Source organism: Diceros bicornis, chromosome 20 (genome assembly GCF_020826845.1).
Source record: "Diceros bicornis minor isolate mBicDic1 chromosome 20, mDicBic1.mat.cur, whole genome shotgun sequence".
Classification (NCBI taxonomy): Eukaryota; Metazoa; Chordata; class Mammalia; order Perissodactyla; family Rhinocerotidae; genus Diceros; species Diceros bicornis.
The window spans coordinates 27,236,826-27,308,914 of record NC_080759.1 but is presented as its reverse complement, the minus strand read 5'-3'; positions in this window follow the sequence as shown (position 1 = coordinate 27,308,914).

Genomic DNA, 72,089 nt, shown 5'->3' with positions numbered 1-72,089 from the left:
ATCATCAAGAAGACAAGACCTATCAAGTGCTAGTGAGGATGTGGAAGAAAGGGAACCCTTATATACTGTTGGTGGGAATGTAAATTGGTTCAACTATTATGGAACGTAATTTTAACTTTCCTCAAAAGATTAAAAATAGTTTTACCATATGATCCAGTAATTCCACTGCTGGGTATATACCCAAAGGAAATGAAAATGGGATATCAAAGAGATGATATGCACTCTTGTGTTGATTGCAGCATTATTCACAATAGCCAAGATATGGAAACAACCTAAGTGCCCATCAATGGATGAATGGATAAAGAAAATGTAATATACATATATGAGAATTTATATATACATATGAATATATATGTGAATATTATTCGGCCATGAGAAAGGAGGACATGCTGCCATTTACAACAACATGTACAGACCTTGAACACATTATGCTAAGTGAGATAAGTCAGAGAAAGGCAAATATTGTGTGATATCACTTATATGTGGAATCTAAAAAAGTCAAACTTGTAAAACCAGAAAGTAAAATGGTTACCAGGGAATGGGAGGTGGGTGGATAGGACAGATGTAGTTTAAGGGTTTGAACTTAAAATAAATAGTAAATAAGCCCTAGAGATCTAATGCATAGTAAAGTGAATATAGGCAACAATATTATATTACCAAACTTACTAAGAGACTAGAAATTAATTATTCCAACCACTAAAAGTAATGGATAATTATATAACATGATAGAAGTGCCAATTATTGCTACAATGGCAATCATATTACTATATATAAATGGATCAAGTTAACACGTTGTACACCTTAAAATTTACACCATGTTGTATGTCAAATACATTTCAATAAAGAATTAAGTAAATAATAAAATAAAATACTCTTCACAAACAAACAAAAAACACAGTAGAAGTCCTAGCCAGAGCAATTAGGCAAGAAAATAAATAAAGGGCATCCAAATCAGAAAGGAAGTAAAACTGTCACTATTTGCAGATGACATGATATTATATATAGAAAATCCTAAAGACCCCACCAAAAAATGTTAGGGCTAATAAATTCAGTGAAGGTGCAGAATACAAAATCAATATACAAAAATCTGTTGCATTTCTATACACTAATAACAAACTATCAGAGAGAGAAATTAAGAAAACAATTCCCATTTACAATAGCATTAAAAAAACCTATGGGGCCGGCCCGGTGGCACAAGCGGTTAAGTGCTTCTGCTGCGGCGGCCCAGGGTTTGCTGGTTTGGATCCCGGGCGCACATCGACGCACCACTTGTCAAGCCATGCTGTGGCGGCATCCCATATAAAGTGGAGGAAGATGGGCATGGATGTTAGCCCAGGGCCAGTCTTCCTCAGCAAAGAGAGAAGGATTGGCAGATGTTAGCTCAGGGCTGACCTTCCTCAAAAACAAAAAAAAACCTAGGAATAAATTTAACTAAGGAGGTGAAAGACCTGTATACTGAAAACTACAAACATTGATGAAAGAAATCAAAGAAGACACAAATAAATGGAAAGATATTCTGTGCTCGTGGATTGGAAGAATTATTACTGTTAAAATGTCCACACTACCCAAAGCAATCTATTGATTCAATGCAATCCCTATCAAAATTCCAATGGCATTTTTCACAGAAATAGAACAATCAAAAAATTTGCATGGAACCATAAAAGACCCTAATAGCCAAAGCAATCTTGAGAAGGAAGAACAAAGGTGGAGGCATTATGTGTCCTGATTTCAAACTATATTACAAAACTATAGTAATAAAAACAATATGGTATTGACATAAAAACAAGACACCCAGATCAGTGGAAGAGAATAGAAAGCCCAGAAATAAACCCACCAAATATGGTCAATTAATTTATGACAAAGGAGCCAAGAATACACAATGGGGAAAGGACGGTCTCCTCCATAAATGGGGTTGGGAAAACAGGACAGCTCATGCTAAAGAAGGAAACTGGACCACTATCCTACAACATACACAAAAATAAATGCAAAACAAATTAAAGACTTGAACATAAGTCCTGAAACCATAAAACTCTTTGAAGAAAACATAGGCAGTTAGCTCCTTGATATCGGTCTTGACAATTTCTTTTATTTGATACCAAAATTAATGACAACAAAAGCAAAAATAAACAAGTGGGAATTCATCAAACTAAAAAGCTTCTACACAGCAAAGGAAACCATCAACAAAATGAAACGGCAACATTCAGAATGGGAGAAAATACTTGCAAATTGTATGTCTGATAGGGAGTTAATATCCAAAATACATAAGGAACTCATAAAACTGAATATCAAAAAAAAATAACTCAATCTGATTTAAAAAATGGGCAAACACCCATTTTTCATGCACCAACAGGTACATGAAAAGCTGCTGAACATCATGAATCATCAGGGAAATGCAAATCAAAACTACAATGAGATATTACCTCACACCTGTTAGAATGGCTGTTGTCAAAAATACAAGAAATAACAAGTGGTGGCAAGGATGTGGAGAAAAGAGAACCCTGTGTACTGTTGGTGGAAATGTAAATTGGTGCAGCCAATATCGAAATCAGTATGAAGCCTCCTCAAAAAATTAAAAATAGAACTAGCATATGATCCAGCAATTCCACTTTTGGGCAATACCCAAAGGAAATGAAAACATTAGCTGAAAAAGATATATGAACCCCCATATTCATTACAGCATTATTTACAATAGCCAAGACATGGCAGCAACCTAAATGTCCATTGATAAATGAATGGATAAAGAAAATGTGATGTGTGTATATATATATATATATGTATATATACACACACACACACACACACACACATATACACACAATGGAATATTATTCAGCCATAAAAAAGAAGGAAATCCTGCCATTTGTGACAACATGGATGGACCCTGAGGGCATTATGATAAATGAAAGAAGCCAGACAGAGAAAGACAAATATTTTATCTCACTTATATGTGGAATCTAAAACAAATCAAAACAAAACAAAAAACTCAAACTCATAGATACAGAGAACAGCTTGGTGGTTGCCAGAGGTAGGGGGTGGGGAGTGAGCAAAATGAGTGAAGGTAGTGGAAAGGTACAAAGTTTGAGTTATAAAATAAATAAGTCATGGGGATGTAATGTACAGCATAGTGACTATAGTGAATAATACTGTATTGTATATTTGAAAGTTGCTAAGAGAACCTTAAATCTTAAAAGTTCTCACCAGAAGAAAAAAATTTGTAACTATGTATGGTGATGGAGATTAACTAGCCTTTTTGTGATGATCATTTCCCAATGTATACAAATATCAGATCATTATGTTTTCCATCTGACTCTAATGTAATGTTACATGTCAATTATATCTCAACAAAATTAAATAAATAAAAAGAAAAGTTTATTTATAAACTTTTATCTTACATCTATTTAATTTACTTTTTCTTAACAATTATGTTTAGTTTACTCATGAAGATTTCTTGAGATTGTAAATAGCTAACGATCATCTTAAGTTAGCTTTCTTACTTACAAACTCTGTAACAGAGGTAACATTAGCTTATTTGATTAATTTTTAATTAATCCAACAAACACAGAACATTATCTTGCACTACCACATGAACTTGAAAAACTTTTGGGTTATATGTAATTGATCAGGAAATCTGGTTATTTCAAAGACATACACCATTTTAAGATAATAACTGAAATTATGACTAATAACATTATACCAGGACATATCAGATTTCTAGGAATTTCATACAATATCTAGAACACATTAATAACATGTATCCATAGAGAGATAACCTAAGAAGGTTAATCATCACTTATTTGACAATGATTCTTATGTAATTTAACATACCAAATAAACCTAATTAGTTTAACATCTCTCTTTACAAGGTGAGAGACAAGTCCTTTGAGATTTTCCAGGGGCCCTCTGAGAAATATCAGAGTGACTTTGTGGTCATAAGGACTCCATTTAGAATTTGATTTGGGGAGTTGTCAAAACATCAAAAGATTTGAATATTTGATTAACTAGGATCACAGATCATTATGAAATGATACTTAATTATCTATTTAACCGAAGTTGAGAGTAGGGTATTAAAGTCCCCAACTATTATTGTGTTGCTGTTTATTTGTCCTTTTGGATCTGTTAATTTTTGCTTTGATACTAGGTACATAAATATTTTCAATTGTTATAGCTTCTTGATGTATCGACTCCTTTATCATTACATAATGACCTTCTTTGTCTCTTTTTACCATTTTTAGTTTAGTCTATTTTGTCTGATATAAGTATAGCTACCTCTGTTTTTTGTTGTTGTTGCTGTTACCATTTACTTGAAATATCTTTTTTTATTCCTTCACTCAGTCTGTGTGCATCTTTAAAGCTGAAGTGAGTCTCCTGTAGGCAGAATATTCTTGGATTTTGTTATTTTTATCTATTCAGCCATTCTACATCTTTTATTTGGAGATTAATCCACTTACATTTAAAGTAATTATTGATAGGTACGGACCTACTATTGCCATTTTGTTAATTGTTTTCTTACTGTTTTGCTTCTTATTCTGTTGTCTTTTGAGGGGATTTGATGTCTTTGGTATCAGTATGCTTTGACATCTTTATCATGTTCTTATGTTTATTTACCACAGATTTTTCCCTTGAGGTTTACATAAAATATCCTAAACCTATTTTAAACTGGTAATATATTATTTTAAACTGATAACAACTTAACTTTGATAGCATTCTGAAACTTTACACTTTTACTTATCCTCCCCCTCACATTTTAGGTTATTGATATTACAGTTTGCATCTTTTATATTGTGTGTCCAAAATAGATTATTGTAGTTGTTTATTTTAATACATTTGTTTTTTAACTTTTAAACTAGAGTTGTAAGTGAATTATGAACCACCATTAACACATTACAGAATCTAACCTTGACTATATAGTCACCATTTTAGTGAGTTTTATGCTACCTTCTTATGTTTTTATGATGTTAATTAGCATCATTTTACTTCTACTCAAAGAAATCCCTATAGCATTTCTTGTATGGCAGATCTAGTGGTGATGAACTACCTCAGCTTTTGTCTGTTCAAGTAAGTCTTTATCTCTTCTTTATTTGTGAATGACAGCTTTGCCATGTATAGAATTCTTGGTTGAATTCAGTTTTTTTTCTTTCAATATTTTGAATATAGCATCTCATTCCTCCTGGCCTGAAAATTTCTGTTAAGAAATATGGCAATACTCTTAGTTCCCTTCTATGTAACTTGTCTCTCTCTTTTTTAATTGAGATAAAATTTACATATAACATTAGTATCAGGAGTACAACATAATGATTCAATATTTGTATATATTGAGAAATTATATATATATATCACATCTTCTTTATTCTTTCATCAGTTAATGGGCAGTCAGGTTGTTTCCATATCTTGGCTATTATAAATAGTGCTACAATAAACATGGGAGTCTATATATCTCTTTGTTATCCCATTTTCACTTCCTTTGAGTATATATACAGAAGTGGAATTGCTGCACCATATGGTAGATCTATTTTTAATTTTTTGAGGAAACTTCATGTTATTTTCCATAGTGGCTGGACCAATTTACATTCCCACCAACAGTGTACAAGTGTTCCCTTCCCTTGACATCCTCACCAGCACTTGTTAGCTTTTCTCTTCTTGGTGATGGCCATTCTTAAAGGTGTAAGGTGATAGCTCATTTTGGTTTTGATTTGCATTTTACCTGAGGAATAGTAATGTACAGCATTCTTTTCCTGTACCTGTTTGCCATTTGGATGTCTTCTTTGGAAAAATGTCTATTTAGTTCCTTAGCCCAATTTTAATTGGATTTTTTAAATTATGGAAATGTATGAGTTCTTTATATATTTGGATATTAACCCCTTATCTGATATATGGCTCACAAAAGTTGTCTCTCATTCTGTAGCTTGCCTTTTCATTTTATTAATTGTTTCTTTTGCTGTGCAGCAGCTTTTAAGTTTCATGTAGTCCCACTTTTTGATATTTGCTGTTGTTGTTTGTGCCTTTGGTGTCATATCCAAAAAAATCATTGCCAAGACCAATATCAAGGAACTCTTCCCTACATTTTCTTCTAGGAGTTTTAAAGTATCAGAACTTATGTTTAAGCCTTTGGTAGATTTTGAGTTAAGTTTTGTGAGTAGTGTAAGATAGGGGCTCAGTTGCATTGTTCTGCATGTGTTTATCCAGTTTTCCCAACACAATTTATTAAAGAGACTGTCCTTTCCCAATTGGGAAAGTACAATGCTTTTAATACTATAACTTTGTGGTACAGTTTAGAATCAGGAAGTGTGATGTCTCTGGCTTTGTCCTTTTTTTTCATGATAGCTTTGGCTACTCGGTGTCTTTTGTGGTTCCATACAAATTTTAGGATTCTTTTTTCTATTTCTGTGTAAAATACCATTGGTAGTTTTATGGGGATTGTTTTTAATCTATGGATGGTTTGGGGTAGTATGGATGTTTTAACAACATTGATTCTTCTGATCCATGAACACGTCTTTCCATTTGTTTGTGTCTCCTTTATTTTAGCACTCTTCTGTAGTTTTTGTTGTACAGATCTTTCACTTTCTTTGTTAAATTTGTTCCTGGTATTTTATTGTTTTTGATGCTATCGTGAATGGGATAGTTTTCTTTCTTTTTCAGATGTTTCAATATTAGGGTATTTCCACTACTATGTTGAACAAAAGTGGCAAGAGTGTACATCTTTGTCTTGTTTCTGACCTTGGAGGAAAATCTTTCAGCCCTTCACCATTGAGTATAATGTTAGCTATGGGCTTGTCATACATGGCCTTTATTACATTGAGATACATTCTCTCCATACCCCCTTCATTGAGAGTTTTTATAAGTGGGTGTTGAATTTTGTCAAATAGTTTTCAGCATCTATTGAGGTGATCATCTGATTTTTATCCTTCATTTTGTTAATGTGCCATTATCACATTGATTGATTTGCAGATGTTGAACCATCCTTGCATCCCTGAGATAAATCCCACCTGATCATGGTGTATGATCCTTTTAATGTATTGTTGAATTTGGTTTGCTAATATTTTGTTGAGGATTTTTGCATCTATGCTCATCAGGGATATGGGTGTGTAATTTTCTTTCCTTGTGGTGTCCTTGTTTGGTTTTGGTATCAAGGTAATGCTGGCCTTGTAAAATGAGTTTAGAAGCATTTCCTCCTCTTCTACTTTTTTGGAAAACTTTGAAAAGGATTGACATTAATTCTTTTAAATGTTTGGTGGAACACACCAGTGAAGCTATCTGATCCTGGACTTTTGTTTGTTTGGAGGTTTTTGATTACTGAATTAATCTCCTTACTAGTAATCAGTCTGTTCAGATTTTCTATTTCTTCATGATTCAGTCTTGGTAGGTTGTATGTTTATAAAAATCTATCCATTTCTTCTAGGTTGTCCAATTTGTTGATGTATAGTTGTTCATAGTAGCCTCTTATGATCCTTTGTATTTCTGTGGTATCAGTTGTAACATCTCTCTTTCATTTCTGTTTGTATTTATGAGACCTCTCTCTCTCTCTATCTTGGTGAGTCCAGCTAAAGGCTTGTCAGTTTTGTTTTTCTCTTCAAAAAACCAGCCTGTCAGTTTCATTGATCTTTTCAGTTTCTATTTCATTTATTTCTCTCTGATCTTTGTTATATTCTTCCTTCCACTAACATTGGGCATCCTAATTTCCTCTTTTTCTGGTTCTGTGAGGTGTAATTTTAGGTCGTTTATTTTAGATCATTCTTGTTTCTTGATGTAGGCATTTATAGCTATGAATTTCCCTCTTAGAACTGCTTTTGATGCATCCCATAAATTATGATATGTTGTTTTCCATTTTCATTAGTCTCAAGATATTTTCATTTCCCTTCTGATTTCTTCGTTGACCCATTGGTTTTTTAGTAGCCTATTGTTAAATCTCCACATATTTGTGAATTGTCCAGTTTTCTTCTAGTAATAGATTTTTGGTTTCATACCATTGTGGTCAGAAAAGATGCTTGATAAGATTTCAGTCTTCCTAAGTTTATTAAGACTTGTTTAGTGGCCCAACAAATAACCTATCCTGGAGAATGTTCCAGGTGCACTGGAGAAGAATGTGTATTCTGTTGCTTTTGGGAAGGAAAGTTCTGTACATGTCTGTTAAGTCCATCTGGTCTAATGTGTCATTTAAGGTCAATGGTTCCTTATTGATTTTTGTCTGGCTCATCTATCCGTTGATGAAAGTGTGAATTAAAGTCCCCTACTATTATTGCATTGCTATTTCTTCTTTTGGGTCTGTTAATATTTGCTTTACATATATACATGCTCCTATGTTGGCTGCATAAATATTTACAAATGTTGTATCCTGTGGTAGGATTGTTCCCCTTATCATTATGCAATGACCTTTTTTATCTCTTATTATAGTTTTTGTATTCACAAGTCTATTTTGTCTGATTATAACTATAGCTGCCCCATCTTTCTTTTGGTTTCCATTTGCATGGAATATCTTTTTCCATCCCTTCACTTTCAGGCTGTGTGTGTCCTTACATCTGAAGTGAGTCTCTTCTAGGCAGCCTGTAGATAGGTCTTGTGTTTTTTCTATCCATTCAGACAACCTATGTCTTTTGACTGGAGAATTTAGTCCATTTATCTTTAAAGTAATTATTGATAGGTATGTACTTATTGCCTTTTTGTTAACTGTTTTCTGGCTGTTTTGTAATTCCTCTGTTCCTTTCTTCTCTTGCTCTCTTCCTTTGTGACTTGATGATTTTCTGTAGTGGTATGCTTAGATTCCTGTCTCTTTATCTTTTGTATCTACCATGAGGCTTACATACAACAACGTATATTTAAAACAGTCTATTTTAAGTTGATAACAACTTAAGTTTGACTGCATTCTAAAACTACAATTTTACTCTTCCTCAACATTTTATGTTTTTAATGTCACATTTTACATCTTTTTTTATTATGTATCTCTTAACAAATTATTGTAGTTATTGTTATTTTTACTGTTCCTGTCTTTTAGCCTTCATACTAGCCTTATAAGTAATTAACTGACCACCTTTACATCATTAGATTATTCTGAGTTTTACTACATATTTAACTTTATTAGTGAGATTTATACTTTCATGTTTTCCTGTTACTAATTAGTGCTCTTTTGTTTGAGGTTAAAGAAGTCCCTTTAACATTTCTTGTAAGGCAAGTAGTGGTGATGAATTCCTTTAGAGTTTGCTTGTCTAGGAAACTCTTTATCTCACCTTCACTTCTGAATGACAACTTCTCTGGGTAGAGTATTCTTGGTTGGCAGTTTTTCTCCATCAGCACTTTGAATATATTTTGCCACCTCCTTCTGGCCTCCAAAGTTTCTGCTGAAAAATCTGCTTATAGTCTTATGGGGATTACCATATACGTAATGTTGCTTTTCTTTTGGTGCTTATAAGATTCTCTCTTTGTCTTTAACTTTTGACACTTTAATGATAATGTGTCTTGTTGTGGGCCTCTTTGGGTTCGTCTTATTTGGAACTGTCTGGGTTTCCCAGATCTGGATGTCTGCTTCCTTTTCCAGGTTAGGGAAATTTCCAGTCATTATTTCTTCAAATAAGTGTCTCCTCCTTTTTCTCTCTCTCCTCTTTCTGAGACCCCTGTATAATACGAATGTTACACACTTGATGTGCCCCCTAATTCCTTTAAGCTATCTTCACTCTTTTGTTCTTTTTTCTGTTTTTGCTCTTATTGGGTGAGTTTCACTGCCCTGTCTTCATGCTCACTGATCCTTTCTTCTGCTTCTTGTCATCTCCTGTTGAACCCCTCTAGTGTATTTTTTCAGTTCCATTATTTTATTCTTCAGTTCTGTGACATCTGTTTGGTACTTTCTTTTATATTTTCTCTCTCTTTGTTGAAATTGTCACTTTGTTCATTAACTCTTGAGCTCAGTGAGCATTGTTATGACTGTTATTTTCAATTTTTATCAGGTAAATCACTTATCTCCATTTCATTAAGGTCTTTTCTGAGGTTTTATCATGTTGTTTTTCTTGGAAATTATTCCTCTGTTTCTTCATTTTCCTTGGCTCTCTGTGTTGGTTTCTATGCATTAGATAAAACAGCTACTTCTCCTAGTCTGAAGGAGTACCTTTGTGTAGGAAATGACCCTTAATGTTCAATTCTGCCCTAGATCTTGTTTATCTCTCAATCCTTTGTGATTGTCTAAGCAGCCTACTTTATTTTTAGTGGCTCCCAGTATTTGAGGGTGTGCCAAGACCTCTTTTGATGTCAATGTCCCAAATGGGAGGACCTCAGTCAGCACCTAGAGTTAGGAGGACTGGATGCCAGACCCTTAGATAGCTATGAAAGTATGCCAATATAGCTTTTCAGAGGAATACTGGGAGATGAACATTTTGGTCTCCTCCTTCTATGCTGAGCCCTAGAGCAATAGCTCATTAATAACTGTTTATTTATTTGCTACTGCCCCATTGAAGTAATGAACATAAGTCCCACTGGTTCCCAAAGCCAGGCAATCAAGTATCATCCTCTGAGCAGCAGCCAGAAAAACCAGGTCACCAGAAAAGCTTCCCTCTGGGAGATACTGGTGTTCTGGTGCATGGCAGAGGGAGAGTGCAAATAGTGCCTACCTTCTAAGGTGTCTGGAAAGATTATAATTGGACCTTAAATGTGTGTTTAATTAGAAACCTGCCCCTCAGGCCACTCTCTGAAGATAATCTAACAGGCCTCTTTCACAGAAAGACTGGGTGCCTCCATTTCTTGCTTCTCTGTTGTGCCCTGGGGGTGGTAGTCAGTTAAGAACTCTTTCTCTGTTTTGTGAGACCCATGATCATATTCCTCTTTGGCCACCAGAGCCAGGTGATCTGCAGGTGTTCCCTAGGTGGCAGCCACAAAAATTGGGGTTCCAGTTCAGGGTACAAGCTTCTTTCCAGGACATACCAGCAAACTGGAGCAAGGCAGAAGGAGATCACAAGGATGGCACCTGCTTGCCTCTGTCTTTAGAGAGTATTTCAGTAGGCCCCTAGATGTGTGTTAGATTAGATGCTTGCCGCTAAGGCTGTTGCTTTAAAGTAAGCAATTAAGCCTCTTTCACTGAAAGTCTGGGTGCTTCTGTTGACTGCTTCTGCACTGGACTCTGGGGTGGGTGAGTCCACATACTGGACCCCTTTAAGAACTGCTTCTCAATTCACTATAGCCTTGTGCATCTGTGGATGCAAGCCCCATTTCCTTTCAAAGCTAGCGATTTTGGTGGCTTGTCACTCAGGTGCAGGTCTTTAACATTGGGCCGCCAGATGTAGAGTTCAAACCCTTTAGTCTTCAGAGGGTAGCTTGGGTTTGTGTGTTCCCTCTCCATTATAGGTCACTACACCAGGGGTGGGGTTTATGGTGAGACTGTGTCTCACCCTCTCCTACCCCTTCAATATGAGTTTCTTCTCATTCACCTGATGTGTAAGAGTTGCTCAGCTATTTTCTGGGTTTTTTTCAGACGAAATTGTTCCATATGTAGCTGTGTATTCAGTGTGTCCATGACAAGAGGTGAGTTCAGGATCTTCCTACGTTGCCATCTTGAACTGGAACTCCCTGAATTTTGTGTCTTTTCTCTTGCTTCTTTCAATTTTTTCCTTTGTTTTTAACTTTTGACAATTTACCTATAATGTGTCTTGGTATAGCCCTATTCAGGTTCAACCTATTTGGGATCCTTTGGGCTTTATGGATCTGGATGTTCATTTCTCTCCCTAGGTTTGGAGAGTTTTCCACAATTATTGCTTTATATATACTCTCTGTCTTTCTCTTTCTCTTCTCCTTGTGGGATTCCCATAATGTGTATATTCTGTATTTTTATTGTGTCCCATAAGTCCCATATGCTTTCTTCACTCTTTGTCATTTTTTCCCTTGATGCTCCTTACTGAATAATTTCAAATGCCCTGTCTTCTAGATAATTTATTCTTTCTTCTGCATGGTCAATTCTGTTGTTGAAGCTCTCTATTGAATTCTTCATTTCAGTCGTATTCTTCTGCTCTAGGATTTCTGTTTGTTTTTTTGATGATTTCTATTTCTTTGTTGAACTTCTCATTTTGCTCATACATTTTTTTCCTAATTTCATTTAGTTGTCGGTCTATGTGTTCTTATAGTTCATTAAACTTCTTTAAGAGGATTATTCTGAATTCTTTGTACGAAAGTTCATAGAAATCCATTTCTTTAGGGTCACTTATTGGAACTTTATTAGTATCCTTTTGTGGTGTCATGTTTACCTGATTTTTTGTGATCCTTGTTAGGACATTGGTATCTGTGCCTTTGAGTAAGCAGTCACTTTTTCCAGAGTTTACAGGTTCACCTTGGCAGAGACAGTTCTTCACCAGTCTGCTCAGTTTGAGGCTCTTACATTTCACCTGTTAATATCCTTGGGTATGGAGGGCTTTCTTTCAGGGTCTATTTTTGGGTGAGAACACTGCACGAGCTCTGAGGTTAGGGGTGGGGTGCTGCTGGCTGAGAAGAGTTGGATGGGACTCCTGGCTTGGCTCCCTGCCCAAGCAAGGCTGTAAGATGGGCTCAACGGTTGTGTCAGTTCTCTGGTCAGCCTTCTTAGATGGTTGGGACTGAGTACTATACTCAACAGTAGGCAGGGCTCTGAATTAGCATCCCTGAAGGCCTGCACAATTCATTGTTTGAGGACTTGATTCAGACAAGACTGCACTGAATTCCCTGGCCATATTGGGACAAATAGTTTGCTCTGCAGATGGGGAAAGCCACAGACTGTGCTCTCTGTTCAAGTGCCACTGTAATCAGGACTGTAGGAGAGGTTACACATCTTCCCATCTGCTCTGGTTTGGTTCCCCGATTGGGTGGGCTGAAGGGTATATTCAGCAGTGGGCAGGGCTGTGAGTTAGCCCCTTGCCCAGATGGACCCTCATAAAGGCGCCAAGACTGGTGAGGCACTTGTTTGGCTATCAAATTAGGCAGAATTATGCACCAAGTTCCCCAGCCTGATGGGCCACTGTCCTAGCTCTGCAGATGGGTAAGGCCACCAGTGAGGTTGTCTGTTCAAGTGCCACTGTAATCATAGTAGCAGGATGGGCTACATAGATCTTGGGAGCTCTGGTTAGGTTTCATGGTTGGGTTGACCTGGAAGCTGTATTCAGCTTTGGCTGGGGCTATAAATTATTTTCCCTGCCCAATTGGGGCTGCAGAACAGGCTCTAGGGCCAGCAAGGCTCTTTGTTTGGGAATCAGATCAGACAGACCTGTGCCCTAAGCTTCCTGGACATACAGGGCCTCTGTTTTGGCTCTGTAGACACAGAGCTGCTGGCCAGTTTCCCTGATCAAGTGCTGTTGTAATTGGGGCTACAGGGTGGCTACTGAGACACCCGGTACCACTGGTTAGGTTTCTTGGTTAGCATGATTGGAAGCTGTAATCAGTAGTGGACAGGACCATGGATTAGCTTCCTTGCTGAGGTGTCAGTGGCGGGGGGTGGGGGAGGTGCCTGCAGAGCATGCCCTAAGGCAGACATGTCTCTTGTTTGGGGAGCTAGTCAGGCAGACATGTGCAGCAACTCTCCAGCCAGACAAGGTCACTAGCTTGGCCCTACAGATAGGCAGAACCACTGTCTAGACTCTCTGTTCAAGTGCTCCCAGACCAGGCAGTTTCTCAGGTGCTCAGGCAAGGCTTCCTGGTCAGGCAGGGCTGGGTGCTACAGTCAGCAGTGAGTGGGGCTATGAATTAGCTCCCCTGCCTGGGCAGGGTGGCAGAACTGGCTCTAAGGCCAACAAGGTTCTTTATTTGGGATCTTGACTCAAACAGAACCATGTCCTACATTTCCTGGACAAATGGGGCCATCTGCTTTGCTCTGTTAATGGGCAGTGCTGCCAGCCGGGTTCTCCACTTGTGTGTTGCTGGGCTAAGCAGCTTCCCAGGTGTTCTGGGAAGTCTTTCTTGTCACGCCAGGCTAGGATCTATGCTCAACAATGATCAGGGCCATGAGTTAGCTCCCCTGCTCAAGCAGTGCAAGAGAACCGGCTCCAAGACTGACAAGGCTCTTTGTTTGTGGTCTTGACTGAAGCCAACCCATGTCTCAAGCTCCCTGGCCAAACAGGACCACTGGCTTTGCTCTGCAGATGTTCAGCTTTGCCTGCCAGGCTCTCCAGTCAAGTGTTGCTGGGCTGAGCAACTTCCCCAATTGTTCCGGCCAGGTTTTCTGGTTAGGTGGGACTGAGATCTACATTTGGCAGTCGTGGATGGGGTTATTAGTTAGTTCCCCTGCCTGGGCAGATGGGCAGCCCAGGCTCCAGGGCTGACAAGGTTCTATGTTTGAGGTCCCAAATAAGGCAGATGTGCACCCCTCTGAGTTCCTTGGTCATACTATGCCACCATCTTGGCTCTACAGATGAAAAAGGCTGCTGGTTGGGACTATTACTTGGCAGTGCAAATATGAACTCAGTCTGCCAAGATCCAAATGCTGGTTGCTGCAAGCCCCTCCGCCCTCCTCTGTCACAATCTGACTCCCAGTGGTCAAGCTCTGCAGATTGCCCCTTGATTCCCATGAGGCAAGACTGGAGTGGGACTCCCAGTAAGCCACCCACAATGTGGGTTGGAGAGCTGGGGGAGCTGGATGTCCACCCTGGTCTCCCTTTCCCACTGGAGGAACCAGAGACTCAGGGGAGCCCTCTTGGTCAGTGCTGCGCTGGCCTGGGGGAGAGGCAATGCAGTCAGCACGTAGCTGCTCCTCTTACCCTTCTAATGTAGTCCATCTCCATCTCTGTGGTGCAGGGTAGTGCTTCAGCCTCACCCCTGTGTTCCAGGATTTTCACAGTGGTGTTTTGCCTATGAGTGTTGTTACTTGTTCTTTTTTTGAGTTGAGTGAAGTCAGGAGAGACTTCTATCATCATCTTGGTGAGCTCCGTAAAACTTTTGATATTTTTGGCAAACTTCAAAAAATCAAATTCTAAACAAAGTCCTTTTGACCTTGAACTAACTTTGAGATTTTCCAGAGGGCCTCTGAAAGATCTCAAAAGATTTGTTCTTTTTCCTTGTAAAAAAAAGAAATGTTAAATTAATTAGGCTTGTTTAATATGTTAAGTTGCATAGGAAACATTATCAAAAAGTGATGTTCAACCTTCTTAGGTTATATTTGTATGAGTTATGTAATGTGTTATTAATATAAGTGTTCTATAAATTATAAAAAAATGTCTAAAAATGTATCAATGTCCTTATAGTCAGCCCATATAATCAGTCATACATAATCAGTGATATGTCCATATAATCAGTCATAATTCTAGTTATTATTTTTAAGTGTTATATGTCACTTAAGTACCAAAATAACCAAATTTATTTGTCACTTAAATACCAGAAATAACCAAATTTATTTGTCAATTGCATTATAGTGAACTCTCACCAGATCTTTAACCATGGCCATTTTAAGTCTTCAGTCATTTATAGACAGTCATTGTTTTACTTTGATGCTTTCCTGAAAGCAGCTGCGATACAAAATTGCAAGAGATTAATGAAAAAGACCCTGACAAGTACTCTAGAAAACAGGTTTCTGATAACTTTAAGATCATAATACTGAACTGGGTAAGAATTTCTAGAACTCTATTGGAGAGACTGATTGTTTCATAAAACTGCTAACTCAAGATCAAGCAAAGCAAAACTTAATTATATGGGACTGAATGAACTGGTGAAGGTGATTATAATTTTTATGACTTTGAAACATTGCTGATTCTTTAATGTTTTGTTTTCCAGATTTAAAGAACCCTCTTTGTCTCCCTCTCTCTCTCCCTCTCTCTCCCTCTCTCTCCCTCTCTCTCCCTCTCTCTCCCTCTCTCTCCCTCTCTCTCCCTCTCTCTCCCTCCCTCCTTTGGTTATCTATAACTTGCAGCCACTTGGTAAAATATACCTCTATAAACAAAGGTTAAAATATTTATCTTTTTCTCTCTACTTGATCTTTCCAGAATTCAAAAACACTTATTAAATATTTGTATTTTTCATGATAATACAGGTGTTTGCATAAGTTGAAAAATAATCTGTTCTTGTAACAGAACACAATTAGGCAAGTCCTTAGCTTGGCTTCTTAGCCTAAAGAGACTTTTAAAGATCTAATCTAAGATTCTTTATTACCAGATGTTTTTAAAGAACAAAAGTTGACTTTATGGAGCCAATAAAGCCCCTTGGAGATTCCAAAGCTTTGACTGGAATATCATATTTGAGAATATGCATAAAAGACTATTCTTACTACATTTATGTAAATAATCAGGCCAAGTTTATTGAGTCTAGACTGATTTTACAAACAAATTAGTCTTACTGTGATTATGTTTGGTAAAAATGGATGACATTAGAAAAAAATTTGTTTCAGTAGAAAACTATAATGTACCCATGATCAGATTCTAGTCCCGTTCATTGTCTGAGTTTTTGTTACCTACTTATAAACTGTACTGGATCCTGAATTATTCTAGTTTCCTTTAATATTTGGCTGAAATTCTTCAAACTAACATTTCCAATTTTCTCTTACCCTTCTGACTTGGAATCACTAAAAACCAAAACGACCCTTTTCCCGAAGTCCTAAAACTGAAGCTAGATAACTTACTATAAACTTTAGAGAAATCACCACAACACATCGTGGATGGTAACTCTTCATGCCTGTTGCTGTGTGGGCCACTCAGAGAGTTCACCAGAACACCCATTAACATCATCAAGGACAGTCAAACTGCAAACCAGGAGAATCCATCAGATTGAAACTGCCATCTTCATTCCACCATCTAAAGATGCCTCGAAATTAAGTCTAGAAATTTTCTCAACTGGCTGCTTTCTGAACTCAAAAACTAAGTTTATAATTTGCTGCAACTATTAACCTTTGTTTTTCTCTTGTTTCCATAGATTGCTCTTATTAAATACCAGATTGCTCACACCCTTTAAAGGCCTAACTCAGATGGAAGCTTACCTGCAATACTGCCTCCTGAGATGACATCCTCATGTTTATCCTGTCCTAAGTAATCATGAGTATATGTTATTGCTAATACATCACATTGTGCCTATGTAAGTAACAAAAAAAAATGAAACTCAGTTACACATTATCAAAAAAAAATGCAGGTTGGCTTAGAAAGGTAAAATTTGAATCTGATTATAACTTTTTGATTTTTTTAGTTGGTAAAATCTTGGCTTCTGGGAATCTCTGGTCTGGGGAGCTTTTAATCCTTGGCTATTATTCTCCTTACAGTGATCATATTAACCTCCCCAGCGCGTTGTATCCTCTTAAGGGTTTTAAATGCCTTTTGGCAGCCACTCTCACATAAAATGGTGCACATTGGGATTAGACAACTCGAAGAACTCAGTGATGGTTATACAATTGTGGGTTATAGTCCTATATGACCATCCCTCCCAATGACTCAATTGTTGGTAGCAGCGACTATGAGACTCTCCTATCCAATGACTACATCAATAGTGGTACCCGAGAGTGACAGTATACTAGTTGGTCACACTCTCAGCTGCTGAGAGAATGACCAAGGTGTAGGGGGGGATTGTTAAAAAAAAAACGGAGACCAGGCTTGAAAATCCCCAAGCAAACAAAACCATTTAAGCCACGTAAGCAAACCTCAGTGTAGCCTATTTCATGAACATAAGCGAGACTTAACTTAGGTTATTTCTTTAAATGCCTCTGATAATCATTTTGCCTCTGATAATCTGAAGAAATTTATCATCTTCCCCAAATAATATAAGATAATCACTTGTACCCAATCCCCTACTGTCTGAAAACCCCCATTGTAATCCGCAATCATTGTAAAGGTTAAACAACTTTCTCATTTTCACTTTATAAGCCATCCTGCAATGCCACTGAACTTCAGATCACTTTCAGGTCTATGATCTCCAAAGTTCTAAGGGAATATATCAGGTTATCCCAGGATCTCTACTAGGATGCCTCACTCTAGTGGCCATTCTGAGGTAAGTCTACCCATTTCTGCTGAACAGGCAGCATTTTTGTGGTTAAGGTAATGTTCATGTTTTTGTCTGTGTTCAGATATGATTGCAGAGTAGACTTGTTTTTGTCTTGATCCATCAATGGCAATGAGTGACCTTGTCTGATATTGCTGTTCTATGAAATTCTTTATATTAAACAGGAGAACACCAACACCCACCTGTGAGTCCCAGACCAGCTCCTGGCAACACTAAGGCATAGTAGATAGTAAGTACCACCCAGCTCTTTGATTTCGGGGCTGCTTTTCCCTTTCTCAGGTAGTAAGCCATCTGTTTCATAAGATAAGCCTAAATACAAATGTGAGGAAGAATTCCTTTTGGTCTAAAGTAGCAAAAACAACATCCTGTGGTCAGACTGTGGGATAAAGTAATGCCTTTTCAATCTACCTTGGACAGGTGATGGCTTTAACACTGAAGAAAGGGCTACAGCATAATGGGTGTGGGTTAGTGTAGAAATCTTAGAAACTAGACAGTGATGTAAAGAAGGGGTAAGAAGAATGTCAAAAGGGAAACAGTTCAAAACTTCAGGTGCCTCAGAGCCAAAGTGCATTAAAAATTTTGTTCCAGAGGAATCACTGAAAAAGAACAAATAGCAAGCAATTGTAATTAATACGTATTGAATATTTACATTGTGTTCTAAGAGTGTTTTAAAGTGTTTTGATAGTATAACTCGGGGAAAAAAATGGATACCCATGGGTAGAATCATTTTTACTGTCCAATTTACTGATAAGGACAATGGCATTAGACTTAAATTTACTTCTGTGTTACACTATAAGAGAGCGATGGAGCTAGGTTTTGAGCCAAAGCATGAATATGCCAGTTTCTTAGGTCCTGACCACCATACTATACATGCCTAGTCCCCCGACGTTACAATCTTCAGGCAACCATTGCCTGCCTAACCTGCTCTAGCCACCTTCCAGCAAGTCCACTTGGTTCTGCCAACCCAGCTATCAGCATGGGTATATCTAGACATGGGACCAAGGCACCTTTACTCAGGCACTTGTCATAACTCCAGCAGGAAGCTGGAAAGATAGCCGCTTTGGTCAAAACAGCCCAACCACGTGTAAGCTTGGATCAAAGCATCAAGAAATGTGGGTGGATACATCAGAGCAAAATTAAGTGGCCAGGTGTGCTTCTGAGATATGCGATAGCTCAGGAGGGAAGATTATCCAAGAATTTCAAGTGGTCAAGATCTGTTTACAGGTCAAGATCTCTCCACCACTTGCATACTGCTCAATCTGCTCAGATGTTAAGGCTGACTTTTTTTGAGGCCTAAAGAGGGGCAGCAACTTTCCTTAGTGGCCATGCTCATCCCCCAACCAGCCCCTCCTTAGGGAACCTTCAGTCGCCATGCTTCTAAACCCCGTAAAACACTTCTCAAAGCCTTGGGAAGAGTCAGTCTAGGTCCTCAGCTGCTAAGGGTTCCTTGCTTCCGCCCTACACTTTCCACACTGCCACCCACAGCTGCCATGGTGGTGCTCACAACTAAAGCAAAAAAAAAAGAACAAAAATACCCCCTAGGACTTGGATGTTTCTCTGTAATTTGGGAAAGACGATATTTTGAAGAGAGATATGAAGGCAAAACTTTTTTTCTTTTTTAGGAAATGGGTAGACGTTATTGTAAATGATAATCTTTTCGAGGAGGAAGATCCAGTAGAAGCTGTGAGCAGAAATCTCAAGGCTCCTAGACCTCTAAATCCCCGGACACTGCTGCCCGGTGAGGGAAGAACAAGCAGCGTTCGTCTCTGGGTGAGAAGAGAAAGCCGGCTGCAGCGTCTTGGGACTGCGAAGGGCGTGGCTGCCGAAGGTCCCACCCACCAGGGTCTCGCTGGATACAGGTCTGGGGTTTTTGCACGGCGGCCGGGCCAAGGGAGGCACCCTGGGTGGGCATATATCCTGCAACTCCGCGACCCACGAACAGTCGCGACGGCGCCAGAAGCGGTGCTGGGACCCAGAAAGCTCTGGCTACACTCTGCTAGGACAGTGCTAAGGAGAGGCTGACTCGACCTCCCAGAGGTGATGCCAGTGAGATCCACTGGGCTTGGAGGAATGAATGGTGCTGCTCCAGAGAAAAGGCCAACTTGGTGCGAATAGACGCTGTGACAGAAAAACGGCGGTCCCGCGCTACTAGCCAAAGTGCTCACGGAACGCCGTCTGGGTGCAAATGACGGTGCTACATCCGTCAAACGGCCAGACGCAGAAACAAGCTAAGACCGAGAAAGCGACCGCACAAGGAGCACCTACCGTCCTGCGAAAGAAAACGTTCTGCTCCTCTCCAGGGGCGCTGCTGCAGAGGAGGTACCACCTGCTCGGCGCTGCTGGCGAAAGTGCTGATGAGAAACTGCCCGCTCGGCGCTGCTGGCGAAAGTGCTGACGAGAAACCGCAGGCTGGGCGTAGGGAGCCTTGCCGCCCGGCGGAAACCGCGGATCGCGTTGCCAGCGCCACCGAGGCGGAGCTGAGCTCCTCCGCTAGTGAGCGAAGAGGCAGGTCAGAGAGTAAGCAGCTGAGACGAGACACACACTCACGGTAATCAAAAGATGAAATAAGAAAAGTTAAAATAATAAATAAAAGAAACAAGTATTCATCGCTTTCCCAGTATACAACGACTTCTGCCGGGTTGGCAAACATAAACGTAAGTCGTGATTTCTCAGAACTTGTTGGGAGGAAGAAATCGTTTCAACGTTATACAACGACTTGCACTGGGTTGGCAAACACAAAGTTAAGTCGTGATTTTTCAGAACTGGCTAAGAGGAAGAAATGTTTTCCCTAGTATATACCGCCTTCCAGGAAGTGAAGAAACACCAAAAAAAAAAACTAAGTCGTAATTTTACAGACATTGCTAGGAGGAAGAAATCGTTTCAGCATTATACAACGACTTCTCTGGGGTTAGCAAACACAAACAGATCTAAGTCGTGATTTCCTAGAACTTGCTAGGAGGAAGAAATGTTTTCTCCAGTACGCACCGACTTCTAGGAAGTGAAGAAACACCAACAAAGCTAAGTCGTAATTTCTAGACATCGTTAAGCGGGCGATATCGTTTTCGCCAGTATGCAACGACTTCCCTGGGGTTAGCGAATACAAACTTAAGTCGTATCTTTCGAGAATTTGCTAGAAGGAAAAAATCATTTTTTGCGAGTTCCATGGGGATCACAAACACAATTAGTCGTGATTTCCCAGAACTTGCTAGGAGAAAGAAATCTTTTCCCCCATTATGCACCGACTTCTAGGAAGTGAAGAAACACACACACACAAAGCTAAGTCGTAATTTTCTGGACATTGCTAGGAGGAAAATATCGTTTTCATCAATATACGACTTCCCTGGGGTTGGCAAACACAAACAAACCTAAGTCGTGATTTCCCAGAACTTGCTAGGAGGAAGTCATTTCATTATTGTAAACGACTTCCACTGGGTTAACAAAAACAAAGTTAAGTCGCGATTTCTCGGAACTTGCTAGGAGGAAGAAGTCATTTCCCCCAGTCTATGCCGCCTTCTAGAAAGTGAAGAAACACAAACAAATCTAAGTCGTACCTTCTCAGAACTTATTAGAAGGAAGATACTTTCACCAGTATACAACGAAATTACAGGCCAACCGAAACCGGTACATGGTTTTGAATAAATGGAGTCATACCGTGACTACGAAATCTCGTTAACTTAGATGTCACAGGCATGGGTTTACCCGGGCTTGTTACGACCGGAAATCTCATGCAGGACTAAATGCCATCTTGTTACAGTAAGAAATCGCTAAACCGGGATTTGGTCAGACTAAGAAGTCTGGAAGGCAGGATTAAATACCGATTTGCTACCACTCAACATTGACTTCCTTTTAAGAAGTCGCAGGCTGGGCTAAACCGTTCATCCGCCTAAAACGGGACTTGCTACCGCTGAGAAATCTCATTCACCACTGTTCCTCGACTTGTACAAGGTGTAGAAATCGCAGGGATGACTAAACTGGACTTGCTACAACAAAGAAATCGCACGCACCGCTAAAGCGAAATTTGCTAAGAGGAAGGAATCAATGACACGGCGAAATCGAGTGGTCCCGCAACAGAGACACGACTGGCACAAACAACTATGGTTCTAATCTCAGAAAAAGAGGCATTCCGACATCCCTGTCCTTGCCGGGAAAGAGAAAGCGCCGGCACAACTCACTAGCAAAGGAGCTAAAGAGAAGCAGCCGTCTGGATTCTAGCCGCCTTGCCGCCACCAAGAAACACGCTCGACAAAACTAGGGAACCTGCAACGTTTAAACCGTCAGATCGGTGTAATGAGGGGTGCTGTTAAAGAGAAATGACCGAGTGGACGAAACTAGCGGTGTTGCCCACGACAAACATCTGTATTGGCGAAATCAGTGGTGCTGTCACTGAGAAATGGGCGGTGCTGCGAAAGAGAGACTCGGTACAAATACGTGCTGTGACAGAAAAACCTCCCCTCAGAGCCACTGGCCAAAGTGCTAACTAGAATGCAGGGAACTGCGACCAGGAACAGGCCGGCACTAGCGGTCCTAGGACAGAGAAAGCGACGGCGCTGAGCGACCCTGCAACTTTGCGCTGGACGCAGTTACTGGCACTGCAACCTGAAAACTATCTGGTGGACGCTGCTAGTGAAAGTGGTGATGAGAAGCCTGCGTCTGGGTGCAAGGAGCGGCGCTGCCACCGAGGAACACCTGTGGCCCGAGTAGAGGAGCTGCAGCCAGACCCGCGGTTTTGTCGAATCCAGTGGGCTTGGAACGGAACCTCCCGCTGAGAGAAAAGAAGGGCGCTGCCAGCAAAAGACACCCTGCTCTGCGCAACAGTGCTGCCTCACGGAGAGAGGGCCAGCGCGGCTCTACCAGAAACCGAGACCGAACTACATCGATCGGTGCACCTAGTGGAGCCGAGGCTGACAAACGCCGATACGGAGCACCTAACGGTGCTAGGACCAGCAAGGGCCAGCACAGAGCGAGCGGTGCAGGGTCCGGGAAACAACCTTCTCTGCGAAGGGAGCGGTGCTGCCCCCAGTCCACCATCTGGGGCTCGCTGTTGCCAGCGAAAGTGCTAACGAGAAACCGCCGCCTTGGTTCACCTATCGGAGCTGCCCGCGAGATCTGCAGCTTGGAGGAAGGAGTGGTGCTAGGGCGCGGCGAGTGGGGTCGCGCAGCAAGTGGCTGTGCTGGAGTCAGAAACCAACATCCGTTTCCGTTTGATCGGAAGCTGTGCTACTAGCGAGTAACCACCAGCTCTGACAACGAGCGACAGTCAGTGCCAGTGGAAAACCGTCGGTGCCCGGTAAACAAGCGGTGCTGCCACCAATAAACTGGCAACTTGGTGCTACTCGTGAAGGTGTCGCAGGCACCACTGCGCCTACTCTCCATCCCCGAATCAATCCATCGGGCATAAGAAAACCTTTATTTAGTTTCTCATAAGCGAAGTCCCAGGGCCTCCCTCCAACAAATTTCCCTCAAGCTTCCCCACTCCCTCCCCAACCTACCCCACCATCTAATTTTGCCCACTTATGTATTACTTTGGCTCCGAGAGACCCAAAGTTTAGCTAAAGCTGTTAATGTGCATATAAGATGAAGTTTTTTGTTTTGCCCTGTTCGGTGTCTTGAGTACTTGGCTTTGTGACCTCTCTGGTCTCCACCATCCAGAGGATGCGCTTACCAGCCTGTGTCTTGTTGGCCGGTGGAATAGACTGGGGTTCCAAGTCCCACTCTGTTTGGCTATATCAACTCTCAAGGGAGTTTGTCATAAGAAGTCCCAGTCCATAACAGGCCTTTGTCAGCTCAACCTTCCTTTCTTATTAGTGCTGGAAAAATCCCATTCCAGTAGCGCCTGTGCAGTGTCACAGATTAGCGGGTTTGTGATTGCAGGTGTCCCACATTCCTGTGGGAGACTGGTGTGGGGGATCAGAATTGACCACCCCAAAATGTGTCTCTTTGGCATGAGTATTATTTTGGGCTGGTTACTTTTAAGAAACTGCAGATGCGGGGGCGGGGGGTGGGGAGGTGGACTGACAGACTTCTGAAAAGCAGAAGTTACCTTTTGTAAGAGACATTTGCATTTGTAAGGGAAGTCTCCACTTGTAAAGGTATCTCCCTCTCTGTATCAGGAATAAGGGGGGATGACCTTATCTCTAGGAACTCTTATCAATGCAGAAGGTGAGGACTTAAATCTCATAATAACCTTACTCTCATTTACTGTCCTTTTCTGATAATCTCCCATAATTGACCTCCCCACCCCCAACATCCTCCTTTGTCTTTAGCTGAAGATAGTATTTAAGGCAATAGCCTCTGCCATTTTGGTGAGTTGCTCAGTTTTTGTGAGTCTCTCCCATGTTATAAAGTTTTGTTTGATTTTCTCCTGTTATTCTGTCTCATGTCAATTTAATTCGTAGCCAAGCCAGAAGGACCTAGAAAGGGTAAAGAAAGTGTCTTCCTTCCTACAGTGGAGACATCGTTCTCGCTACACCACCCTTACCACCCGTGCAACAAAGGCCTTTGCTTTCTTAGACTTTTTTTTTTTTTTGGTGAGGAAGATCAGCCGTGAGCTAACATCTGATGCCAATCCTCCTCTTTTTTTTTTTTTTTTTGCTGAGGAAGATTGGCCCCGGGCTAACATCCGTGCCCATCTTCCTCTACTTTATATGGGACGCCGCCACAGCATGGCTTGACAAGCGGTGCGTCGGTGCATGCCTGGGCTCGGAACCTGCGAACCCCAGGCTGCTGCAGCGGAGCACGCGCTCTTAACCGTGGCACCACCAGGCCAGCCCCATTTCTTAGACTATTTTTGGGAATGAACTTTCTGGATCTTGTGAGGGCCGCTTCTTTTGCACTCTATTTTGGGAATGCCTCTTGCGTCCATGGTTAAGCCATAAAAGTCTTATTGTTTTGAATTGCTGTTAAGATTCTACTTGTCAATGGCCCTTAAATTAGAAAAACTTCTAAATTGGAAGAATTTTTAGAGCCCTCTTGTCATAAACAGCTGTTTTATTGGTACCTGTGGAAAGACCAAATTAAAAAGAAATACAAAGAAATAAGGACTAGCCTCAGTAACTTAATTGAATTTGGGGTCTCAGCTTCCTCTGATGGTCTTACAGATGCTAATGAGAGAATTAAGTTAATTAACAACAGAATGGAAAGAAGTCGAAGGGAGGGTCAAGGGACTCTTCTCAACGAGGTGGAAATTTTTAAAAGGGTTTTTAGGAAATAAGGTAAATAAAACAAATATTGAAAGGGGGGAAACAAAGAGAAATCAGAAAGAGAAGAGTCCTGAGACTAACCCCAGCAGGATAGGAATCTTTAGATGGTTATTTTAAAAAATGGGATAAATAAAATGGACATTAATGGGGTTAAAACAAAGGTTTTACTGCAGCACTACTTGAGATTGGGTGGGCCAAAATGACCCTCTGCTGTCTCCCTGCACTATTAAACTGCCCCAAACAAGCCTGCTCTATTTACTTCAGTTTGGACAAATTTAAAACCTGGAAGGCAGAAATCACAATGAGAAACCTGATCAACAATCGCTTGGGGCAACTTTTAGGACAGTTAATCAAGTTAAAAACTGGCAAAAGGACCCGGATCCCTTGGCTCAACCTCTTGCTGGAGACTCAAAGCCTTTTGCACAGGAATGGGTAAAATGACAGGATGATGGAGAGGAAAAATTTCAGGGACTCCTTGATGCAGGAACCCCACAAACTGTGGTACCAAAACCCATTGGTGGGACTCTGACTCAGGCTACAATTAGATTGAGAAAGTGTTAAGTGTAAAGGTTTATAGGATTATAAAGTTTGGAATTTTGAGCTAGTATTGTATGAAAAGGCTATGTCAACTTTGCCTGAGTGTTGTTTGGAAATAAATGTTATGTCTGGCTGGGAACACTTCCCCTACCCAATATTATAAGAGCAAGGCTTATTGAAGTCCCAATGGAAGCTATGATTAGAGATATAAGAGTTGATGGAATTAAGATAAAATTCTGTAGAAGAATTGGTGCTACCACACAAATTTGGGGTTCTCTGCCCAATGCGCATAAACAAGCCAATTAATTATGCTCTCAGCCTTTGGGGGAGAAATCAGCTTTTATTCTGTGAGATTGATCTGCAGGGAGACAGGGCATGTGCCCTCAGATCTATCTCTCCCATTCAGGGTTTGGGGTGAAATTGAAGAGGTTAGGGAGAACAGGCTGCCAAGCAGAAACACTGGTGGGACAGGTTTTGATTGGTGGGCTTTAAGCATTTATGGTAAAGTTTTAAGCATCTATGACTGGTTGGGGAAGGAATTTTAACACTGGATCTTCCTGAATGAGGGACCCCCCTCAATTGTGATAAGAGTCTGATTTTCAAGTTCCAGTCATGTCCTGGTCCTTGGATTCCATGAGGAGGAGGATCTTTAGTTCCAAGGTCATTTTAGGTCACAATTTCTTCTTTTGTGCATGCCCTGGCTACATGACTGCCAATTTTCTGAAAGGCAATTCTTAATCCCTCTGTTGATAAGAGATGGGGTCAGTTGAACTGGTCCTGGAGTGCCTGAGGTTACATTGGCATATTTAAACAGGCTTTGTGTGAAATGATTGCATCTCTTTTGCCTGATTGTATTGTGGGCATGGATGTTGTGTCTCACTGGGTAACATTTTCCCAGCCTGATATGGTAAAATAGGGGGAATATAAATCTGCCCTTCAGGCAATGTTAATTGAACTTGTTAAAGGAACACAATAGAGTTCCCTGAGCCCATACAACCTGATATGGAAACTAAAGGCTGATATTGGGGGCTAATAGAAAAGATAATGGAACCCCTCCCCCACCAGGGTGAATTGGTTTAGGGTTGAATCGTGCAGTCAGAAAGAGGACCTTTGTTAAACGCTTTGTGCAGACTTTTGAAAGGTGTGGTACATTGTCCTGAAGTTTTAGAACATAAAAATCTTTTGATTTACCTCAGTTAAAAATCTCCCTGATATAAAGAAGCAAATTAAAGAAAATGTAATTAGATGAATGGATCAGCCTTTTGATATCAATCAGGCTACAACCCAAGTATTTGAGAAATTTAAAGCAACTATCTTTGTCTTACAAAAAGGGAGATGAAATATTTGGAAATTTTACCAAAAAAAAAAAAAAAGATCTTAAATGTCTTCTTCACAAATATTAGTAGAAAGATTTAGCAGGTGAACTTAACTCTTTCCAGTTGCTAAAACAAAATTTAGATCCAGCCATTCTTTTGTAAACTAGTGAGTTTTCTCTTGTACCTGATTGATACCAAAAATTTAATGGAAGCTATAAGGTCTCTGTGTCTGCCAGTGTGTTCATGTATGTCTATATGTATATGTTGTAAATGTGAGACAGTTTTCTACCTCTGGATGGTAGGGCCAAAATTAAGAGTGCTGTTTAATTGGCTTAAAGTAAGCACTTATATAAATTATTTATAAATGTAATAGAAACTAACCCAAATGTTTTTCAAGTTAATGTGATATAGAATAATCTTTGGTAAATAAAAGCTTGTTTCAATTTGTTGGTTTGGTTGAAATAGGCATGTCCTCTGAGTTACCAGCATTGGATATGATGTGGACATGCAGCCTTTATTATACCTGGGTTTATTAGTCAAATAAGTTCATGTTATCTCTGTTACAAAATTTGTCAGCAAAAATAATAACTTAGAATGATATCAAAAATCTCTTTGGTAACTTGAAACTTTGAAGTTTTGTTGGGTTAAATGAAATGATGGAAAATTCGTTGAGTATCTAGATCATTTCCGAAAAATATAAAATATTAGACATTAATTACTAAATATAGGTTTATCTCCTTGGGCTTCTTATTACAGAGAAACTAAAAGATGTTTGAGTCTATTAGTAAATATATGTTGTACTTTATTAAAATACTGTACTGTGAAGTAACATATGTTTCTAGAAATTATGAGAAGTATTTACAAATATGCCAAGCCACAGAATGCCAATGTAAAAGACAGTTCTTAATCACTTGCTTCTTAGTTTTCACTAAAAATCAAGGATTCTAAGGGTTAAGAATTCTAATTAATATATGTGATTAAAGCTACTAAAAATTAATAAGGGAAACATCTCTCTATACAAGGAAACTAAGATGTATGTTTTCAGTAAAGAAGGTATAAGGAATGGAGATATTTTTGTTTGCTTGTTTTGTTAAGAACATAAATTTGTCCTAAAGTAAAACTGGTTGTGGGAAAGAAGAAAGGACAAATTCTGAATGTAAAAAACAAAGTTATAGGTTTGTCAAAGAGGAACCCTGAGAAAAGATTTTGTGCATAGTCAAGTTGGCTAAGATTGAAATGATTTTAATTAAGTAAATAAGTTTTAATGTCAAAAGTGAGCTAGTGCAAAATTAGAATTTGGTTTTCTCTCTCTTAAAAGGATAATTTTCTTGAACTTTTAGTCTGCTCTTGGTAAAGAGATTATAAAAGGTTTTTCTCTACTTTTGAGTCAGTCTACCTAAAAGGTGGAAATTCTGTGTTTTGTTGAAGTAATTTCTTATGTTAAAAAAGCTGAGATCTCTCTATTTAAGAGAACTAAGTTTTTTTTAACTGTTTAACTCTGTTTGCCTTTAACATCTTCTGTTGTCACTTGGTTAAATGGATAACTAAGCATTATTTCACAGTGACCTATGATCCTATTTGACCAAGTGTTTTATAATCTTTTGATATTTTTGACAAACTTCTCCAAAATTCAAATCCTAAATTAAGTCTTTCTTTTGACTTCTAATTATCTTTGAGAATTTCCAGTGGACCCCTGGGACTACTCAAAGAATTTGTACTCTCTTCCTATAAAGAGGGAGATGTTAAACTAATTAGGCTTATTTGATATGTTAAATTGCATGGGAAGCATCGTCAAATAAATGATGATAAACCTTCATAGGTTATATTGCATGAATGAGTGTTATTAATATAAGTATTCCAAAAATTATGTAAAATTACTAAAAATCTGATATGTCCTGGTATAATTCTAGTTGTTACCTTATAATGTGTTTACAAAAATAACCAAATTTCTTGTCAATTGCATTGTAATCAAATGTTTAACTATGCCATTTTAAGTCTTTTGTCATTTACAGTTATTGTTCCTTCTGATACTTTTGCAAATGTTTCATCTTCAGAGAGATTCAAGGAAGGGACTCTTATATTTACTCTAGAAAACAGGTTTCTGATAAACTTTTAGATCATAAAACTGAACTGGGTAAGAAATTACAGAACTCTAACAGTGAAACTGATGGCTTCATAAAACTGCTAACAGAAGATCAAGATCAAGAATTGATTACATGGGACTGAATGAACTGATGAGGATGATCATAATTTTTATGACTTTTTGTTTAAAATATTGCTCATTCTTTTAACGTTTTATTTTTCCAGATTTAAAGAAACCCTTTTCTCTTTTCTTTTAAGCTAACTATGACTTAAAGCAATTTGGTAAATTATACTTTTGTAAGCAGAATTGAAACATTTACCATTTTCTCCCTATCTGATCCCTCCAGAATTTGGAAACTCTTAGTAAGTGAGTATTCTTATTTTCATGGCAATATGGTTGTTTGCATAAGTTCAATAAGAATCTGTTCTCCTTATAACAGGACACAATTGGAAACATTAGTTATATTACCAAGGCTTTGACTGGAAGGTCATATTTGAGAGAGACATGCATAGACTTGGATATGACCAGACAGCTTTAAGGAACAAAGGTTGACTTTATGGAACAAATAAAGCCACTTGGAAATATCAGCCTGGTACCTTGCTTACAGGGTTCCCAGCAACCTTGTCAGGTGAGTAAAGAAGGTCACTTCCTGGCAGGTGCAAGAGCCTCAGGATATTTTGGGACCTCGAAAAGAGAGGAATTCACCCAAAATCTATAGGTATTGCAGGCGGAGTCTGATGACAAGTCCTTGGTTTGGCTTTCCTGGCCATGAGAGGCCTTTAAAGTTCAATCTGAAACTCCTTATGAAAAGTTCCAGCAAAGCAGATTTAAATGAACCTATATGACCAAATGGTATTCTTGCTGTACTTATGTAAATAATCGGGCCAAGTTTATTGGAAATAGACTTATTTTTCAAACCAATTAGTCTTAATTTGGCTATCTTTAGTAAAAATGAGGGTGACTTTAGAGAGAAAAATTACGTTTCACTAGAAACTATGATACACATTTGTGGATATTAGATTCTAGTTCTGTTAATTGTCTTTGAGGTTTTTATTCTACCTGTAAACTGGACTGGATCTTGAATTCTTCTAGTTTCCTCAAATATCTGGCTACAAATCTCCAAAATAATGTTTTCAATTTTTTTCCATCCTTTTCATTTGGAATCATTGAGAAGTGAAACCATTCTTTTTCCTGAAGCCCTGCAAATTGAAGCTTAACAACTTGATATAAACTTAAGAGAGATTACCACAATAGCCCATGTTCAGACAATCTTCTTGCCTGTTGCTGTGTAAGCCACTCAAAAAAAGTTTACCTGAACAGTTGATGGCATCATCAGAGACATTTCAAACTGCAAAAGATGCTTCAACCCTGACATTTAGAAATCTTCTTGATTGACTGTCCCCTGGGCTCAGAAACTGGTTTATAATTTGCCCTGACCATTAACCTTGTTTTCCTTTTGGTTTCCATGGAAATGCTTCTTATTAAACGCCTCATTTCTTGTTGTTCTCTCTCATGTGAATTTAATTTTTAGACCAGCCAGAAGAACCTAGTGGGTAGAGGAATTTGAGTTCCTCCCCTACAGTGTCTTCTCCACAAATATTAGTAGAAAAAAGCTTTAGCCATCTAAACAGGCGATCTTAATGTATTCCACCTGCCAGAAACAAAATTTGTATCAAACTATTCTTTCAGAACTAGTGAGCTTTGCATTTCTGTACCTGATTCATGGCAGTAATTTTAAAACAATAGCTATGAGGTCTCTATGTATGTGTGTCTATATATATGTATGCTGTATATGTGTGATATTTTTCTACCTCTGGATGGTATAATTTCTAAAAGAGCTCTATTTAATTGGCTTAAAGAAAGTGCTTATATAAATTATTTCTAACTATAATAGACACTAACCCAAATAAATTTCAGGATCATGTGATCTAGGAAAATATTCAGTACTAAAGCTAATTTGAGTTTGTTATCTTTGTAGTTACAAGCATTACATATAAGACTTTGGTTCTACCTAGGTTTACCAAAAGCCAAACAAATTCATGTTATCTCTGTTACAAAATTTGGCAGCAAAAAATTAATGACTGACTTTGTCTAATGTCTCATGAAGTTTTTGTAGGTAATCTAAATATATTTATTGAGAATAAGTAAACTAAACAGATGTAAGATTAAAAGGTTTTTAAGTGAACTTTTTAACAATAATTATGTGTTATGGTATATGTACTTAAAAAAAAATCTTCCAAAATCTTTTTGATAACTTGAAACCTTAGAGTTTTGCTAAGTTAAGTTAAATGAGAGAAATTTATTGAGTATCTAGATCTTTTCCAAATAAGAAAATATTAGACATTAATTACTAAACATAGGTTTATCTACTTTTGGCTTATTATTACAGAAAAAGTTTAAAAATATTTGGGTTTATTAATAAACAAGCTTTGTGCATTGCTGAGAAGTTTTATATGAGAAGTCCCGTGTTTCTAGAAAGTATTTTATAACTCTGACAATCCAAAGAATGCTAATGTAAAAGACAGTTCATAATTGCTTACTTCTTAGTTATCACTAAAAATTAAGACTTCTAAGGGTTAAGAATTCTAATTAATATATGTGATTAAAGCTACTAAAAATTAATAAGGAAAACATCTCTGTATACACGGAAAGTAAGATGTATGTTCTCAGTAAAGGAATGTGTGATGAATGGAGATACATTCTTTGTGAAGGAAAAGGAAAGTAATTTTTGTCTTAAAGAGAAGCTAGGAAGGATGGAAGGCATGAGACAAATTCTGAATATAAAAAAAGTAAGTTATAGAAGGTTTGTGGAATAAGAACCCTGAGAAACGAGTTTTGTGCATGGTCAAGTTGGCTAAGATTGAAATGAATTTAAGTAAGTAAATGAGTTTTAATATCAAAAGTAAGCTGGTACAAAATTAGAATTTGGTTTTCTCTCTCTCTTAAAAGGACAGTTTTCTTGGATTTTTAGTCTGCTCTTGATAAAGAGATTATGAAATATTTTTCTTTATCTTTGAGTAAGTCTACCTAAAAAGCAAAAATTCTATGTTTTGTCAAAATAATTTCCTATGTTCAAAAAACTGAGGCCTCTCTATTAAGAGAGAGAAGATTTTTTTTTAACTGTTTAACTCTGTGTTTGCCTTTAATATCGTCTGTTGTCACTTCGATTAATGGATAACTAAGCATTATTTCACAGTGACCTATGATCCTATTTGACCAAGTGTTTTAAAATCTTTTGATATTTTTGATAAACTTCTCAAAATTCAAATTCAAAATAAAGTGTTTTTTCATCTGAGAGTAACTGAAAATTTCTAGTGGCCCTTGGGACTTCTCAAAGAATTTGTTGTCTCTTCTTATGAAAAGAGAAATATTAAACAAATTAGGTTTCTTTGGTATGTTAAACTGTAAGGGGAGCATTGTCAAATAAGTGATGCTAAGTCTTCTTTATGTATATCTTCATATGTATATATGTTATTAATATAAATGATCTAAAAATTATACAATATTCCTAAAAATCTGATATGTCCTGGTATAATGTTATAATTCTAGCCATTATCTTAAAATATTATATGTCACATAAATAACCAAATTTCCTTGTCAAATGCATTGTAATCAGATTTTCAACCATGTCACTTTGTCTATTGATGTTTACATGCAGTTATTGTTTTACTCTGATGCTTTTGCAAATATGTTTCCTCTTCAGAAAGATTCATGGAAAGGACTCTGACACTCACTCCAGAACCAGATTCCTTTGCAGTCCAAAAATGGCAAGATATAGGGTAGAGTTGGGGCAGGCTGGCAGTGTCAGGTATATGCAAGTGCCAGGTCCTAGGGCTCGATCTAGGACAAATTACAAGGCACAAAGGACAAGTCATCTGGAACCTTTTTATTTTCCTTCCTGTTTTGTCATCTGAAAGAAGAAACAATAGACAGTAAAGACAAGACATATTTTTGTAAAATTAAATTGTGAAAAATCTCACCAAAGATAAGCCTAATAACAAATCTTGTTAAAATATTATTGACCAAATTAATGTGATACAAAACATTAAATGTTCAAACATTTGGACCATGGAAAGAAAAGTCTCTGACACTCGAGTGTCACAGGTGAATTTTCTCTCCATTCTGTACATCTCACAGAGGCTGTACAACTAATGAATGAAAAAGACAGGAATCTACATCCTTACTTTCCAGATCCATGGAAACTCCCAGTTTTAATAATCTTCTGCTCCTTTGGCAGATACTGACATTTGATTTCAGGCTGGTAAAAGATGGTAACAGTTAACAGCCACTGGAACCAGTAGAATAGTGAAACAAAGATCATGGAAAAGGATAGGCAGAGAGTCAAAGAGAAACTGCCCCAGGGTAGCTAACCTGGAGCTAAAAACTGAAGAATGCTGACTGTTGCCTTTTGTAGGAACACAGGACTCCAGCCATGTCATCAGATTGATTCTCCAAAAATGAACTTTTGCCACTGGTCTTCTGGTTTGAAGATTCACTCTACCCCCTTCCCATCAAGTCTTAGTTTTTCATCCTCTCTTTAGCTCATAGGGGTTTCCTTTCAGACACTCTCTAAAAAGGCTGATAGGTTACAAACCCCAGGATCTGCTAGTCCTGCAGGGTGCAGATGGGCTCTGTGCTAACATTCCCAATGCACCTCTGGACACTTTCTTCTTCTTGGTTCTCTTATTTCTGGTACAGTTGCTTCTAGTAATGTAGGACTGTATTCAGTGACTGGTTCTAAGAGTCCATCCAATTTTGGCTCCTGGTAAACTCTTAGCTAAAACCATGCATGAGTCTCTCTTTTTTTTTTTTCTTGTATTTTATTGTAATTCTTTAATTACAATTATGGTTATATTCTTTTTTTTTTATTGATATTTTAATGGTTTCTAACATTGTGAAATTTTGGGTTGTACATTTTTGTTTGTCCATCACCCCATATATGATTCCCTTCACCCCTTGTGCCCACCCCCCACCCCCACTTCCCGGGTAACCACAGTCCAGTTTTCTCTGTCCATGTGTTGGTTTATATTCCACATATGAGTGAGATCATACAGTGTTTGTCTTTCTCTTTCTGGCTTATTTCACTTAACATAATACGCTCCAGGCCCATCCATGTTGTTGCAAATGGGACGATTTTGTCTTTTTTTATGGCTGAGTAGTATTCCATTGTATATATATATACCACATTTTCTTAATCCAATCGTCAGTCGAGGGACACTTAGGTTGCTTCCACTTCTTGGCTATGGTGAATAATGCTGCAATGAACATAGGGGTGCATAAGCCTCTTTGGATTGTTGATTTCAGGTGCGTTGGATAGATTCCCAGTAGTGGGATGGCTGGATCATAGGGCATCTCTATTTTTAATTCTTTGAGGAATCTCCATACCGTTTTCCATAGAGGCTGCACCAATTTGCATTCCCACCAGCTGTGTATGAGGGTTCCTGTTTCTCCACATCCTCTCCAACATTTGTTGTTTTTTGTCTTGGTGATTATAGCCATTCTAATGGGCGTGAGGTGGTATCTTAGTGTTGTTTTGATTTGCATTTCCCTGATGATTAGTGATGTTGAGCATCTTTTCATGTGCCTATTGGCCATCTGTATATCTTCCTTGGAGAAGTGTCTGTTCATTTCCTCTGCCCATTTTTTGATTGGGTTGTTTGTTTTTTTGTTGTTCAATTGTGTGAGTTCTTTATATATTATGGAGATCAACCCCTTGTCAGATGTATGTTTTGCAAATATTCTCTCCCAGCTGGTTGGTTGTTTGTTCATCTTGATTCTGGTTTCATTTGTCTTATAAAAGCTCTTTAGTCTGATAAAGTCCCACTTGTTTATTTTTTCTTTAGTTTCCCTAGTCTGGGTAGGCATGTCATCCGAAAAGATTCCTTTAAACCCAATGTCAAATAGTGTGTTGCCTATATTTTCTTCTATGAGTTTTATAGTTTCAGGTCTCACCTTCAGGTCTTTGATCCATTTTGAGTTAATTTTTGTGAATGGCGATAGCACATGGTCCACTTTCATTCTTTTGCATGTGGCTGTCCAGTTTTCCCAACACCATTTATTGAAGAGACTTTCCTTTCTCCATTGCATGTCCTTAGCACCTTTGTCGAAAATTAGCTGTCCGTATATGTGTGGTTTTATTTCTGGGCTTTCAATTCTGTTCCATTGATCTGTGTGTCTGTTTTTGTACCAGTACCATGCTGTTTTGATTACTATTGCTTTGTAGTATGTTTTGAAGTCAGGAATTGTGATGCCTCCTGCTTTGTTCTTTTTCTTTAGGATTTCTTTAGCTATTCGGGGTCTTTTGTTGCCCCATATAAATTTTAGTATTCTTTTTTCTATTTCTGTGAAGAATGTCATTGGGATTCTGATTGGGATTGCATTGAATCTGTAGATTGCTTTAGGTAATACAGACATTTTAACTATGTTTATTCTTCCAATCCACGTGCATGGGATATCTTTCCATTTCTTTATGTCATCGTAGATTTCCCTCAATAATGTCTTGTAGTTCTCATTGTATAGGTCCTTCACCTCCTTGGTAAGATTTATTCCTAGGTATTTTATTCTTTTTGATGCAATTGTAAATGGTATTATCTTTTTGAGCTCTCTTTCTGTTAGTTCATTATTAGCATATGGAAATGCAACTGATTTTTGTAGATTGATTTTGTACCCTGCAACTTTGCTGTAGTTGTTGATTGTTTCTAACAGTTTTCCAACAGATTCTTTAGGGTTTTCTATATATACAATCATGTCATCTGCAAATAGTGAGAGTTTCACTTCTTCGTTACCTATTTGGATTCCTTTTATTCCTTTTTCTTGCCTAATTGCTCTGGCCAAAACCTCCAGTACTATGTTGAACAGGAGTGGTGAGAGTGGGCAGCCCTGCCTCGTTCCTGTTCTCAGAGGAATGGCTTTCAGTCTTTCCCCGTTGAGTATGATGTTAGCTGTGGGTTTGTCATATATGGCCTTTATTATGTTGAGGTACTTTCCTTCTATTCCCATTTTATTGAGAGTTTTTATCATAAATAGATGTTGTATCTTGTCAAATGCCTTCTCTGCGTCTATTGAGACGATCATGTGGTTTTTATTCTTTGTTTTGTTGATGTGATGTATCACGTTGATTGATTTGCGGATGTTGAACCATCCCTGCATCTCTGGTATAAATCCCACTTGATCATGGTGTATGATCTTTTTAATATATTGTTGTATTCGGTTTGCCAATATTTTGTTGAGGATTTTTGCATCAATGTTCATCAGCGATATTGGCCTGTAATTTTCTTTCTTTGTATTGTCTTTGTCTGGTTTTGGTATCAGGGTGATGTTGGCCTCATAGAATGATTCAGGAAGTGTTCCATCTTCCTCTATTTTTTGGAATAGTTTGAGGAGGATGGGTATTAAATCTTCTTTGAATGTTTGGTAAAATTCACTGGAGAAGCCATCTGGTCCTGGACTTTTATTTTTTGGGAGGTTTTTTGATTACTATTTCAATCTCTTTACTTGTGATTGGTCTATTCAGATTCTCCATTTCTTCTTGGTTCAATTTTGGGAGGTTGTATAAGTCTAAGAATTTATCCATTTCTTCTAGATTGTCCAATTTGTTGGCATATAATTTCTCATAGTATTCTCTTATAATCCTCTGTATTTCCATGGTATCCGTTGTAATTTCTCCTCTTTCATTTCTAATTTTATTTACTTGAGCCTTTTCTCTTTTTTTCTTAGTTAGCCTGGCTAAGGGTTTGTCTATTTTGTTTATCTTCTCGAAGAACCAACTCTTTGTTTCATTAATCCTTTCTACTGTTTTTTTGGTCTCAATATCATTTATTTCTGCTCTGATTTTTATTATTTCTCTCCTTCTGCTGGCTTTGGGCTTTGTTTGTTCTTCTTTTTCTAGTTCTGTTAGGTGTAATTTAAGGTTGCCTATTAGGGCTTTTTCTTGTTTGTTAAGGTGGGCTTGTATCGCTATGAGTTTCCCTCTCAGGACCGCTTTTGCTGCGTCCCATATGGTTTGATATGGCATGTTATCATTTTCGTTTGTTTCCAGATAGTTTTTGATTTCTCCTTTAATTTCATCAATGATCCATTGGTTGTTCAGTAGCATGTTGTTTAATCTCCACATTTTTGTCACTTTCCCAGTTTTTTTTTCCTGGTTCATTTCCAGTTTCATAGCCTTATGGTCTGAAAAGATGCTTGTTATGATTTCAATCTTCTTAAATTTATTGAGGCTTGCTTTGTTTCCCAACATATGGTCTATCCTAGAGAATGTTCCATGTGCGCTTGAGAAGAATGTGTAGTCAGCTGTTTTTGGGTGGAGTGCTCTGTATATGTCTACTAGGTCCATCTCGTCCAGTTTTTCATTTAAGTCTAATATTTCTTTATTAACTTTTTGTCTGGATGATCTATCCATTGCTGTAAGTGGGGTGTTAAGATCCCCTACTATTATTGTGTTGTTGTTGATTTCTCCTTTTAGGTTTGTTAATAGTTGTTTTATGTACATTGGTGCTCCTATGTTGGGTGCATATATATTTATAAGTGATATGTCTTCTTGATGGAGTGTCCCTTTTATCATTATATATTTCCCTTCTTTGTCTTTCTTAACCTGTTTTATCTTGAAGTCTACTTTGTCTGATATGAGTATGGCAACACCTGCTTTCTTTTGTTTGCCATTAGCTTGGAGTATTGTCTTCCATCCTTTCACTCTGAGCCTGTGCTTGTCTTTAGTGCTAAGATGTGTTTCCTGAAGGCAGCATATTGTTGGGTCTTGCTTTTTAATCCATCCTGCCACTCTGTATCTTTTGATTGGAGAGTTCAATCCATTTACATTTAGGGTAATTATTGAAATATGAGGGTTGAATGTTGCTGTTTTGTCACTTATTTTCTGGTTCTTTTGCATTTCCTTTGTTTCTTGTCCCATTTGTTTTGGACTGCCAATTCAGTTTGGTTGTTCTGTCTTATGATTCTTCTAGTTTTCTCTTTGTTTATCATATGTGGTTTTAATTTGATTATTTGTTTAGTGGTTACCTTGAGGTTTGGGCGAAAAATCTTCTGTATGAGATAGTCCATTATCTGATAGCCTCCTATTTCCTTATACTAAGTCAATTCAGTCACTTTCCTCTTCCCCTTCTAAGTTGCTCTTGTTATACCTTATTCTATCTTGTGTTGTGGCTGTGTGTTTACAGTGATGAGGTTAAATTTATTTTTGGTGAATTTCTTCCTTTGATCTTTGAGTTTAGTATTTAAGTGGTTGCTAACCTATTCCGGTAAAGATCTACTATTTCTCTGATTTTGTCTACCTACTTTTCTCCTTACTCCAAGCTTTGTGTTCCCTTTCTCTTCTTGTTTTCAGGCCTGAGGGCCTTCTTGAGTATTTCTTGTAGTGGCGGTCTCGTGGCCATGAACTCCCTTAGCTTTTGTTTATCTGGGAGAGTTACTATTTCTCCATCATATTTGAAGGATATTTTTGCTGGATAGAGTATTCTTGGCTGAAAGTTTTTGTCTTTTAGTATTTTGAATATATCATTCCAGTCTCTTCTAGCCTGAAAAGTTTCTGTTGAGAAATCCGCTGAGAGCCTGATGGGAGTTCCTTTGTACGTTATTTTTTGTTTTTGTCTAGCTGCCCTTAATATTGTTTCTTTGTCGTTGACCCTGGCTAGCCTTACCACTAGGTGTCGTGGTGAAGGCCTTTGTCTGTTAATATATATAGGCGTCCTGTTGGCTTCGCTTACTGGTATTTCCTGCTCCTTCCCCAGATTTGGGAAATTTTCAGCTATTATTTCCTTGAATAGGCTCTCTGTTCCTCTTTCCCTCTCCTCTCCCTCAGGAATACCTACAATTCTTATGTTACATTTTCTAATAGAGTCCGATATTTCTCGGAGTCTTTCTTCATTTCTTTTTAGTCTTAGTTCTCTCTCTTCTTCCATCTGGAGTATATCTGTATTCCTATCCTCTAAAGTACTAATTCTTTCCTCCATATTGTCAGCTCTGTTCTTTAAAGATTCCAGATTCTCCTTTATCTCCTCCATTGTGTTCTTCATCTCCATCAGCACTGATAGGTTTTTCTTTATGATTTCAATCTCTTTTGTGAAGAAACTCCTAATCTCATTTAATTGTTTGTCTGTGTTGTCTCGTATTTCGTTGAGTGTTTTTATGATAGCTATTTTGAAATCTCTGTCATTTAGTTTATGGATTTCTGTGTCTTCGGGGTTGATTTCTGGGTGCTTGTCATTTTGTTTCTGGTCTGGTGATTTCATATATTTTTGCATTGTGGTTCCTGTGTTGGTTTTGATTTTCCTCATCCTGGAAGTCTCTGGTTGCAATTTCCACCTGCCGCCACTGTCTGGTGGTAAAGGGCTGTGTAGTCTAAGCCCTCTGCGCTCTGCCCCAGTTTTTCTGCTGCGATCCGCAGTTTTGTTTTGTTTTGTTTTGTTTTGTTTTTCCCCACTGCGATCCACGGGTCCAGTCCAGTTTATTCAGGTCTGCCTCGGACCGCTAGATCTGGTCGAGCTGCAGACTCCGGGTTGCGGGGAGGGGGGAGCTCTCTCTTTTGCCCTCTGGGTCCCTGACGTGGGAGGCTTCTCGTTTGCCCCTCTTTATCCGCTCTCTGGGTTGCTCAGATGTTGATGGTAGCCCTGTGGCTCCTCTGAGCCCTCTGTGCGGGAGTTTCCCACTGGCTGAGAGAGCCCGAAGAGCTACAGTTTCCCGCCGAGGGCCGCCCCTCCCCCCTCTCTGGGAGCCGCGCGGACCGGATCGCTGATCTGATGGGGAGGGAGCGGAGTTCTCCTTACCTCTCCCCACTTCCTCCGGGGGCCCAGCACGTTCCGCTCTCAGATGTGCGGCAGTGTGGATCCCTCCGCTCTAGCTTGTCACTGTCTGGGATTCCGTTGTTGGTCTGTGGCTGTTACTTTTGTTGTATCTTGTGGGGGAAGAATTCACGGGAAAGCTCACTCCGCCATGATGCTGACGTCACTCCCATGAGTCTCTCTTGTGGGAGGAAAGTAGTATTACTTGGGGACAGTATGAGCCCAGTCTTGCAAAAGCAGAGTTCAGATTTCACAGTATAACCCAAATCCATGAATGATAATGGAACTAACTGGAACCACTAAGAGTCCTTGTAAGAGGATTCTGCTTTTCCCAAATGTGGGGAACACAGGGAGAACCTTTCTGATGGACTTAGCTGGAGCATGTGCTCAGGAAAGTGAAAGAAAAGATACAGTTTCTCCTGGGAAAGGGGAGAGTTTATCAGGAGAGTGAAAAGTAATATGGCATAAAGTATTTCCTGACCTGGATGGATTTAGAGTTAGGGTTATTGTTATGGAGGAAGGGAGGAAGAAAGGAAGAAGAGCTTATGGAGGAATTGAGTCTACCCCAGACTGAATCTGAGAGGTGTTCTGTTTCCACAATGAATCAGAATCCCTGGATTCGACCATAATCAGATGGGCTTTAAGGAGTTAGATGATGACCTACAATTCTTAAGTTCATCCCCTTGAACTCAGCTGAATATCATACATGTTTGCAAATGGAATCATACTAAGGAAGCACTTGAGAAAAAATGACCAGTCAGGATTAAAGGTAGGAACAGGAATGCAGAGTCTAGATTTTAAAAAAGGAAAAAGCAGAGTTTTAGGAGCTCCTGGCACCTGGATATCAGATAGCTTTCCTCTAATTACAAGCTACAAGTTACATACTATCCTCTGATAACCACTTTTTTTTTTTTTGAGGAAGATCAGCCCTGAGCTAACATCCATGCCAATCCTCTTTTTTTTTTTTTGCTGAGGAAGACCGGCCCTGAGCCAACATCCATTGCCAATCCTCCTCCTTTTCTTCCCCTTTTCTCCCCAAGGCCCCAGTAGATAGTTGTATGTCATAGTTGCACATCCTTCTAGTTGCTGTATGTGGGATGCCACTGCAGCACGGCTGGACAAGCGGTGCGTCGCTGCGCACCAGGGATCCGAACATGGAATGCGCACACCCAACCGCTAAGCCATGGGGCCAGCCCCTGATAACCACTTTTGAAAAAAAATTTTTAAAAATCTCAACAAAAATTACCTGAAATGTCCCGTGAGTCAGGCTCTTGGTTCCAAGAGCCCACTCAAAGGATTAAGTTCAAAGCTAATCAGATGTGTGGGCTTGGGGTCAACAGAGAGAGGGTTGTCAGCATGAGGACCATTTCCCAAGGCCTCAGACTCATGAGGATCCTCAAATTTAGACAGACATTTCCTCAAACTGACCTTGTACCTATAGCCACAGAGTTTCACGGACAGGAATGAAAATAGTCACGTCTCAACTTTTAGATTGTGATCAATCAGAACACCTCGTTACCTATAGGTTATTATCATCTAAAAAGATGTTTAACATTCTGTAATCTTGTATTTAGTACAGTGATAATGCATTGCATTTTTGTGATAAAAATAGATATTTGTTAAATATAATCTCTTAACACTCACCAGATTTTTGTTTTACTGTGTGGTTTTGGGTACTGTACATAGCCACATTTCACCCTCCTGTCTTCTCTCTTGAACTGTAAGGCATGGACGCGTGAAAACTGCATTTCCAAATTTCCCTTGCCAACAGACATGCAGTTAGTCTTTGTCGATGGGAAGCACCTTGCTTGGATAGAGGCAGGAAAAAGATAACAAGTCATGCCAGTTATGGCTGTGGCAGCGTGGTGGGTGCACAGTTGGCGAGGCTCTCACAGCATGGGCTGCTTTAGTTTCCCTTTTCCTGACTGAACTGGATAGGTAGAGTATGTGTGACCAAGAGTAGTTCCAGAAAACAATTTGAAAATGAGAATTTAGGATTGGTTTTCAGACATAGAAATAAACCTAACCCTAGATGATGACTGCTCATAAATTTGCTAAACTTGAACATGGAAAATGCTTCATTTCTACTAAAACATGGTTATAACCTTTTATGGCCTAAAATGAAGAATCTAACTGAAGTCAAAATATTGGATGTCTAAGTGGTTGCTTCTATAGACCATTATGGTGGGATTGAGAGTGACAATAACCACGGGTGTGATGGCTGCTTCCAGCGAATTGCAGGCTTTACAAAAACAAAATGATTCATGGATTAAAATTTTTTGAAACAAAGAGTTTCAGAAATACGCTTAAAAGAAGCCTTCTTTCTTATAGATAGAGCAATGAGAGAGCCAAAAATCAGACCTAAAATTTGATCCTCTTAGAGGCAGAATTAAAATATAAGATAAATTCATATCTTTACCACACGTCTCACGTGCAAGGAGTGGGACTGATTAACAGTAATGGGACTCTGTGGATTCAGATGGGTTAATTTGGGTGGATTTTATAAATATAAGAACTTTGAATCCCCACATCTCTCTGAGTTTCCCTTGGAGACATAGTCCCTTTGTCTAATGAGGCTGGCCCTTCTTTGATTAAAGACGCCGAGAAGATCTCACCTGAGAAAGTCAGCTTCAAGAAGAATGCCAGTTCACCTAAAGTCATAACCATCATCACTCATTCCAAACCCATAACTAGACATAGATACTAAAATGCCCCAAAGGGACAACTACAAAGCCTGAATTTGGATTCATTGCTCTCTGAATGAAAATGGGACCCTTCTCCCTGGTCTAAACACATGAATCTAGTAAGCAAGGTGCATAGGCTTAAAGTCAGTACAATAAAAATTCACGCTGTACTGTGAAGCAGGCATGCAGGCCTCATAAGCCTGTGCCTAAATGACCTTGCAACCCCTCCTCTCATGACTGAAAATGCCAGCAGGATGAATCAGCAACAGGAAAAGATAATGGGTATCTTGCTGTCACATTTCTCAGCTGCATTTCTTAGAGATTAAGGGAAAGAGTAATGACCCTGATCCTTGCCTCCTTCCACACATATACAATATTACAAGCCTTTTTTGACATATAACAAAAAGTTCTTGTTATCATTGAGGTATATGATTATTAGATGTGTAAGTCATTTCCTACACATACACTACTTTGCTAGAAAGTATACAAACCACATCAGAACTGCAGATCTCAGAGCAGTTCCTCAGAATACTCTATTGGGCTGCTTCCCAGGACTTGAATTCCTCACTTTGATTACTGAATAAACTCCTTTAATTAACCTTTAGCCAGACTCTTTATTTCAGTCAACAGCTCGCATATCAAAATGATTGCAAGAGGTAGTTAACTTATATTGGTAGAAACCTTTGGAATGTGTATGAAAATGAATTCTAAAGGTCTTATATCAGGAAGGTCAGAACATAACATGAAACAGATAAAATTTATTTATATGTGTGCAGATAGCAGAAATTCAATATTCCATGTACATAAGCAAGTAAGAGAGGCTCCAGCAGGCATGGATTGTTGATTAAAGCCTTTATTCAATGGTAGCCTACATAGAATGAGACTGAGTTGCTAGAACTTTCCTATAAAATGTAGAGGAAGAATTTTAAAATGTTGAAATATTTCATAACCCACCAGTTCCATTCCAAGGTCTATACCCAAGAGAAATTCTTGCACATGTATACCAGAAAACATAGAATGTCCGTATGTGTACTGTCTACAATAACAAAAATCTGGTGGGGAGGGAGGAACCAAAGGTCCATCAATAGATGAGTGGATGAAAAGATCTGTATATTTACAGACTGGAATATTTCACAAGAATTCACATAAATAAACTACAAGAATACTCAAAATCATGGCAGCATCCTAACAATATAATATTCAGAGAAATAATGATTAGAAGACTACATAGAGCATGGTTGTATTTTACAAAGTAAAAACAACAAAAATGATATTTAAAATACACAGATACATATTGATAAAATATAAAACTATACAAAAATGAAAGTGGTGAATAAATCAACTCATAATTCAGGCTGGTTATCTTAAATTGGAGTGTTGGGAAGATGAGATACAGGAAAATCACACCCACAAAAAACTAGGTTGGAAGATGGGCCTTATTTTTACACCAAAAATGGATTTCTCAACACTGAATGGCAAAATTACATCTACCCATCCAGCCACAGGCAGAGTTACACAATCTCAAACCTCCCTAAATGAGGCTGTTCATCCAAGAAATATAGAGCATGGAGAAGCAAGCATACCACAAAATGTGTTTTCTGTGGGCAACTGGCTTAAGAAAAGAGACTGAGACGGAAGGGATGGAAATTTTCATATTGTGCTCCCCTTCCAAACTCAACTAACAGATAATCCACTCAAGCACTGTGGGGAAAACTAAAAGATGAGGCAAGAAACTAAAATTATTCATGGAAAATTGCATCTTATAGAAATTGGAGGAGTGGGGAAGATGATTTCCAACTAACACAATCATTTCAGCACACTGAACTACCCTGTGAAAAGGCAAACTTCTCACCTCAGTCTGGCAACTGCAAAGCTGAATATAAACTCAGAACCTAGGAAGAAAAAAGAGTGACATTTACTATGTACAATGTTAAACATATTGTGCCTTCACCCAAAAAATACCCACTGTAAATTAAGTTAAAAAGAAAAGAAAATTATGGGAAATATTGAAACTGTTGACAAAGGGCAGTTGATATACATACAAAGAGCTCCTTCAACAGAATGGTGAAGTCCATGCTCCATGATGAACTCATGGAGCATTCTAAAATTGACATCCAATAGTAAAAATTGCCATTTTGGAGGTTTAATTTTCAAGGGGAGAAATTAAAAGACATTTGAAGCCTAAGAGCAAATAACATGGTCACATGTTAGTTACAAAATTAATGAAAATTTCATGCCAAATTTCATAGAAATTTCATATAAACTGAAGGATGTAATACTCAAGGTGACTGCTGCAAACAGTTTGATTTCTATATTTTCATCTGAAAATACATATTTTCTATACATATACTAATATATATCCATATTTTTTACACAAATCAAATATTTAACGTAATTATTAACTTTCCATATTAGTGCAATGCATATTTTCCCCTCAGCACACAGAGGAGCATGGTTTATTATTATTTTTGATCCATCATAGTGGGTCCCAGGAAAATATGTTACAGAAAGAAAGACAGAGAATTATTGAGAAAGGAGAGAACCTTCTCTGCAGCTCTAAGGGATTAGGTGCCGAGCATTCCATCCTAACTCCCCACTCTCCCCCATTGCCCCACTCCTAGTCGTGTGCCGGACGAGGGCACACTCAGGAGCTGTTGTGGAAAAGCCACTGAATAATTTTTCCTTCCACTTTCAGCTCCAAATCAATAACATGAAAGTTGAAGTTATTTTTTTCTACTTTCCTTCACCATACTAGGACTCCTACTTGGCTCCACTGAGCCCAGAGAGGGTGGGCTGAGCAAAGGTTATTAACAGGAGGACAAAAGGGAGAAGGGAAGGGATGAACAACACTTAGGGTGGTGCTTGAGAAAAAAAATAGAAAGGACCACTTTTTGAAGCGGGCTGGACATCAACCCTAACAATGTCGGGGTAAGAGGAGGCTTCTGGACCGAGAGGAACTTACCCGATGCGAAGTCTCCTCCCTGTACAAGCACTCATATTTTAGTCCCTTCAGCCCCCCTCCCCCCCACTCAAAAAAGCCTTCCCATTCTTTCTTTTGGAGAGCTGACATTTTGTGTGCCTGAATGTAAGGGGTTACACAAACACAGCTTAAAGCCCAAGGTTCCTCACCCTAGAAATTCTGAATGTGCCCCCTGACACGAAGGAAAACTGCACAGTCTGGAGGACGGGAGACCTTTCTGATCTCCCCAAATCTGCTCCTCCCCAGCTGGTCTCTCCAGACAGCTCAGCCCTCCCAGGTTCCTCCTCCCGCATCTTCCCCAGTCGGCATGGACCAGGGGCCTGACCCGTGGCCCGCCCTTCCTTGAAAGCCCAAACAGAATCCAGGAGCATACTGAGAAGTCGGTTTGGTTCATTTGGAGATTTGTTCCGTGTCTGGGTGCCACCCACTGCTGAGGTCTCAACTCCGCAAACAAGCTCCCCAGACCTCCCTCCAGTCACGCGAGGCGCCTCCTATGCCTGTGTTGGGGAAAGAGGGAGAATCCCCCTCTGCCCTTTCCCTTAAGGTTCTTATGGCTGGCCAAATAATTAACAAGGCAGGTTAGCAGGAGAAAATAATACCAAGTTTAATAACATGTATACATGGGAGAAACCAGGGACACTGAGTTTCTCAACACAATAGCAGAGATTCTCACCTTAAATACCATCTTCAGCTAAAGATAAAGGAGGATGTTAGGGGTGGGTGGTGTTTTCGGATTTCAGAGGGGAAGAAGACAATTTACATGAAGAGGGAAATGTAAATGTTTGTCAGACAATGCTTTGCAGGACCACCTATAGAGAATGTGTCCAGAGAGACAGGAATTATAGTAATCAAGAGTATGTACAGGGGTGGCCCCGTGGCTTAGCGGTTAAGTGCATGCGCTCCACTGCTGGCAGCCCAGTTTAGGATCCCAGTCGCGCACCGATGCACCACTTCTCCAGCCATGCTGAGGCCGCGTCCTACATACAGCAACTAGAAGGATGTGCAGCTATGACATACAGCTATCTACTGGGGCTTTGGCGGGAAAAAATAAATAAATAAAATTATTAAAAAAAAAATAGAGTATGTACATTCTTCTTCCATCCTGATAAGAGTTTTCACAGATAAGGCCATCACCCCCTGTTCCCACTACACAGAGGGAGATACCTTTACAAATGTAAATATTTGGTAAACAGAACTTTGTTAAGAATGGGCTTAGTGAGGACTCTGCCAGTCTATCCATATCCAGAGTTAAATTCCTTTAGGCAGTTAGTGGGGGAGGTCAAATGTCCATCAGAGAAAATAATCAAGGTAAAGAGACATATTTCAGGGTGGCCAAATTTTGATCTCCCACACCTGCAACAGGCACTTGGCCTGGCTTCTCGCTTCCCACCCCACTCACTGGGCGCCTTCAGGTCTCCCAGGTTCAGGGTGGGGCCCCCCTCGACCCCACATCCCTGATAACTACACACTTAGTAGCCTTCACCCCACCCACTCCCTCGGAGGGCCCCTCTTTCTGCCTCCTTGGCCAAACTCGCAACCAAGCAAATCTGTAAAACAAAAGGGAAAAGCTTTGGTAAGTCCTACAATTGTGCCCTCAAAACCAATGAAATTTTAGTTGCTTAATATTATACACGACTTGGGGACATTTTCATGGGACAGACGGGGGCGACCTCAAACAGAAAAGTTAAATAAATTTCCGAATAAGACGACTTCAGGAATGCGAAGTTTCAGAGACCTTGTCAGATGGACGCTGTCTCGCTGCACTCTGAGCAGGGCGCAGGCACAGTTCCTGGCGCTGGACTCACTAAAGCTCTGGCTCCCACCTGTGCTGTGCATCTTGAGTTACAGCGGTTCCCAGACTGGATAGTTGAACAGCGCCCCGCCCTTTTGTAGGTCTATGTTATGACCCTCTTGAGCCCTAGGCACAGTTTGGCTTCTTCAACCCTTGCTCCATAAAAGAAAACATATGTGTATTTCATGATTGCATTGGTTTCAAAACAATATATTAATATTATATTAAGCGTTTTCTTTGACCTGGGATTTAATTTTTCTCTTCCTATTTTAAAAGAAATTAAAACAATTTTGTGGGCCCTTGAAAGTATTGTGGGGCCCTAGGTATTTTGCCCAGTGGAAAAGTTGATCCTGCCTGTTCTGTTATTGATCCCAGTGGAGGCAGTTGGGGCTTTATTTCAAGAGGTAGGGAATGCTAAATGTGCTCCAAATGGGACTTTTTTCCACCACTGCAGCCTCCACAGTTTTTGTGCTGAAAGATGAGGCAAAGGGTTCAACAATTGCTCAGCCTTAAGTTTTTAGGCTGCCTTCTGAAGAAGTCTATATTTTTGTGTAAATGAGCAAACCTGACGATGATAAAAATTATTCCTCCTCAGATCATTCTGCTAACTTTAGAACAGTAACAATAGCTTCTTTCATTCAAGCCAGTCCTACAGAGAAAGAAATACAAGTCTCATTTTACTCTGCTCAGACTCTTCTGACACCAGATGTGTGGATTTTCCACACCAAGCAATTCTGCATTTCTCTGGACACCAACTGGGTGTCATACAATTCAATTCAACTTTGACATTATAAATCTGGAGTTAGCATCAGATACCACAACTTAAGGGCTCAGTCCCACCAGACTTCCCCCACTATAGTTGCCACTTGCAAGTCCTAATCTCCTACACTTCTGAGTGGCTGGCTATAAATCAGGGGTTCCACCACCCAACCTCGGGTTCAATAATTTTCTAGAATGGCTTACATAACTCAGTACAAATACTGGTTTATTACAAAAGATACAACTCAGGACCAGAAAAATGGAAGGGATGCATGGAGCAAGGTATGGGGAAGGGGCGGGGAGCTGCTTCGCAGATGCCAGCTTCAGGACCTGTGGATGGGTTCACCAACCCAGAACCTCTCTAAAACCTGTAGTTTATGGATTTTCATGGAGGCTTCATCACAATGGCATGATTGATTATTAAATCAGTCTCCAGACCCACTTCCCTCCTGGGAAGATGAGGAGTGAGTTCAAAGTCCCAAGCTTCTAATCATGCTTGGAACTTTCTGGTGACCAGACCCATCCAAGAGCCCACCAACTGTCCTCTCATTAGAACAAAAGATCCTCCTATCACCTAGAAAATTTCAAGGAATTTAGGAGTTCCGTGTAAGACACACCTATCACCACATCACTCAGGAAATTATAAGGGTTTTAGGAGCTCTGTGTCAGGAACCTTGAGCAGAGACCAATGTATATATTTCTTATTATTTAATAGTAGAGATTTCTTCACCATTCAGTTACAATTCAAGATCATCAGGCTCTTGGGTGCACCAATACAAAAGCACCTTCCCAAAAAACATGTCACACTTATTTTGAAATTCATTTCTGTATGTGGAAAGTATTGAAGAAGAGCTGTCCTTGCTTGAAAAGAAAAAGATTGCCCAAGAGTTTCTAGGGAAGAGTAAGGTTTTTTCCTAGGTTAACTGATAGATAACTTGGTTGGAATCTCATACAGTGACTGGATTAATTACAACCCAAGTTGAACCCCTTGCCTTCCAGGGTGTTTACTGTTAAAGTAGGGCATTGATTGGGAACCAGTGGGTTCCTGTAAATATGGATGGGGATGTGTTGGAAAATCCTCATGCAGCTGGGGACATTGAGCTCCTAAATTCTGATGAGTCTTCTTTGCTAGTAGAAGCAGCCTGCCTGTCCTCAGTCGTATTGGTTATTCCATCTCCATCTGAGGAGAAAAATTGCATTGCCTGAAAAAAACATAGTGGCCTCCCCTGAGGCAGCTGGCATGCAATACAATGATGTGTCTCCTCAGGACCCACCACCACCATCCCTCTTTGCTTCTAGACCTATAACTAGACTCAAGTCCCAGCAGGCCCCTCAAGCTGAGGTACAAAGTGTGACCCACAAGGAGGTGCACTATATTCCAAAAGAACTACTTGATTTTCTAATTTCTACAGAAATCCATAAATGGAAACTAAGGATGTGGGATAATGGTGGAAGGAACATAAAGTTGGATAAGGCTAAATTTATTGATACAGGCTGACTAAGCAGAGATTCTGCATTTAATGTTGCACCTCAGGGAGTCAGAAAGGGCTCTAACTGTTTGTTTGGTTGGCTGAAACACAGACCAGAAGGTGGCCCACAGTGAGGGATTTAGAAATGTCAGACCTGCCTTATTTAAAGTAGAGGAAGGTATTCAAAGGCTTAGGGAGATTGGAACCGTAGAGTGCATTTGTCATTTAAGACCTTCTCACTCATACTGGAAGGGTTCAGAAGACATCCCTTTCACCAATACTGTGAGATATAAATTTTTGAGGGAAGTTCCAGCATGCTTGGAGAGCTCTGTGACCACTTTTCTCTGTAGGCCAGAACTTACTGTGGGCACTGAAGTCACTCAGTTGGGAAACCGAATGCAATGGGGGTAATTGGATCCCGGGGTGGCGAGTGGTGGCACTCAACTGCCAAAGGTAAGGTGGGGATGTTACCTTAGGGAACAGCAGAGTCAAAAGAACCATCAGAATGCAGAGTCATGCAGACCTATGGCTATGGCTAGTTGAACATGGTGTTCCTGGATGTGAAATAGATAGGAAGTCTACTAAATTCTCACTTGATCTGTATAAGCAGAAAAATTCTAGATCAAGTGAACAAAAGTCTAATCTCAATCATAAAAACAGAGTCATGGCCCTTCAATCAACTGACCCAGTTTAAAGACCGAGAACCTTTGATTAAACGGGAGGCCAGGTCCCCTGAAGGAAGGTCCCCAGTACACTACCAAAATGTATACTGTTAATCTTTCCTCCAGCCTTCCCCGAAGGGACTTTTGGCCTTTTGCCAGGGTAACTGTGCATTCAGGAAAAGGAAATAATCAGACCTTTTGTGGACGACTGGACACTGGCTCTGAAGGGATACTAATTCCAGGAGACAACATGTCACTGTGGTTCCCCAATCAGAGTAGGGAATTACAGAGGTCAGGTGACCAATGGAGTTTTATCTCAGGTCTGTCTCACAGTAGGACCAGTGGGTTCCCAAATCCATCCTGTGGTTATTTCCCCAGTTCAGAATGCATACCTGTATCAGATATACTCAGAAGTTGGCAGAATCCCCACATTGGTTTTATGACCTATGGAGTGATGTTATTATAATGGGAAAGGCCAAGTGAAACTGCCTCTATCTAGGGAAATAGTAAACCAAAAGCAATACTGAAATCCTGGAGGGATCGCAGAGATTAGTGCCACCATCAAGGATCTGAAAAATGCAGAGATATTGATTCCCACCACACCCCCATTTAACTGGCCTACTTGGCCTGTACAGAAGACAGATGGATCTTGGACAATGACAGTGGATTCTCAAAGCTTACCCAGGTAGTGACTCCAATTGCAGCTGCTGTACCAAATGTAATATCATTGCTTAAGCAAATGAACACATCCCCTTTTACCTGATATGCAGCTATTAATCTGGCAAATGCTTTTTTTCTCTATACCTTTTAGAATCAACCACCAGACATAGTTTACTTTCAGCTGACAAGGCCAGCAATATTCCTCAGGGGTACATCAATTCTCCAGCCCTATGTCATAATTTGGTTCTCAGGAATCTTGATTGCCTTTCCCTTCTACAAGATATCTGATGGTCTGTTACATTGATGACATTATGCTCATCAGACCTAATAAATAGGAATTAGCAACTACTCTAGACTTATAGGTAAGACATCTGCATGTCAGAAGTGGGAAATAAATCTGACAAAAATTCAGGGGCCTTCTACCTCAGTGAAATTTCTAGGGATCTAGTATTGTGGAGCATGTCAAGATACCCCTTCTAAGGTGAAGAATAAGTTGTTGCATCTGGCCCCTTCTATAACCAAAGAAAAGAACAAAGCCTGGGGGGCCCCTTTGGATTTTGGAAGCAACATATTCCTCATTTGAGTTTGTTATTCTGGCTCACTTAATGAGTGACCCAAAGAGCTCCTACTTTTGAGTGGGCCTGGAAACGAAAGAAGGCTCTGTGTAATAAATCTGCCATTAGGCAGCTAGCTAGTGGTCCCCACTCCTGCTACATTACCTTCTTTTTCCCATCCTGCTCCTATGGCCTCACTGGGAGTTCCCTATGATCAATTGATAAAGGAAGAGAAGACTCGAGCTTCATTTACAGATGGTTCTACACGATGTGCAGGCACCACCTGGAAGTGGTGCTTCAGCTGCAGCACTACAGCCCCTCTCTGGCTCATCCTGGATGTTAGTGGTGAAGGAAAATCCTCCCAGTGGGCTTCCACTAGTTCACCTGGTTGTTCACTTTGCTGGGAAGAATTAGCCAGATACGTGATTATATGCCAAATCATGTACTGTGGCCAGTGGTTTGACTCATTGATCAGGGACTTGGAAGGAACATGATTGGAAAATTAGCAACAAGGATATTTGGTAAAGATATATGTGGATAGATCTCTCTGAATCTTCCAACAAAAACCATGAAAATATTTGTGTCTCATGTGAGCGTTCACCAAACAGTGACCTCAGCAGAGGAGGATTTTAATCATCTAGTGGATAGGATGACCTGTTCTGTCAGTCTCTTTCCTCAGCCACCCCTGTCATTGCCCAATGGGCCATGAACAAAGTGGCCATGGTGGTAGGGATGGAGGTTATACATGGACTCAGCAGCATGGGCTTCCACTCACCAAGGCTGACCTGGCACACTGCTGAGTGCCCAATCTGCCAGCAGCAGAGAAAAACACTGAGCCCCCGAGATGCCACCAATTCCGTGCAGTGATCAAGTAGCTACCTGGTGGCAGGTTGACTACACTGGATCACTTTCATCATGGAAAGGGCAACGTTGTGTTCTTACTGGAATAGACACTTACTCTGGATATGGATTTGCCTCTATGCACATAATGCTTTTCAAAAACTACCATCCATGGACTTAAAGATATATATATCCTACTGGTTCTGTTTCTCTGGAGAACCATGACTAATGAAGCTGGTAACCACTGAAGGACCGGATACAGAAGCCAACCATGGAACCAGCCAACACTTTAAATTATGCAAAACGTACTGATGCACCTTGTACCTGCATTTGATTTAACCTCTGTGAACATTCAAGGCACTATAATCTCTTCAATCACTTAAAGCAGAAGGGCTTAGGGAGATTTCCTTCTTCTAACAAGTATTGGTTGTGTGATATAATCATAGTCCTCTATTAAATATTTGCATATCTTTAATATTTAGATAGTGTATTAGCAGCATGCATAATCACAATCATAGGCTGTTTCAGTTATAAACTGCATAGTAATGCTGGACTGGATACTGTAGAAGTGCACTTTGCTCAGTGTAATCCTGGAGTCATTGCAATATTTGATCATCCATTTGTTTGTTACAGGAAATTATTTTCTGGAATTGATGGCAGTTGTCCTCACCTATAATTCTACCTCTGGTAATCAACTTTCTATGCTAGGTTTTTATATCCTTGAGCTTGTGCAAATGCACAAATTATTTAAAATGATTTTCTTGCAAAAGAGCTATCTTTTTTTATTGAAGTATAATTGACATACAATATCCTATTAATTTCAGGCATATATCATAATGATTCAATATTTGTATACATTACAAAGTGATCACCATAAGTCTAGTTACTATACATCACCATACAAAGTTATTACGATATTATTGACTATCTTCCCTATACTGTACATTACATCCCCATGACTTATTAATCTTACAACTGGAAACTTGGACCTTTTAGTCCCCTTCATATATTTCACCTGTCCTCCAGCCCCTCTCCTTTCTGGTAACCACCAGTTTGTTTCCTATATCTGTGAGTCTCTTTCTGTTTTGTTTTGTTTGTTCATTTGTTTTGTTTTTTAGATTCCACATATAAGTGAAATCATACAGTATTTGTCTTTCTCTGTCTGATTTATTTCACTTAACATAATACCCTCTAAGTCCCTCCATATTGTCACAAATGGTAAGATTTCATTCTTTTTTTTTTTTTGCAGGAGAAGATTCGCCCTAAGCTAACATCTGTTGCCAATCTTCCCCCTTTTTTCTTCTTTCCCCCCACCCAAAGCCCCAGTATGCAGTTGTGTATAGTTGTAAGTTCTTCTGGTTCTTCTATGTGAGCCACTGCCACAGATGGCTACTGACAGTTGAGTGGTGTGGTTCCACGCCTGGGAACCAAACCCAGGCTGCTCAAGCAGAGTGCACCGAGCTTTAAATGCTGGGCCATCAGGGATGGCTCGAGATTTCATTCTTTTTTATGGCTGAGTAATATTCCGTGTCTCTGTGTGTGTGTGTGTGTGTGTGTGTGTGTGTGTGTGTGTGTGTATACCATATCTTCTTTATCGACTTATCTATCGATGGAGACTTTAGTTGCTCCCATATCTTGACTATTGTAAATAATGCTGCAATGAACATAGGGGTGCATGTATCTTTTCAAATTAGTGTTTTAATTTTCTTCAGATAAATACCCGGAAGTGGAATTCATGGATCATATGGTAGTTCAGTTTTAATTTTTTTGAGGATCTTCCATATTGTTTTCCATAGTGGCTGCCCCAATTTACATTCCCACCAACAGTATATGAGGTTTCCCTTGTCTCCACATCCTCACCAACACTTGTTACTTTTTGTCTTTTTGCTAATAGCCATTATGACAAATGTGAAGTGGTATCTCCTTGTGGTTTTGATTTGAATTGCCCTGATGTGTAGTGATGTTGAGCATCTTTTCATGTGCCGGTTGGTCAGCTGTAAGTCTTCTTTGGAAAAATGCCAACTCAAGTGTTCTGCCTATTTTTTAATTGGGTTTTCAGTTTTTTGATATTAAGATATGTAAGTAATATCTTGGATATTAACCCCTTATTGGATGTATTATTTGCAAATATCTTCTCCCATTCTGTAAACCTACAGAACCTTTTCATTTTCTTGATAGTTTCCTTCACTGTTCAAAACTTTTTTAGTTTGATGTAATCCCATTTGTTTGTTTTTGCTTTTGTTGCCCTTGCCTAAGGAGACTAGTCCAAAACAATATTGCTAAGACTAATTGCAAAGAACTGATTGCCTGTTTTCCTCTAGGAGTTTTAGGGCTTCAGGTCTTACATTCAAGTCTTTAATCCACTTTGAATTCATTTTTGTAAATGGTGTAAGATGGTGGTCCTGTTTCATTGTTTTACATGTAGTGGTCCAGTTACCCCAACATCATTTATTGAAGAGACTGTCTTTTCCCCATTGTATAGTCTTGCCTCCTTTGTCATAGTTTAATTGGCCATATATGTGTGGGTTTATTTCTGGTCTCTCAATTCTGTTCCATTGACCTATGTACCTGTTTTCATACCAGTACCATACTGTTTTGTTTGTTATAGCTGTAGTATAATTTGAAATCAGGGAGAATGGTATCTCCAGCCACAGAACTATCTTATATGAAGTGGTTCCATCCAGAGGATGGAAGGTATCTCCACTTATTGAGATCATCTTCTATGACATTTACTAGGATTTTCATATTTACTCCACAGATACAGTTCTTAGATACAGTATAGAAACCCAATTATATATCAAGTATAATGCTAAACCCATTGCAGGCATGTGCGATTCTCACAGCCACTGGGCCCCATACGTATTACTATCATGTTTTTCATATGAAGCTGAAGATCACATGACTAGCAAATGCCAGGGGCTTTGAATAAAACCTGGATATGTAAGCAAAGACATAGTGGTGGGTGAGAATATAAGAATATTAGAGGGGAGGGTTCATAAAATGGTAATTGCATGATACAACTAGTAGATATAGTTACAACATTTACATCAATTAAAAGTTGAGCATACAGAAAAATTTTCTTTACTTTTCTTTGTCTGAAACTAAGTTGGCCTTTCTTCTTACACAATGCTATAGTCAGAAAGGGATAGGATCACATGAAATCTATTTTACATAAACCAAACCAAGAAAAATTTAGCTGCACAATGTTTCTTGAAAGCATAATAGCCTTAATATAGAATGAGCTTCTTTAAAAATATAGTAAAATGATGTTCAAATTCACCAAAAAAAAGTGAAAAAATTTAAAAAGGATAAATATATATGTACACATGTATATCTATCGCCTAGCAAATTCAAAACATGTTTTAGTGTATTACACTAATCATCTTCACATTGTAGGGCAACATACATTTTCAATAATATAAGTGAGACTACATTTGGTACAGTCATTTAAAGGGCAATATAAAGATATGAATTAAATTTATAATGCATATATTCATGAAACCCAATTTTTAACTTTTGACCAATGTATTTCCCACAAAAACAAAAGTTACACAAGTTGAGGATGAGCATACTCAAACATAGATGTTGGGAAATATGTAACAATAGGATATTAGAAATAAAAGATATTGAATCCAAAATAGAATATACGCAGTTGACAAATGAAATGTCTTTATGTAGATACAAGATATTAAGTGAATAAAAGCTAGTTACATGATGGTATGTATATCATGATTCCATTTCTGTTTTATAGTTCTATATAACTAGAGAAATTACAGGTCCACAAAATCTTCTCAGAAATTCTGGGGACCAGATATTGTTTGGAATTCAGAATGCGGGAAATTAGAAAGTGATAATAGGTGCTTGTGTTGAAAGAGTGTACCCCTGCCTGTGAGGTCTAAGACCATTCTATGAATGTTGATGCTAATTGAGTATAGAGCACACCTTAGTCCAGGTCAGATTTTGCGGCCAAATGTATTTTTCACCAAAATGTACACACAAAAGAGTACATTTGCAGAAATGTTGGACTTTAGAATTGCTCATCATGACTACAGAATTGCACTTGAAATTCTACCAGTGATTATCGGCATGCAGGTTAATACATATCTATCACTCTCTCCATGGATTCAAGGAATATTTCATTTATTCCTCAGAAGAGATTAAGTATTTTGAAATACCAACTGGAAATGTTGAGGATGAAACAACGAAGTAATTAAATTAAGGACTGTGGTTTATTTCCTATGATTGTTGATTTCCTTTCTTATATACACTCATGAGGAAGAAAGGACAAAGTAGAAAACAAAATATTTAAGTAGAGGCATGTCAGTGTCTACAACACACAGTCACAGTCCTCTGGTTATAAAGTGTATGTTTCCACAAGCTAGCCCTTACTGGCAAAACTCCTTTTGAGTCTGAAAAAGTAAAACATCACTTTGTGGTCCAACAGATTATGAAAATAATATTTTGCAATTCCCCGTGGACAGGCCAGGGTTTTTATAACAGCTGAGGCACAGCATCCATGTCTACAGTGCTGGCACATAAAATCCTGGCAGGAAAAGGAGGGAAAGGGTTGGATCCGTTGGCGTGTCAAAAACTAGGGAGGTGAGGTGAAGGGATTATAAGAAAAAGCTCCCGGGGAAGAGTGTCCAAACTTTCAGGCACAGTTGAGCTCAATCCCATGATTTTTTTTTTTTTTTGCCCCAGAGATATCGCAGTAGGGGGATTATGAGAATAATTGTAATTAACGTTTATTGAGTGTTTACATCTTGCTAGACATTGTTCTAAGTCACTGCCTGTTTCAACTCCACATATACTGGATACTCTAATTCACTTCCCTTTTCTTTTGAAAGGAAATGCGCCTTAGAAAACTCCACGTTGGAGTGGATTGAAGCAAGCATGCCCACTCCGGAATCCAGACGTGTAGACCGCACAGTATAGTGACAATTGGTTGCTCTTCCCATGTCCATGACAACACCGCCTGTGCACTCCACCTGGAGCGATTGCGCATCAGCTCCAGTGAGCGCGCTGGAAATCAGAGTTCTGGAGATTTACAGGGAGAAGGGAAGCTTCCTGGGAAGTTTCTGAGGCCGAGAGAAAGTCTGGGCCATGGAAGCCCTAAGCTTGTAGGTGAGTTTGGAGGACAAGCGGTGGAGACCGCGGCAGAGCAAGGTGCAGACGCCCGTGGGTCTGTGAGATGGAATTCGAGTGAAGAAGGGCCAGCGCGCTGGGGCAGGAGCGTTTCCTGGCTAAATGGAGTTCTCAGGGCTGCTGGCTGCCTGGTGCTGGATCTCCTGGAAGCCCAGCGAGCGTGAGCAAGTTTGACGACCACCACGCTCACCCTTGTCGGCACCCTTGTGCACAGGAGTCCCCACCGCCTGCCCAGAGCTCAGCAAACCGGGCGACCAAGGGTCCCGCGCTGGAACAGGCACTGGCCGCCCTCGCCCCTGCTTTTCGTCCTTCCCCAACCGCCAAACAAGGAAGAAAATAAGTGAGAAAAGTGAGAAAATAGGATTTGAGCATTTTCGCATAGTTTTATTAAGAAAGCTAAAGAAAATATCCCAAAGTCTATGAAGGCAAATCTTCCTATATGATTATTAAATAAACGGAGCGATGTTACTGTAACATCATCGTTCAAAAAGAATCATCCAGCGCATGCTCCGAGGAAGCCTCAGGTCTTCTGGACGCTCAAGACCGGCAGTATTAGCATCCCCTGGAGTCCAGGCCACAGCGTGTGGGATCCAGTCCTAGCAGCCTTTGGAAGTCGAGCGGTGGCTCCCCTGGGCAGGAGGAAGACGACGCTCTGAAGAGTCATCACAGGAGGTGTGGGGCTCCAGTGGTCGGTCCCCTGGTGATGCCTGGCGAGCGAGGCTTCGGGAGCGGGCCTCTGACCGGCTCTTCGGCGGCGGCCGCCTCTCTTGCGGCGCCTCTGTCTCCTTCTGGGTCGCGGGGTGTCGGGTGGGGCGGGCGGCTCTACACCCTGCCGTGAGGTGCTTTCGACTCTGGGTCCGTGTCGCGGGCAGTCCCGGCACAGAAGCCCGCAGGGAGCAGAAACCAGTTCCCGGTTGAAGTCCTGGGCGTCCCAGGAGAGGTGGCCCAGCTTAGGGTAGAAAGGGAGCGGCCAGGGCCCAGAGTCCGCTGAGCTCCGGGTTCCCGGCGTCTCTGGCCCGGGAGGCTCCTCTGCGGAGTCCCAGGCCTGGCGCACACAGCGGGGAAAGTTGGGCTCCATCGCTTCAGCCGCTGAGAGGAGGAAAATGTTTTCGGGGATCCCTTCCTTTCCAATTTATACTCTCCTGGCTCTCAGACATCCAACCAAAGGATATTAGGCTGGTTGGTGACCTTTTCGGAAGGATTACTTCGGAAGGCCGGACCTGATGAGATTAAGAGAAAATCCAATCATCTTGGAGGCAGTTTTCGGAAGTTGAATTGATTTTGTTGCTGGATAGGATTAACGTTGTTCGTTTATTTTTAAAGAAACTACAGGTAGAGGGGCTTGGTCAAGACAAGCTGTTTGGAAAGTTAATCTTTTATAAAAACCCTCCTATATGCCTGACACTTTTAGGTAACTTGATGTCCAGTGAGTCTCATGGCCCTTCTGCTTGGAACCTCTCATCAGATTTTACCCAGATGACCAGAGAGAGAAGTGGCTGTCCTTGCGTGAAATGACACTGCTGGTTAGTGACAGAAGTCAGACTCCCACCCTGGTCTTCTACTTATCAATTTCTAAGTTAAAACAGCTTCAGAATTTCTCCCAACATTTATGATAGGGAGAGGTCAAGGTCTAGGGATGCAGATGCAGACAGTTTGGGTTCAAGTTTGGTTCATCATTTGCATATACGGTGACAGTTAGTTACCTAACCTCTCTAGGAAGGGAATGAATTAGTAGGGAATATGGAATTGACACAATCCAAAATTACACTATTTTTAAATCAAAATTCTACTAGTCTGCAGTGTCTGTGAAGGGCTCCTTGAAGAATCACTTAAATATTCTGCTCTTAGACTTTAGTTTCTATTCTATCCTGGAAAAAAATAGTGTGAGCTAAAGAGCTCAGCTGATATATGGGGCATATAATCTGAGAAGGTTAGGAAGAAAGTGTGAACACACCTTCAAACACAAGTTGGATCTCCCCTAAAAATCCCTCGGCTATATCTCTGACCAATCTCATAATTTATTGGGTCATTTCATATATCTGAGCATTTATTTTTATTGAGGAAACATTGGTTTATAACATTATATAAATTTCAGGTGTACATCATTATATTTTGATTCTGTGTAGATTACATTATTTGAGCATTTTTAATGTCAGTAATTAAACCATTCAATCAAAACTAAATCAAAACTTCCATCCTTTTTCCAAATTATCTATCACAACTGCTTGGAGGCCAGCAGGCCCTCTTGGGCAGAAGACTCCAAGATTGTTCTCATCCAGATACCTCCCACTCAGGCCACAGAAAGCCACTGCCTGGGCCAGCCCCGTGGCTTAGCGCATGCGCTCTGCTGCTGGCGGCCCGGGTTCGGATCCTGGGCGCGCACTGGCGCACTGCTTCTCTGGCCATGCTGAGGCCGCGTCCCACATACAGCAACTAGAAGGATGTGCAACTATGACATACAACTATCTACTGGGGCTTTGGGGAAAAAAAAAGGAGGAGGATTGGCAATAGATGTTAGCTCAGAGCCGGTCTTCCTCAGCAAAAAGAGGAGGATTAGCATGGATGTTAGCTCAGGGCTGATCCTCCTCACAAAAAAAATAATAATTAAAAAAAAAAAAAAAAAAAAGAAAGCCACTGCCTGCCTTCTGTCTGTGATTGTATTAGAGTTGTTTTAACTTCAGAGCCCTTGTACTTGATGTTCTCTCTTGATGTTAACTCCTCCCCCAATGTTGCGTGGCTTCCTCCATGGCCTGCTCTGATCTAGGTTGAAAGGATACCTCACATCTCTGATAATTCTATTCCTACAACCAAGATAAAAGTAGCACCCTCCCAGTTACCCTCTGTCCAATTACTAAATAACTTTCTTGACAGCACTTATCATACTTATTTGCTGACATGTTTACTGTCTGTTTCCTCCCATGAAGGTGCTAACACTTTAGGGCAGATCCCATGCCTGCTTATTGGTTGCTTTATCTCCAGGGCCTGGATTACTATGCATCATAAAATAGGTATTTAGTAAATATTTATGAATGGAGAAGGAATGAATGCATACAAAATATTGTCCAGTCATGGGCTGAACAGAGGAAGGGCAAATATCACTGGAAAAGAAAAATACCATCCTTGGAAGAGTTTCTTTGTTTGTTTTTTCTTTTTCTTTTTCCTTTTTTTTTTTTTTTTTTTGTGAGGAGATCAGCCCTGTGCTAACATCCACCAATCCTCCTCTTTTTTTGCTGAGGAAGACTGGCCCTGGGCCAACATCCGTGCCCATCTTCCTCCACTTTATACGGAACGCCGCCACAGCATGGCTTGCCAAGCAGTGCGTCGGTGCGCGCCGGGATCCGAACCTGTGAACCCTGGGCTGCCGCAGCAGAGTGCGCGCACTTAACCGCTTGCACCACCGGGCCGGCCCCTGTTTGTTTTTTCTTTTTGCCTCTCAGAAAATGCAATGACCATCTACTGCTAGCAATACCCAATCACTCAGACCTGCCCCAAACCACACTCAACTGGGTTTTGTTTCATGTGATTCAAGAAGAGCATGTTTATATACTTCCTCTAACCAAGCCAGAGTTTTTGAAGCAATTTGCACCAAAGGTTAACACCAACATCCAATATTCAGCAACTTATTTTCTGATGACAGAGGGCTCTAAAAGTCTAAGGGAGAAAGACTACTGAATCCTCCTCTCTCTTGGCCCATACATATTGTTTCACCATCTAGGGGCCTGAAGGATTGCAGCTTCATCTGCCTTGCTGCGAGGGTTTCATTGTCTGCATGCAAGAGGCAGGAGGGTTGGTTACCACCCTCCCTTCACATTGCAGCAGCCTGGGTCTGGACAACCACCAGGGCCTTAGCCCAGGCTCAGAGAAATGCCCCAGTTCTGCTGAGAGGCCAACTACTGTGTGTGCAGGGAAATGAGGACTTGGAGACTTTCTCTGCACTAAGAACAGTTTGGAAAGATGCCTAGACCAACCTGGCTGGGACCTGACACTTGAGTTCCCCACTGAACCAAGGTCAGCCCCAGGGAGGTGAGTGCTATAGACACCTGGATGTGTGGGGCCCAGAAATGTCAGAATACCACAGGGCCCAAGTAGGCAGGGATCCCAGAACTCTGCCCTTTCCAATCCTAGCAGGGCAGCGGAGCCTTAGTACTTTCTTCTTTAACTTGATTAGGACCCCGCCCTCCAAGCCCTGGTGTTACAGCCACCAGCCCACCTAGTGTCTGGTCTTTGTACTATACATTCATTCTCTTGGATATCTGTACAAAATCATGTTTTCCATTTTATTTCTAAGGGCTTTGTAGTTTGGAATTGTGCAAGTATACCATAATTTATTTTTTCCTAATCCTTTACTGAAAAGCACATTAGATTTATTAACTACAATTTCTTACTCATAGAAGAAATGGAATTTCTGGATCAAAAGAGTATTCACATTAAATGTTTAATGCATATTGCCATATTGCCTTTCCAGAGATCCTTTCAAATTCATTCCTACCAGAGGTGTTTGAGAGTTACACTTTCCAAATGTTTACCAACCTAGGATGTGGTGAAAAAGTTTCATTTATGCCATTATGCAAAAAAATATATACCTCATTTTGTAAGTGAGCATAAGTGAGGCCATCTTGTTACAGTGTATGGCCCCAGCCCCTCCTCCATGTGACTACTTGCTGCTCTGCATGTACTCCAAAAATTCACATGCTCTCCTGATTTATGGCCTCTGCTTATATATGTACACCCCAATGGCTTGATAAATTAAAAACTTTGTTCTATGAGTTTCTCTCCAGGAACAGGCTGACCACAGGTGGGAAACACACCTACAAGGTATCCATCACAGCTGACAGAAGAATGGAACAATGTAATGCTTGGAGCCCATGACACCTGGAGACCAACATCCCTGGACCCCCTCCTTACTGCCCATTTTCCCTATATAACTGCCTCAAGATTCTGTAATCTTGGAAGATTGGTCTTTGAGACATTAGTCACCTGTCTTCCGATTTGCCAGCTAATCTAATTAAACTTCATTTCTTGATCTCCAACTGGTGATTAATTGCCTCAGATCATGGTGAGCAGAGGGAGCCTGTTGCTCGGTATCAATTGTTTTGATTTGCATTTTGCTGATTGTAATGAGTAGTGACCTGAGTCACCTCTCCTCTTTCTGCCGCAGGCCCACCTACATGGTTTCAAATCCTGCCTCCACCTACCCAAAATCAATTCTACTGGTGGAAAATAAAGAAGCAGGCTTAACTCATAGTGTACAATTTCAATGAGAGGAGAATCATGACAACTCTGAGGAGACCCAAAAGAAAAGTTACTTAGCATATTACTTATTACATGGAGAGTTTTATGAGTTGAGAAACCTTTAAGTCATTCAGGAGAGGAGGAAGAAAATAAAGAATGTTCTCCACCACAGAATCTTTGAGGCTCCTAGGCATGCAGGGCACTGTGGCAGCAAAGTCCATGACGACAGAATGAAGGGCCCATTGTGGTGTCTTGGGCTCCATACAGGACATCCGCTGAAGGGGGCAGACAGTGCTGTGGGCCAGGTGGAGGGCTGGGATTTGTTTCCTTTCCAGGTTCTACCCTGTTTTAAGCCTCGGTTTTCAGCAGCTTCCCGGGGCGGCCTGGGATCCTGGGAGTGATCTCAGCAGGAATCTGTCCACCTCTGCTGGCGCTAGTATCCCCTGGCTGGTTCAGGCCCCAGGGAGCTGTGCCATCTGTAATATTTGCTTCTTCTTGACGTGACTGTCTCTCTCTCTCAGTTTCAGTCATTGGTTCTTGGACATGTGGGTCTCTACAGCGTTTTTGGCCCCTGTCAACTCCTGAAACGTCTCGTGCTGGGTGCAAGCCTGGCTCAGCATCCTGCACTCACTGTACTTGTAGTCCCCACAGAACTGGGGGCGTTGGCAGGAGCGGCGGCTCAGGGAAGTTATCCAGTGCCCAGGCCCAGGCCTGTTCTCGGTTCAGGCCCGCTGGCATGTGGGTCTCTTGACATGCCCACCTCCAAGACAGCTCCTCCAACGTCCCAACGTCGATGGATAGGATTCCATAGCTTCAGCCTCCTGACCAGGCCGAGAGTTGCAGCCGGTCTAGGAAAAGGGGTGAATGATTCAGTCCCATACTGAGTCTGCCTGTTTGTACCGTTCTGTCTTACTTATATAGGACGTCAGAAACCAAAGTGAAATACATGGGGCTTGATCCTCATTTGCCTTGCAAATTGCCTCAGAGCCTGATAGGATTAAAGAGAAAATCATAATCTTCTGGGAGGTGCTCTTGAAAGTCTGCAGGTTTTCAGTGATTGAATGAAGGGGCGGGGAGGACAAGGAAAGTCCCTGGAGAAAGAATCCAGTTCTCAGCCTTCTCTATGCATTATAGAAAGCCCCTCTACTCATCAGGCACGCCTAACGAATTACACTTCTCCTGTCTATTGTCTTAGCATATCAGAGAGGATTGCCTGGTTTTAGAGATGAGACTCTGCCAGGTTAGATCTTTGCAAGATCACAAAGCTGGAACTGAATTGAGATTCCAAGTCCTCTTGCAAGAGTATCAGATGGGGAAATGAGTAAAGGAGTAATTAGGTTGGGGTGGGAAAAGGAGAATCCCATGCCTACTTAGAATTGTAATTTTTCTATTTTTGTCTACACTGGATTAGCTGAATCAAAGGGACACTACAAATATGCCACGCTTTTCATACCTAAGGGGCAAGTGCCCTATCCTGTTTCATGTAATTATGTACATTCTGTTATTAGTGATTCCCCTTGCTCTGCTCTCCCTACTTCTATTGAAGTTCTTCCCACTAAAAACTTTATTTTTTATGTGTGCTTTTGTATTAGTCTTGTAATATGTGACAATCTTTTGTGTGCATATACCTTCAATTCATGTAAGGTTATCAAGTTATATATCTAATTTACTTCATTGTATTCCATTCATCTGCAAGTTTCTAGGACTGTGGTATGTACATTTCATGTGTTGCTTCCAGTGCTGGCATATTAACCTCTGATGAGCCCCTGCCACATTTTACCTATCTGTTGTCCCACAGTGGATGCTCACATGGCCAGTGGCCCACCTTCACCACATATAATAGTCCCTTTGTGAGGGAATTTCCCTGTGACATATATCCATAAGTGGAATTATGCCATACAAAATGCGTAAACCTAAATTTATTGACTAGTGCCGTGCTGTTCTTCAGGATGCATGCAACATTTTACTCTCCAACGATAATGCACGAGGATTAGTCAAGGTACACGTTCCCCACAAACACTTGGAATGACTCAATATTGTAACATTTTCCAGAGGATTCATGATTCTGAAAAGAGCAGCTGTGGTGGCAGCTGTGGATTCAGTGTTTTCTGATTTGTGACAGTGGCTCTTTGGGAGCCACTTTGCTGTGTGGTTCTGAGAGTCATTCCTGAAGTTCAAGCAAAAATGTCTTCATTATTCCATCAAATTTTAAGTTATTTTTCCTCCCCTATTAAATTCTTTTATACTTTTTAAACAATTTTTTGTTTATTGCAGTAACACTCATTTATAACGTTGTATAAATTTCAGGTGTACATCATTATACTTCTATTTCTGCATAGATTACATCATGTTCTCCACCCAAATACTAATTACAACCCATCACCACACACATGTGCCGAATTCTCCCTTTCACCCTCCTCCCTCCCCCCTTCCCCTCTGGTAACCACCAATCCAATCTCTGTCTCTATGTGTTTGTTTATTGTTGTTATTATCTACTAAATCTGAGTGCATTTCATTTCTGTTCCTAAAAACCATAAAAGGAAGTACAACAGTGACATTACACTCAACATTTTACCTACTAATTTTCTGCAATCTTCTTCAACCAATTTTAGAGGAATGAGTCTAGATTTCCTTCATAACGTAGGTAAAAGGGCCGGCCTGGTGGCTTAGCGGTTAAGTGCGCGAGCTCCGCTACTGGAGACCTGGGTTCGGATCCCGGGTGCGCACTGACACACAGCTTCTCCCGCCATGCTGAGGCCGAGTCCCACATACAGCAACTAGAAGGATGTGCAGCTATGACATGCAACTATCTACTGGGGCTTTGGGGGGAAAAAGGAGGAGGATTGACAATAGATGTTAGCTCAGAGCCGGTCTTCCTTAGCAAAAAGAGGAGGCATGGATGTTAGCTCAGGGCTGATCTTCCTCACAAAAAAAAAATAATAATAATAACGTAGGTAAATATTTGAAGTTTTTCTTTCTGTTTTCAGGATATTTTGAGAACGTTTGTTTTATATTGATCCTGGTTTTTAGAGGAGACCATAAAGTTAAAAGGAGAAAAACTTCTCTTAATATTTCATCTTGAAATTTTACATCTTTCCTTTCTTACATGTTCTTCTATCAAGAATTAAATTAACTACTTTAATAAAGACATTTGAATCTCTTCTGCATGTGTTAATTTTGTTAACACAGGGATCCTGGGACAGGAGCAAGGAGCTTCTCCAATCCCTGCTGGGCACTGAAGTAGCCCAGAGATGGGGGCATCCAGAATCTGATGTAGTTAGGGGCTGGGACTAGTGGTGACAGTGAGAGTGGAGGATTGAGAGGACCCTGAATCTAAAAACCAAAGTGTAGCTCCTTAGCTAGACCAAGCAGAAAAATTATCCAAGACAAAGACTTCATGCTCAACCTGATTCCTGCCTCACCACACTCACACTCCAAGATTTGCCCAGATTTAAAGGCTGCCTTAGCTTGAGACCAAGAAATAGAGTTTCTTTACCATTAGCCTTCTGGAAACACCTCACTGTGCCCACTGCCCGCCAGAGGGAGGGAAGATTTTTCTCTAAGTCCGTACTAGTATGACCTAAGGGTAACTAAGAGGAGAAGTATGTCCTTATCATCCTCCGGAACAATTATTTGAAACAAATCATTAAACAGCAGGGCACATGCAGTAGAGTGCACAGAACAATAGGAAGATGTCACTTAGGACACCAAATGTCACGGGGTGTCACTTTCGGAAGAAGTTTTAAACACCACGACTGTGTCTTGCTGGCACTCCCTCTCTCTGGCTCTTCTCTCAGGCTTGCTTTGCTGAAGCAGGATGCCTTGTGGCCAGCTGCTCTCTGCAGAGCCCCACTTGGTGAGGAACTCAAGGCAGCTCCCAGCCAACGTCAGCAGGAACTTAACTTTAATTCCAAACAAGTAAAATTTAGTTACACAGTTTTGTTGAAAGCAAAATACTATCCACTGCTTAAATTTCTTTTTTAAAAAAGTTTATTAAATGAGGTTCAATCTCCTAAAAATAAAAAACACAGAGATTAAAACAATGGCATGTATCTTTCACCTACCAAATTCAAAAGATATTATACATTGATTTTACCAATGATCATCACATTGTAGGGTCATACACATTTCATATACTGCAAGTGGAACTTTGGTTCAGTAATACAGTAAGATAAAGATGTAATTAAATTTACAAAGCACATATTCTTGAAAAACAAAACTTTAACTATTGCACACAGCACATACACACAACAAGCACACATCCCCCCCACATACACACACACGTGCACACACACGCAACATGCCCACAAGACAGCATGCTTAACTAAGAACTGGGACAGGTGTAACAATGGGAAATGTGAAATACATCATTTTAAATCCCAAAAGGAATCTATCCAGCGGGAAAATGAAATTAAGAAATTTCATTCTGTATCTACAAGGCGTGGAATGAAAAAAGCTAGGTACAGGGGGTATGTATATCATTGTTCCATTTCTGTGTCACATAGTTAAATATAACTAGAAAATGGACTGGTTCACAATAGCTTCTGGAATAGTGTTTCTGGAAACACTGGGGGCCATATGTGTATTAGAATTCATGTAGTTCAGGAATTCTAAAGGGGTGGCAGGTGCGGAGCCTGATACAGTGATGAATGTCTTGCTAGGCATTGTTCTCAAGGTAGAACTCCCTTTCACCCCAGGATGGGGTGGATACTCTAACTCAAGTCCCTTTGGTTTGAGAGGTAAGGCATCTTAGAAAAGCCACCCAGTTGGAGTAGGGATTGCAAGCGAGCACGTCCACTGCGGGTGGGATCTAAGAGCCGCTAAGCCTGGCCTCTCACCGCAGGGGGGCTGGTTTCCCAGGCCACGTGCCCAGGTCACAACTGCCTTTGCCTTCCACCCGAGCGATCTTGCAGCAGGTCTGCTCACAGGTCGCTGGAAGGCAATGGAAAAGGAGTTTCGGAGAGTCGGAGGGGCAAGGGACACTTGCCGGCATTAGGTCAGCGGCTGAGGGAGACAGAACATCTGGGCCTGAGGAACCCTGACCTGGGTAAGTGTTGGGGGGGCGCGGGGAATGAGGTGGAGGCGGCGGCAGAGCGACACGCAGATGCCGGCAGGGCCCCTGAGGTGGACTCGGAGCCAAGAGGGGCCAGGGCCGCGGGGCAGGGGCGTTTCCCGGGCTAAGCGGAGTCCTCAGGGCTGCTGGCTGCCTGTCTGCTGTTGTTGGGTGCCCAGTGCGAGTGGGTAAGTCGGACGAAAGGCCAAGCTCTACCGCTGGTTGCCGCCCCTCGTTCCCCGGCCCTTGTGCGCAGGAGGCCGCCCCGCCTCGCCCCGCCCGGCAGAGCCGGGAGAGAAGGAGGGTCCCACGCGGGAACCCGCACCGGCCGCCCCCGCCCCTGCGCCTCGTCCTTCCCCCAACAGACAAAATAGGAACACAGAGGAGAGAGAAAGGACTTTGGCACTGTTTTTCGTCACCTTTATTGAGTAGCGAAAGGGAAATTATCTAAGGACTCTAAAGACAAAAGTGCTTCCATCGTTATGGAGCAAACGCAGAGGTGTTACTGTCACATCACTTGTGCGCGGAGGACGGTGCGGGGAAGGGTCTCAGGGGAAACCTCAGGGCTCCTTGGTGGCCGGGGTCGTCAGGACCGCAGCGCTTCGAATACACTGCCTTGTGCGGTGGTGCTTTTCGGGGTCAGGAGCAGGGCGACGCCTGGCAGGGTCCCCGCCGTCAGCGGTCTCGGGCTCCACGTGTTGGTCCCCGGAGCCGGGCGACCCGGTGCTCCAGCCTCCAGGCAACTGTCGGTTTCGCGAACAATCCCAGCGCAGAAGCCCGCAGGGACTGGAAAGCATTTCTCAAATGAAGTGTTGGTCTTCCCAAGAGAGCTCGCACAGGTCGGAATGGAAACGGAGCGGAGAGTCCGCTGAGCTCAGGGCTGGCGGCGTCTCGGGCCCTTTGGCGCCTGGTCTGCGGAATCCCAGGCCGCCGCTCACAGCCAGGAAAGAGCTGTACCGTCCAGTCCATCTCACACCAGGAGACACAGAGTGCCTGGGATTCCGAAGACTCCAGCTAACGAGTTTTTATGCTCTTCTGGTCTCTTGGCTGTCGTAACCCAACCAGGAGGAAGTTGGGTGGTGCCATTAATCCTACTAGGTAATTGCAACAGAAGACCTGATGATTTAAACTATAAAACCAGTCATGTTGGATGAAGTCATCCAGGGTCAAAATCTCTTCATGATAGATTGGATTAGGGTTGAAAAATAAAAATACTAGTGCACCTGAGGAAAGAAAAGTGTTTTGGGGAACACGGAGTTGTAGAAAGCCCCAGATCATACTGCTAGTGTTGGAATAGAGACTGAAACCCAGGTTTCCAAGCAGAAGAATGCTGGGGGGGGGGGGGGACTGTGAAGGGGAGGAATGCCAAAGGATGATTTTTGATGTGAAGGAGGGGCAAGCATGGTGACTTAATTCTTAAATTGGACTTTGAGTTTCCCAGTGTTTTCTTCTCCTGGCAAATTGCTCAATTCAAAGGGCTTCAGACTGTGTTCCCACCAGTGTCACCACAAGAAGCTCCAGAAAGGAACTGCTTGAATGAAGGGGCAGTTCCAGGCCTTTCTAGATGAGTGACCTTCAGCAGGTTATCTCACCTCTCTAGGCCTCCTTTTGTCATCTCTGAAGTGGAAGGCAAATTAACTCTCAAATTAGAAGGTAGCTTTCATGAATACATTCAATAATAAAAGTGAATATTTAGGATTACCTGGCAGTAATTAACTTGCTCAATCATTATTATGATTATCATTATTATCGATATGATTATGGACAGAATTATAATCTTAATGAGAACAAATATTAAATACTGCCTTTTGGGGGAATTTTCTTTCCTAAATGGATTATTTTTTCTGTAGCATATCCTATCCATGGTGTATTGCACTGTAGTACATCCTTCTTCATCTATGTCAAACAACCTGTTGACAAAAGCATCTGTGGATACATTATAGATTTTCTCAACCAGATATTTATCTGACTGTAATAAAGTCTAGTCATTCCCAACACTTAGGAAGCACATTTTGATATTCTTCCATGGTCTAGGTGCTGTGATGGGAGCCCCACCCACAGAGATGAAGAACTAGTTACAGCTTTGAGACCTTACATCCTACTAAGAGAGCAAAGACACAGTCAGGAGACCATTCAGAACACAGCCAGCTCCATGAGCATTGTCATAGCTGATTTGATGACCAGAAAGAAACATTCTAAATGTGATGTCTCCCTTCATAACCAGATTTTTATTTTTTGCTTAAATGGAGGAGAAAAAAAGACTACAGTAGAAACAATAAATGGAAAATAACAAACCAGAATAACTGAACACCTGAATAGACAGGAAAGAGAGCAGATGATTGAAAGCTCTATTTATTGATATGTTTACGGGAGCAACCTTAGACATTCACAGCTGAGTTGAGGATTGAGACAAAGATACTCAGAATAGAAGAGCACTGCCTGTGTGGTTGAAGGATGACTCCAACTCAGAATTGTCTGAACCCAGTTGCAGCTAAAATCCAAGGGAGAGGGAAGACACAGCTAGCCTGTATTGAGGGTGCACTGGCAAGAAGTCACTACAGTGAGAACCAGCAATGGGGTCCATCAGCAGATGCTCAGCATCAATCACTAACAGGATGCTACAGCAAAATATAGGACAATAATAGCAGGGCAGGAATGAAGAGGTATGTGGGCTCTCATACTTGGGTGTAAATGTTGACAACGCCTTCCTTTGGATTATCTAAGGCTGTGAAGTTCAGAGAGAAACCCAATGCATAGTAAATGCAGCACATTCGTATAGAATTAGTCTGCCTCTGGGCCTGGCGGAAACTTTTCTGTCCTCAGGTGCACTAGTATTTTTATTTTTCAACCCTAATCCAATCTGAAACTGTCTCACAGCTTTCCTTATCTGGTGCTGCTTTCTCTTTTTTCTTTTCATGGGTATTCTTCGTCAATAAATATTTGCATGCCTAATAGATGTTAGCTCAGAGCCTGTCTTCCTCAGCAAAAAGAGGAGGATTAGCACGGATGTTAGCTCAGGGCTGATCTTCCTCACAAAAAATATATATATACATTTGCGTGCCTGACTCCCTCCCGGCATCCTCTACAATCTGACCGAAGACAGTGTTTAAATTAATTGTACCTATTTTATTTGATGCTAAAATTTTATCTTTGGTCAATGACACCCCTTCAATTTCACTCTGTTTTCTTTTTTGGCATGACCCTAATAGTCTTTTACAGCTTCCTTGTTTTCTGGTACAATAAACCACCCCAGCCTCAGTTTTTACTTTTCTTGCCCCAGACATGCAATCAGCCTTTTCTCCAAGGAAACTTGGTTCTTTTTATTGGGAAATAGTATGAAAACCACAATTTTTTCATCAATGTGCTCAATACTATTTTGTTGATAATTGTGCCTAGTCCTTTTAAGTAGACAGAGCTAAGATACACACTTTTTAGAAAAAAAACTAAATTATGAATTTGTAATGATCTTCAAGTTCAAATGCTACAGATAGTTTTGAGCATGGAAAAACTCAGGGGAGAAACAACAGAGAAATTATTAGAGAAGCTTCTGGGTAAGAACCACGCCTCAGTGTAAGCTTCCATTTAAGAACCAAGTAGAACTAAAATTAAACAATGAGAAAACCGTTGCCAAAAGTAGTATGTAATTGGGGCCGGCCGGTGGCACAAGCGGTAAAGTGCACTGCTCTTCACTGCGGCGGCCCGGGGTTCACCGGTTCAGATCCCGGGTACTCACCAACACACTGCTTGGCAAGCCATGCTGTGGCGGTGTCTCATATAAAGTGGAGGAAGATGGGCACCGATGTTAGCCCAGGGCCAGCCTTTCTCAGGCATAAAAAGAGGAGGATTGCCAGATGTTAGCACAGGGCTGATCTTCCTCACACACACGAAAAAAGTAGTATGTAATTGCTGTATGCCCTGGAAATAATGACATAATACATATCAATAATGGGATGAGGAGGATAGTACATAGAAGGAAGAAGGATTTCTATACCTTGAAGGACACATGGGTAAAACTGATAGAAGACAACTGGGAGAATATAATTTCATCTAAGTCTAAAATTCATAAGGAACCAATACCCATATAGAACATATGAGCTCTGCAAATCAAAATTATAAAGCAGGAAAACCAAAGAAAAATGTTCAAAAGGTAGGAATAGGCAGTTCACTGAAGAATAATATAATAATATAATAATATAATAATACAATTGGCTAAAGAGTGTATGAAGAGAGGTTCAAAATCATTATAGATAAATAAATGTTAATTAAAAGTATGAAACTGTCAAAAAAGCAAATAGTAGAAAGGTGGAAACTTCAAAGAGTTAGTGAGGATTTGAGAACAGACCTCTCATCGGGACCAGAATTAGAGTTAGTTCTGAAAATCAGTATGGCAGTATGTGTGGAAGCTACGTGTGCTTTTGTTCTTTGCCCCT